General features: G+C 38.6%; 1 pseudogene; it reads right to left on the bottom strand.

The window, feature by feature from the left end:
- Positions 1–46,811: 46,811 nt before the first annotated feature.
- On the bottom strand, positions 46,812–47,546 carry LOC142106603 (E3 SUMO-protein ligase NSE2-like; annotated as a pseudogene).
- Between the last annotated feature and the right edge of the window lie 24,543 nt (positions 47,547–72,089).

Genomic DNA, 72,089 nt, shown 5'->3' with positions numbered 1-72,089 from the left:
TCACACAGTAGTGCCCTCAATTCATATTATGTCACAGTAGTGCCCCCAATTCATATTATGCCACAGTAATGCCCGCAGTTCATATTATGTCACACAGTAGTGCTCTCAATTCATATTTTGCCAAATAGAAGTGCCCCCAATTCATATTATGCCACACAGTAGTGGCCCCAGTTCATATTATGCCACACAGTAGTGGCCCCAGTTCATATTATGCCACACAGTAATGCCCCCAGTTCATATTATGCCACACAGTACTGGCCCCAGTTCATATTATGCCACACAGTAATGCCCCCAGTTCATATTATGCCACACAGTAGTGGCCCCAGTTCATATTACGCCACACAGTAATGCCCCCAGTTCATATTATGCCACACAGTAGTGGCCCCAGTTCATATTATGCTACATGGCAGTGTCCCAAAATCAGCAAAGTAACATGGGAGGAGCTACTGCTGTGGCTGAGCATGTACGCAGCTCCATTTTGGGCGTGTTGTATATATTGTGACCACTTGAGAGAAGCAGCCAGGATGCTCCTGTTGTAAATTGACCCCTTATGGCCCCACCTTAATTCGGTTTTATATTAGAGTGTGCCTGGGCACACCTGGCACACCCTGTGCGTATACCAAAATGAAACAGTCAAAATTCTTGAATACTCCCTATTGAACATTATTACACAAGAAGTCTTTCAAACTAAAGTTTTTAATGCACAGCAAGCCTAGCACTTCAAGCAGCTTGCAATACAGAACAAGAACATATTATCAAGTTCATTGCAATAAACAGAAAGTCCCTTTCTTCAAGCTTACTTTGTTTTCTTTAGGTCAGCACTGAGTATAGAGAGTCTGTTTTCACTCATAGCTCTAGGGACCTCTGGTTACTGCCCCAAAATCATATTACAGTCCAACTCTGGCACATTAAATGGAATTATTTTTAATAATATTTCTGGTTGTGATAAGGTTAATACTGTTTTATTTTATATGCTGCTTGGATAATGTAAAATATTACTTTCAAAATGTCCTTGAGGTTGTTTACAGCTGTACATCCCAAGATAGAGTACAAGGCAAATGGGGAAGAAAAAAAAATGTCAGTATTTATAACAATCAAGATTAAAATGACAATTAAATTGAGTGTTGATTAAAATGTTTTATTTTTATAATTGAGCAGCTGGGAACAGAGCCTTTTTTTGCATTGCTTATGCATTGCCTTTCAAAATACAAAGACGTGAAAAATGCATCCAAATTAAGTGCAGCAGAATTACTAAAATTAATCTACTGACTAATAAAAAATGTGAAGATGAGAATGAGTGTAGCAGAAAACAACAAATCATTTATACATAACTCTGCCATAGTGAGTTGTTTTTCATCTACTTTGAGTTTATGAGAGCATTTGTTGGGGTGCAATGCACAAACATATTAGTTGCTCAATTTAACAAGGATTGCTAAGGTTCAACGCTGCTGGCCAGTGATGATCAGTAGATCTCCACTGCAAAGCAATTACTAAAAGTGAGACTTTAGCCGCACATCAACACAAGGCATTTTGGAATCTATCAAGGCCATCAGTATTCTCGCCTGGCTGAAAATTGACAGGGACTATATCAAATGGGAAGATCTCTGTGGTAGGACAAATTTGAGCATCCTTTATTTCATTGTCTAGAGACAATTGACTAAGGGGCATCCATACCAAAAATCAAATGCAGTGCCTATGGGAATAAAATGTCTTTGTCGATTTTTTGGGAATATATATTAAGCAATAACATGCAGTCTGACTCAAAGAGTAATATTTATTTTATTTAACAAGTGTTAATATTGAATGCATTCATTTTAATACAGTTACTTTAGCTGTGGCTGCGACAGCAGGACCAGCCCTATTAAAAGCAATACATGAAAATGATATATATCTCAGAGTACAAAACAAAAGGAGATCCTAATGTTACGAGTTTTCATAACCTATAGTTTAGCCTTCCAGGGGAGGACTCTAAATATATTATGAATGGAATCTTGTTCTTGTAAACCCAGTTTCTTTAGCAATATCTTATATTATAAGGGTATATTGCCCTCTTTACTCCAGGGGGTAAATTTATGAAACGTTGATTTCTGCAAGTCGTCGGAAATCGGCGACTTTGCAGAGGAAATTTAAAGCGGCGATGGGTTGTATGGCTTGTAAAGCCAAACTAGCGATGGGCTGTATAGTGTGTAAAGGCAAACTTTCCTCTGCAAAGTCACCGATTTCTGGCGACTTGCAGAAATCAAAATTATGTAAAAAAAAATTGGGGCAGTTTCCAAATTGCCAGATTTACTAAAGGCAAAAGAGCTCAAAAGCTACTGATTTTCAAATCTCCATAATCGACATTGCCATCTCGATTTTTTGACATGGTAAGAATAAAAAGTATGAAATAAATCAAGCTGCTGTTTGGCAAACCACCAAAAAAATAATAAGTGGTTGTGAGAGTCGAGATAACTCAAACGGCATGTGGCTTAAGCTCTCTGGACATTCAGAAGAGGAGGCCCAATATACCTATTAATTATGAGGGCAATCCTTGCACCCATGTGGGTGCCACATATGTGCACTATAAATGGTGCCCACGTCATGAAATAATAAGTGTTGTCCCCATCACAAATACATTATTTTTGTTAGGAATACATTAGTGTTGCACCCATAATATAATTATAAAATAATTTTGCCCCTTAATATAATGTTAAAATAATATTGCCCTCTTAATATAATCATACATTCATTTGTCCCCTTAATATAAATAAAATAAAATAATAAATAAAATAATTTTACACCCATAAGAGCTTTATTGATTATATTTGACCTCTTAATAAATGATTTCCTCATACTTAATAAATGTATGCCTCCTCTTATCTTCTGAATGGCAGATAACTCAAACAGCATGCACTTTGGGCTATCTTGCCTCTCACAAGCACCTATTTTTTTCTCACGGTTTTCCTGACAGTTTTTCTAATGGGTTTGCTTAAGCCTCATGCGGTTTGAGACGTATCAAACCCAGCACACATCACCGGCAGTGTGAATTTTGACTCTTCAATTCACTTGATAGTAAATCCTGTAGTTTAGAGGTCAAAACCACCGGCGATGTATGGCTGTTTGAAAACAAAAAATCAATGGTTAGTAAGTATCCCCCAGGTTTGTTTTTGCAACCTTCTTGACAGAAGTTAAGTAGGACATTGAGTAGATATCATTAATTTGTATACTTGCAAAACAAATATATATGTTAAACACAGGGAGTTTCAATCAAGTGGTCTTTGCTGGAAATCATCCTATCAAATGATTTCTTGACAAATTATATAGTGAAAGTTGTGAATCGAACACATAGGAGAGGATAAGATATCTATTTCATCAATAGAAAAGTTGGTTAATAATATTTTAGGTTTAAATCAACTGTTAAGATCTCAATCTGATAATAATGTTTGGCAGCAACTCTCGAAGGCTTGGTCTGGTGAAACTGTGATGTACTATACAACATGGTACATAATTAAGTGGTATCCAGAGTGTAAAGCAATTTACATTGTACGAGCAATTGACAAACGTATAATTTAAAACTGCCCATAGAGCATACTTGTATTTCTAAAGCACTATACCATGAGCGAGTGAGTTGTCAAATCACTGTCCTAAATATAATTCTTTTAAGTTTAATCTCAGCCAATGCTTTTGGAACTGTAATTGGCTCTCAAGGTTTGGTTCAAGGATGTTTGGGCTTATTAAGCACGTCAACAGAGGTATTGTGACGAGACGGGTTCACAGATAAATGTACACCATCTCCCTATCGTCATTAAAACAAGAATGGTTTCCTTGTGAAGAGATAATTTGTCATTTCATTCCCTTTTATGGATATTTTTTTAGCATCCTCGCTCCTATCGTTATCGTTACATTGGAAGACTATATAATATATTACCGGTGAGGTGGATTTTACACCTATGCAGATCACAGCATTGAATGTACGGATCCAGTTACCTGTTGGACTAAAGTTACTCTGACTGCACATATTTATTATTAAGGTCTTGATATTCCTGTCACGAAAGCACACAGAAACGGTGGGATTCTACAGTCTGCCAGGCTTAGCTCCACCCACCACAGAGGTGCGGAATCTAATATGCTAAGGTTTTCGCCAGGGACCCTCACAAGGAAGTTTGGTTTTGCTGCTTGGCCATGTAGGTCCAGATGGGTACCAGGCAAGACTGACAGGAGAATAAGATATTAAGCAACAAAGGGGGACCAGAATCGGAAAGCCAGGATAAAAGGATATTTTGAAGGGTAGCGGATACAGAATTCCAGTATTAGCTGAGAAGCATATAGAGCTGGATACCAAGATCTGCTAAATAGGAATGGATACAGAATGCCAGGATTACCTGAGCAGCACAGAACGCTGGTACAGGATCTACCGAATTGAAATGGATACAGGATACCAGGATAAGCTGAGAAACATATAATGCTGAATACCAGGATCTGCTGAACAGGAACATACACAGTATACCAGGATTAGCTGAGAAGCATATAGTCCAGGATTTGCTGAATTGTAACGGATACAGGTTACCAGGATTCAAATGGGAAACACAGGATTACAGGAGCCATACAATCCAACAGCTAGCAGGCTAAACAGACATGAAGATCTGGCACCATATTGCCAGAACAGCTGCCTTAGTTACTTTGGAGGATAAGGTAGACTGTAAAGTAATCAGTCAATGGCTGCACATGGAAAGCTATAAAAAAGGGAATGCGCATGCGCACTCCTGCAATCCAAAATAGTCGGCCGCGATTAGAAGATGCCAAAATGGAAAAGCCCGGCAGAGGCGCCAGGACTACAAACTGCAAGGACGGAGCATCGGAAGCGTGACAATTCCCAGTCAATTTATGATGAGCAATGAGCCTGGAACTGGGATCCATCTTTCGGATTTGGATTAATGGAGCCATGTGGGTTGTACTTCCGGATTGGGAACCAGATGCCTTCCATGTTTACACGGAAACCTGTTCCCTCTCATCTTGGTAACAGGAAACTGAAATCAGCTAAAGGCTAACTTCTTCATCACCCAGATTGAGTAACAATTGTTCTCCCCTTGACCAACTAGACACGTGGGCACCACCCCATCAGGGGAGAAAACAACTTGTTATTGGCATCCCACAACTCCCATTTCCAACCCCTAAGGGTTTGGTAGCCAATAGCATCCTGGGTGAACTTGGGATATCTTTGCAGGGTGGGGTTTCTCACATGGGTATCCTGAACTGTTTAAATGAGCCCTGTAAGGAGGTCCTAGGTTGTTCATGGAATTCTGATACCTACCAGCTCCATCGCTGGTCCTGCCTGCAGCACTGCATCTGAGTCGCATTGTATGTTGAATATCTTCATCTAATGCTTTTCCATCGAAGTTGCTTGAGGGTCTGTCTACCTAATGAGCTTACTGGTATAGGAAGACTAGGATTCAGGTCCCTACCATATTAGTAAAGAGATGGGCTGGAGAACTTATACTGTAAGACTATGGGCTAGATTTACTAAGCTGCGGGTTTGAAAAAGTGAGGATGTTGCCTATAACAACCAATCAGATTCTAGCTGTCATTTTGTAGAAGGTACTAAATAAATGAAAGCTAGAATCTGATTGGTTGCTATAGGCAACATCCCCACTTCTTCAAACCCGCAGCTTAGTAAATCTAGCACTATGTGTCTAACAGTTTGCCCAGGATTTTTGTTCTAACAATTTGGCCCGGGAGTTGATATCAGAGAGATCCGGAGGACCTGAAGGCATCATTGCTTAGGCAACTACATCAGTGCCAAAGTCCTCGGAGACAGGTTGGCAAGTAAAATATGCAACTTCACTGGATATTCTGCCAAAGCTATTTACATAGGAAATAACAGCTTGCTCGGACCTATAGTACTCTCAGTGTGCTGGTATAACACCGTTGGAGTTACTATAGGAACTGCAGCAGGGCAATTTCTAAAACTACAACTTGGCCTGGACTGATAAAACCTGGATTCAAAAAACTAAAAACATAGTGAATTGCCGGGGTATTTAATATTGGTCCTTTGTAGGTGAATTAACAAATTAGCTTAACAAACGAGTGCTTCTCAGCGGACTGGTATACTATCCTTGTGGTTTCCTCGGAAACTGCGCCTAGAACACTTTGTAACTACAACTGACCTGTGAATTTTAAATCTTGGCCTGGCAAAAGAATTTGCATTGAACTACCAGAAGTTAACAGTATATAGCCCTGGGGAGGTTTCTGGGATTACCTGATTGTATATTTTACCAGGCCGCGTGTCCCCCTGCTATAGTTCCACCCACCCTAGGCTGGTTTGCCTAGTGCTGGTTAAGTGAAAATCGGGGGGACCCCACGCAAATTTTTTCCCCGTTTTTCAGGCAAACAAGCATTAGGCTAGCTGCACTAGGGTTAATAGTGCTTGGGCTATTTTTTTTAACTTTTATCTACTTTTAAACATTTGACAGCTGCCGGAGCTCTGGCTGTATTAACAGAACAGTGTAACAGTGATGTGTTTACTAATCTCGCAGCAAACGCAGGAGAGTTAGCTAAACACAGGAGTGTTTGACACCGCAGAAAATCACCAGAGATGACCAGAGATTTTTAACTCCAGAGTAAAAATCGCAGTTTAATACATCTGGCAACTTGGGGACCAAAATCGTGGGTTATCACTCGCGATTTTCCGCAATTTGCCGCAATTTTAAAATGCTGAAAAATCGGACCTTGATACATTTAGCCCTGTGACTTTGTTTTATTGATGGTTCACGTGAATTTATTGTAACAGTTAATATTTTACACTGATTGTTGATTATTTAACTTTGTTTATACCAAAGTTAAAATAAAAGAATCCTTGTGGGCAGCACTGTGGCTTAGTAGTTAGCACTTCTGCCTCACAGCACTGGGCTTGTGAGTTCAATTCCCAACCAAGGTCTTATCAATGTGGAGTTTGTATGTTCTCCCTGTGTTTGTATGGGTTTTCCCCGGGTGCTCCAGTTTCCTCCCACACTCCCAAAGCATACTGGTAAGTTAATTTGCTGTTATCAAATTGACCCTAGTCTGTCTGTGTGTGTGTGTGTGTGTGTGTGTGTGTGTATTAGGGAATTTAGACTGTAAGCTCCAATGGGCCAGGGACTGATGTGAGTTCTCTGTACAGCGCTGCGGAATTGGTAGCGCTATATAAATAAACGATAATGATTTAAAAATTTGACGAAATGTTGCAAAGTATAGGAATGAAGCAATAGTCACATTTAGAGATAAAAACATATGCATCAATGTAGGATGACCAAAGTAGAAATCTCTTGAACGGTAATGAACTGAGATCTTAGGATAAACTTAAAATCATGTATATTGTCACGGACACTAGGAGTCTTGCCCAGGAATTCACCAGATGACTGGGCTTACCAGAGTAGTGAAGTTCACACAACGGTCCTCTGGTAGCAGGGTGACTAGCGGAACATATATCACAGCAGATGGAGAGAGAATGCCAATAAAGAATAGGAAAGTCATTGACTTGCAGCAATCTTGATCAATGAGTCAGCGACTAGCTGATATAGTGGAAAGGCAGATTTGAACACGGAGATCAGGATGGACGTGAGCAGATGCGGGAGGTAGTAGGGAAGTCAGTGGTCTGCGTACAGCAAGTTGTACCACTGCTTATAGTGAGAAGACTTGTCCAGGTGCAGGTAGGTAGCGGGGAAGTCAGTGGTCTGCGTACAGCAAGTTGTACCACTGCTTAATAGGTGAGGATGTGTACAGGTGTCGATGAGTGGAGGCATACAAAGGATAATAGGATGCAGACACTGAGAGCACAGAGGAACTTGATCCCAATAGATATGCAGCGTATCCAGCAAAGTCTATAACGGTATGTGTGGCGCTGCTTGGTAGAGACTTGCTCAGCACAGATATGCAGGCCAATAAAGGATAGTCAATCACAATTATGCATATAACGACTGAGTAGTACGGTTAATTCCAAACAGATATGCAGCGTAACAATAACAGTCTATAGCGGGTATGGATACCGCTGCTGAGAGTGGAAACTTGTCCTAGCGGATATGCAGAGTAAACGTAGAAAGTCAATAACAGATAGGCATACCGCTATTCAGTAGAACAGTCTGTCCACAGGAAGATGCAGGGACTGCAGAGACGCTGAACAGCAGAGACGAGTGTAGGAACCACAGGGGAGTAGATCCGGTAATCAGAGTCCAGCTTAGGACACAGGCAGGAAACAGGAGACTGTAGCAGGTATGGAAACCAGCGATGAGTAGCACAGGGAATCCACAGGAACTGAAGACACTAGTAGTACACAGGAGACAGTAGCGGGTATGGAGACCAGCGATGAGTAGAACAGGAATCAGCAGGAAACTGAAGACACTAGTAGAACACAGGAGACACCTTCAGAGACTCACAGGGAATGAGACTCAAGATCAGGCAATGAGGTAATGAGCACAGGTGCCTTAAATAGGGAGAGTTGCCTGATCAACCAATTAGATTAAAAGCAACAGTCACAAGAGTTCTTGGGTGCTGCGCATGCGCAGTCCATCAGGATGGTGGACGGCCGCGGTTCAAGATAGGTGCCAGCAGGAAGGCTAGGGAGCCACGCACCAGCGTAGAGGCACTCACGGTCTGGTGAGTGACATATATATCACTAGTATTTGATATTTATCAAGATTATTATTGAGGAACATAAAATAAGTCAATTACCATTCAACCTCACTCTCCATGGTGGAAAATAAATATGAAAATGCTTTTAAAAAGACTAACATGAAAAGTATAACATAAGTATTTTCCACTATAACTGTAAAGAAAAAATAAATAGATAAAGATGACAGAAAATGTAATTGCTGTGGAATTAGTGGACAGGTACCAAGCCAATGAATTCCTTCACATTGTTTACTGAATGTTAAGTTACTTCCATCCACAATCTTCACCAGATAGCTGGCATGGCTGTAATATGTTGGAAACATTTTAGCTAAAGTGGTGGAATGTTATTGTCAAATACTACTCCAAGCAACTAGGTTCGATATAATCGTTGACTATAGATGACTAAGACTATTTTAGCAACTCTATAAGAAGTGACTTAGTACTAGAGAGATAAACATCTAGAAGAAATTCTTGAATATAAGTTTATTAAAAGCAGATGACACGAACATAACATCAGTCTGCAAATATTACGGTATTTTATGTCTGCTGGCTATGTAAACAGTCTTACAAATGTAAAGTGCCTCACAACCGTGAGGAGATGAAATTAATATGTTCCCTGTGGTACCTTAACACTCTTGACTAATGAGCATACAATTAGACCTCTCCAATTGGATACTTCTATCGGCTACATACATATATTGTTGCCTTTTTATTCCACTTTGCATAATGAACTTAAGCTTCAAGCTAACCTCTGTTATTAATCTGTCCTTACTTCGTGGTAGTCCACGTAAAAGTGTACATCTAGGAAAGAGTAAAAAACAACGTCACTACAAACTCCAGGCTACTAATACTTTAAAAATGCTCCAGTCCTTAATCTCATTCTTACATGGGTTACAGTCGTATATTTGAATGTTTGAAACGGAGGCCTGCGCTCATACACCTCCAAAACAATGTAGAAAAATCAGGGGTCTATTTATTAAAGGTCAACATTCCCTATCTCTTGCCAAAACGGAAGAAGAAAATGAATGAACAAAATGTTTTATTCTGTTATGATGAGCAATATTTTTATTTTTAAATTGTTTTACATATTTTATTCTTTTTTTTCCCACTGCACATGTATGAACCAGCAAGCCGAGTCATGCGCATATCTCTTCAGACTCGCCAGGCGAAGCAGTAAGTTATTTCTTACCGCTGCAGAACTGTATTGCTGTGGCAGATGAATATTGCCCAGCTGACTCTACTTGATTTTAATGGTAAATTACGGCTATAGGAAATTTGCTGGCGGCAATTAAATTAAGCTACAATGCAAGATGAACAACTTCAGTCAGCTCATCACTGACAACACCATCTTTACATACAGATATATTCAATTTCTGTTAAAAGCCTGATTTTCCCCAAAAAATTAGAGTCATGATGTAACAAAATGCCATTTGCACTTACAGGTCACATTTTTGCAGCTTCAAATATTATCTTTGTGGTCTCTCTTTTAAATGAAAAACAGTCATGGCCAAAAGTTTTGAGAATGACACAAATATTATTTTTCACAAAGTCTGCCGCCTCAGTTTTTATGATGGCAATTTACATATACTCCAGACTGTCATGAAGAGTGAACAGATGAATTGCAATTATTTTCAAAGTCCCTCTTTGTCATGACAATGAACTTTATCCAAAAAACAACATTTCCACTGCATTTCAGCCCTGAAACAAAAGGGCCAGCTGACATCAGGTCAGTGATTCTCTCGTTAGCACAGGTGAGAGTGCTGATGAGGACAAGGCTGGAGATCACTCTGTCATGCTGATTGAGTTAGAATAAAAGACTGGAAGCTTTAAAATAAGGGTGGTGCTTGAAATCATTTTTCTTCCTCTGTTAACCATTGTTACCTGCAAGGAAACACGTGCAGTCATTATTGCTTTGCACAAAAGGGGCTTCACAGGCAAGGATTTTGCTGCTAGTAAGATTGCACCTAAATCAACCATTTATCGAGTCATCAAGAACTTCAAGGAGAGAGGTTCAATAGTTGTGAAGAAGGCTTCAGGGCGACCAAGCCCAACCGTCTCCTAAAGTTAATTAAGCTGGCGGGATCGGGGCACCACCAGTGCAGAGCTTGCTCAGGAATGGCAGCAGACAGATGTGAGTGCATTTGCACGCATAGTGAGGCGAAGACTTTTGGAGGATGGCCTTTCTGTCAAGAAGGCCAGCAAAGAAGCCACTTCTCTCCAGGAAAAAGATCAGGGACAGACTGATATTCTGCAAAAGTCCAAATAATCCTCCAAGAGCAACTTCTCCCAACCATCCAAGAACAGTTTGGTGACGAACAATGCCTTTTCCTGCATAATGGAACAAAAGTGATAACTAAGTGGCTTGGGGATCAAAACATCCAAATTTTGGGTCCATGGCCAGAAAACTCTCCAGACTTTAATCCCATTGAGGTCTTGTGGTCAATCCTCAAGAGGCGGGTGGACAAACAAAAACCCACATATTCTGACAAACTCCAAGCATTGAGTAGGCAAGAATGGGTGGCCATCAGTCAGTATGTGGCCCAGAAGTTAATTGACAGTATGCCAGGGCGCAGTGTCCGACTGGGGCATGAAGGGCCCACCGGGGACTGCAATGCTAGGGGCCCACCAGAGGGTGTGTGGCCAGCCATCATAGAGGCGAGACCAGATGCTAGAGGGGGAGTGGTCAGTCCACAAAGGACAGCTAGCACCATAGTGTAGTATATAAAGAATGCAGTGTGCGTATAAAGAGTACACAGTCTGACCTGCCCCTTAGATTGGGCAGAACAGGCACCAAAAATCGGGATTGTCCCACTAAACCAGGCTTGGCTAACCTGTGGCACTCCAGGTGTTGTGAAACTAGAAGCCCAAGCATTCTTTGCCAATATATAGCAGCTTATTGCTGGAAGGGTGTGCTGGGGCTTCTGGTTTCACAACACCTGGAGTGCCACAGGTTAGCCAAGCCTGCACTAGACTCAGAACATTTGACAGACTGTCCTACCTGTTCTTGTCATTTTTACCACCTGTGGCTGCTGGTTTCTTTAGTTGCAGCTTGTCTGGATCCTGAAATGTTAAGGGCCCTATTTGGAAAAAATAATGGGTACATTTAGAAGATTCGAACCAGCCCGGTCATTAAATCAATAGGAGCAACAATTAATACTTAGGCCTTCCTCCAGCGCCAACATTAAAGTAATAGTATTCCCATTTAATAAACCTATTTCCCTCCCTCCAGACAACCCCTGCAATAAATGAATCGCATTTACGTATAATACATATAATAAATATCCCTATTTCCCAAAACCGTCACTGCCATTTAATAATTCATATTCACATTTAATAAATAGACCTCATGCTCCTCAAACTAAGCCCCACATTCAATTAATAGCTCCCAAACCACCCCATCTTAAATTAAATTGCCCCACCTTCACCTTACAAAGAAAATAACACCCATTATTTAGCCACCACCTACCACACACACACATTAGATTGCCACAAGCCCGCTGTGTCATCACACACACATTACTGTGCCCCTTAATCACCATGCTGTGCCTCCTTATGATCACACTGCGCCCTCCATGTTGCTTTTGCTCCCCCCCTTCTCCTGGCCCCCTTCACTCTGCCATCATGCTTAGCCCTTCACTCTGCCATCATAATTAGCCCTTCACTCTGCCATCATACTTAGCCCTTCACTCTGCCATCATACTTAGCCCTTCACTCTGCCATCATGCTCCCCCTTCACTCTTCCATCATGCTTAGCCCTTCACTCTGCCATCATACTTAGCCCTTCACTCTGCCATCATCCTCCCTTCTTTCTTCCATTCCCTCACTTACCTTTTCTATCTGCTTCTTTCTTCTCTTCTGTCTTCTGTCTTCTGTCTGTGGCACTCCTCACTGAATGTCGGGCGTGATGACGTCACGCCCGGCATTCAGAGCGAACGGAGCCGGCGCAGCGGTCACGTGAGTTTTTTTTCTTTTTTTTTTTCTTTCAGTTACTCGCTCCCCCCACCAACGAAGAGGGGAGCGATCAGGGTCGGGGCCTACCGGTGGAAAGCCCGGTCCCCCGGCGGGCCAGTCCGACTCTGCCAGGGCGAATTGCAGAGGTCTTCAAAAAGAAGGTTCAACACTTCAAATATTGATTCTTTGCATAAACTTAATTACGTAATTAACGTAATTTTTAATAAAAGCCTTTGACACTTATGAAATGCTTGTAATTTTACTTCAGTATAGCAATAGCAACATCTGACAAAAAGGTCTTAAAACACTGAAGCAGCAAACTTTGTAAAAAAACAAATACTTGTGTCATTCTCAAAACTTTTGGCCATGACTGTATAATGTCTCTAACTTGAACTCTGTGAATCATTATTCTTGGACCCCGTACTCTGCACTGTCTGGGCCCCTGCAGTCACAGCGCAAAGCTATACTGGCTACACACCCTGCCCCTGTCATAACACTGCTTTAAGCCACAAACACAATGGTCCAAAAAATAATGATTGATGCTTGAAATTGGCATTGGCAGTCTGTAGCAATGTAATGATGAGGATGACAAGATGCAGAGTGATATACTATTATGTGTAAGTACATAATTATATATATGAAAAATTTTAGTATGTGTTTTTCAACAGCAGTTACTAAAGCAAATAAATGTCTTTAATTACTTGTACCATTACCTATAAAGTAAGGATTTGTGTGATCTACTGGGATTTTCCCTTATAACCTTATAAATCTGCGAAGTTTACATTTAACTTTATTTAAACAATATTTTTTTAAATAAAAATACATTTTATTAACCACAAGAAAATATATCACAAAGAAAAATATATTGCAGCTACTTTGACAATATATCACCTATCTTTTAAATAAATATTCCAAATCACTAATCAAATGAGGAGACTAGATCAATTATATGTCTATTGAGTGCTGTGAAAGAACATAACAGAATTTGGAGCCATTGATCTGTATAGTAACCCCGCATTCAATTGGAAATGGAGTGGTTTGGTACTTGTTAGTCCTATGGTTTGATTTTATATCACTCAATTCCCACATCTTTTATTGATGTTTTAAGCAAAAAAAGTAATTTAAAGATCATTTTAATGATCTAAAAAGTAAATAAAATGTACGTTTTTGCAGCTTCTAATCTCGGTCTCCATTATCATATGTGCTGCTCTAAAACAACATTTTTAAATGTTGATCTAAAAGGACAATGTAAAAGGATTTTTTGTTTACTGCAATCACACTTTGATTATGGGGCAGTGAAACAATGACGTTTGCAGAAATTTGATATTTCCCTTATCTGTAATTAAGTTTAAAATTTTATAAAATTAGGTTAAAGGTGGATTCCACCTTTTTAAAAACAATGTTTATAAAAAGGTAATCTACTGCTTTCCGTACCTAAGGTATGGGGTTTCATTCCTGAGATTACCTTCCTCTGCCCCTTTTGGAGTATCTGGTGGAATCATACACACAATTGGTCTCTTCAATTACATAAGTTCTACCACAAACTATTGGCACTGGCACATTGAGACTTGGGGGTAAATGTATCAATCTGCGGGTTCTTCAACACCCGCGAGTTCAGCCTTTTCCGCAATTAAATTTCAAGCGGCGCTGCATTGTAAAGGGTTAACTTCCCTTTACAATGCAGCGCCGCTTGAAATTTAATCGCGGAAGAGGCTGAACACGCGGGTGTTGAAGAACCCGCAGATTGATACATTTACCCCTTGGTGGCCTGAAGCATCTCAAAGTGAGGAGGAAAACCTTGACAACTCTGGGGTGGAATTACATTTTACAAATCTTGTAAAAATGTGGAAGCTAACTGAAAGTAATTTCATATACTGCAAATTTCATTACTGTTTGTCAAAACTATTTTGCATACAATAACATATATTATACATGCACATACTTTTATGTAGGACTGTATTTTGCAACCATTCGATGTAAGCCCTTTGTATTTATAAAGAAGCCATCTCAAGTTAAGTTTAAACAAAAATAAGACAAACAATGAACAGTATTATACTAATTGTGTGTTTCCTGTTTTTTTATCGTTTTCTTCAGCACAATTTCAGAGCATTAATCAAAATTTCCGTTGACCTGATTTCCTGCCCTCACATCCTGCTTCATCAAGTTAGGTAGTCAATACATTTGATCAGTTTATTCCTGGTATTTGGGTGTCAGCAGAAAGAATGACCTTAAAATACAACAGGGACTTGCATCAATTCCCTGTCCAGGCAGCCAAACAAGGCAGCTGTCAGAAAACATATTGGGATTTGGAATAGACGAATAGAAGATAGGTCTGTAGTAACTCTGCGTTCCGGCTATATGGGTACAGAATAAAAAGACTATGTTGAATCAGTGAACTATTGATATTTCCTGCTCATATAGCACCAAATAGAATCCAATTCATTAGTTAGAAAAAAATATATTTTGCTTACGTTGGGTTATGTGCATAGTTCGTTCTTCGTTAGAAACTCTGCTCATTTTGTTTTTATTCCTTTTGATTTGCACATCATTATATGTGAGGGGATAAAATATCCTGTATTATAGCCAGGGGCGGGCTGGCCCAGGGGGCGGGGGCCATTGGTCCCCCGGGCCGCTCAGTTTTGACCCCCCCAGTAAATGCATGATTTTATTTTATTTTACCTGCGGCCGCATCACACAGCAAGCGATGCGGCCACGTCAGCGCACAGGCGGCCTCATCACATGACAGCCGCGTCATCAATGCCGCATCGCCTGTCATGTGATGCGGCCGCCTGTGCGCCCCCCGGGCTGAACTGTGCCATCCCGCGCCTGATTGTAGCTCAGTGTTTCTTAACCAGCGGTACATTTACTAAATACCTCAGGCCTGATACATATGTGCTCTGTCCATGCCCAGAACTGGACCATACGCCAGTGAATGCAGAAACATCCAATTCATCGTCAAGCGACATGGTTTTGCCCAAGTTACTACTTTTTGATGCCTGCTCTCCTTAATGACTCAAGCCCGAAGAATTACATATAGAATTTTAAGGCAATCATGATAACAATTATGCTGTTGTATTTACTGAGATTTAATTTCACACAATGATGAAGATCCCAATTTTAGATTATTTTTGGTCATTTCAAATGTTCAGTGTTTTCTTTTTTTAAAATGTTCCTAGTCATTTCCCAAACAGTTTGTGGTTCAGCATGTACTAATTAGTTGGCTCAAAATCAATTAAATTCAGACAGTCTTGACTTTTGACAAATCATTGTGCTTCTTTCTAATTCTTGCCAACTTTATATAATATATGTAAAAATCACATTGAGCTTTGCATGTGGCATTAGAATTGATAAAGTTTGCACTCTTTAACCTGTTGCATCCAATAATGCTCTGATTTATAGAGAGGGGAAAAAAATACAGAAGACTTTTTTATTTAGCATTATTTTCTATGTCCGGTGTATGTATTTGACAACCATGATGACTGTACACACTCCTGTTGCATTTATACTATACCATATATGCGCCACAAAATAAAATAATTTACCCATTTTTCCCACAACCATTGTCCATGCAAACAGCTTTCCTATCATATTCTTGCAATATGCAATTTGGTGATGAGACTGAATATTATTGTGTCATTGGGTCTCTGTCCAGACCATCTATTGGTTACCCTAATAACATGATTCACATTCTTAGATCAATATTTGTGTCAAGATTTGTGATATGCAATCTCCTGGCTAGGAAAAATATCTTTCAATAAATTTGCTGTAAAGTTATATTTTTCATACAGCATTTTTCAAATGATCTTGTACTAGCTGCTCGGCTTAAAAAAAAAGAAAGCAAACATTAGAGTATTGTTAGTTATAGTTGTGGATGTTGTTGTATGTTGCACTTTCCTGTTCATGGCTGTCCAATCATACACATCAGACACTGACTTCCTATTGATTGTATGTACACTTACTGATTCCACCGTGACTAAAATACAGTACATAACCTCAAAGCCATTTCTGTTATGAATTGCAACTTCTAACAAGAGAGGCCCTGTAGATCCCTTCTAACCAAAGGCATCTATCCTGGGCGGATTTGGGTTTTTCAGATAAAAACCCTCTCTGGCTGCTGCTCTGCCTCATTCTCTGTACAAAATCCTTAGAACCTGTAACTTAAATCAGACTCAGTATCAGTCACATCAGTTTTATTTTTTAACTTCTTATTTGCTTCACTTATATCCTTACCTTTCTTTCCCCTATTCTTTTCTTTTACTGTCCATCCTTCTCTTATCCTTTCCGGCTTTCTTCTCCTTATTCCTCCAGTTTCCCTAATCTTCTTTTCTCTGTTCAGCTGGCCATTTAATTATTTAATTATGTTAGTTTAGTGCTACCAGGGGCCCCTGCCTATCTCTCTTCTCTGCCTTTTGCCCTTCTGCCACCCTCCCCCTTTTTCACCTCCCCTCAGCTCCCTGTGCCCCATGTACTGTCCCTATCTGTTCCCAGGCTTTATTTTGTAAGATTTACTCAGTCGGCAATCTGAGTATCGGTAATGTGACTACCACCGACACATCATATGCAGTATACCAATCCTATATCTATTGTTAAAGATTAAAAAACATTGATCATGATGTTCAAATCAATCTGATTTGCCAAAGTCTGTCTCCTCGATATGCGATGCGATCGCAGTGCACCAGGACTAGTGGTCGAATACTGCCGCTTCATAATAATGTATTACAATCATGTTGCGTATTAAATGCATTTTTCTATTATCACTTTTCTCTGTACATATTAGTTTATTACAAAAAGGAATGCAGGGACACAGCAGATGGTGAAATTCTACAAACAGATTGTCACATACTCCAGGAGGATCCACATTTTAACAAAAAAAGGCTCAATCCAACTATGAGGCATTGGATCTTGGAGGGTTCTGACCTTCTGACCTATAAAAGACAGACCTGTGTCCCTGTAACATGAATTCTACTGTGATGGCCCTTTTGAGTGTATAAATTTCTGTTTGTTGGCAAAGTAGTAGAGTGTCCTGTGATAAGCTCATCTGGCCGGCATGCGCATGCTGCTTTGGTGAAGCTTTGTCTTGGTTACATTATTTTCTCCTCTTTTGTATTTCCAATTTATAATTGTATCTTTGCATCAGTTAATGTTTAATTATGTGTGTGCTTTGCATTTTCTTGTGATGTTAATGTATTTTGATATTGTGAGCACATTTTAATGTTTCCGTATGCATCGCTTATAAATTCTTTTGTTAACCTTGGAATCCACAACAATTGCATTGGACAATCACCTATCTATGACCCCAATTTTATATATATATATATATATATATATATATATATATATATATATGTATTAATATATATATATATATGTGTGTGTATATATATATATATATATTGTGGCAAGAGCCCGCTACTGCAGAAGCACACGCGTACAACGTCTTCCTTTTTATGGTTCTTTATTATCAGGATGGTAATAATTGTTTGACACCGTATACTTGCACAGCAATTATGGAGACCCTCAACGCTTACTATACATATTCCAGCTCTCTGTCCAGATCAGCCAACTAGCCCAGCGTTGATGTCCCTGAACAATGAAACAAGCAGGGTTTTATACCTGACACTCCTCCCACAGGCTTAGCTTGATAGACAGGTGACACACCCACCTTCTCTTTAAAAGGAAACGCCCATCCCTGGCTCTGTTTAGACTATCAGACCCACCCTGTCTGTTTGCTGAGAGGAAGCAGCTTTTAAATCATGTAAGTAAACCAATTTTAAACTACACATATGTTTTTACCTGGTTTAATCTCCACCTAGGTACATAACTGTGCCAATGTTTTACTCTACTTCCCTGCTTTCTCTGCATATTGCCAGCTAAATGCCTCCTTTTGTTACAATATATAGTGTGTATATATATATATATATATATATATATACACACGCATATCTATGTGTGTATATATATATATATATATATATATATATATATATATATAAATGTGGGTATATATATATATATATATATATATATATATATAAATGTGGGTATATATATATATATATATATATATATATATACATACATATATATATATATATATACATATACATGATCCATAGTTGTTCAACAAACGAACAGACCAGCACCAGCAATAAGAAACATTCAAAATGTAATAGAAACGTACCTTTCAGCTAGGTTGCTTTGTAAATTCAATGGATGGTGATGATTAGAGATGAGCGGGCTTGGATTGCGCTATTCCAAGCCCACCTGAACAGTGCAGATCCGACGGGATCCGAGCACTGTTCGGGTATTTCCGGCGGGCAAAAAAAATGAAACAGAGGCTATGACGTCCAAGTCTCGCGTCGGATCTCGCGAGACTCGGATTGCATAAATTCCCCGCTTGCGGCCGCCATCTTCAGTCGGGCTCAGATCAGGGAAGAGGGAGGTTGTAGTTTGTAGTGGTGCTCCTGTGTCCTGTGTCCTGTCACTCTGTCCTGCTTAATCCAGTGGTTACTTTGTCCTGTGCCCTGTCCTGCTGATCAGTCTAGTGGTGCTTTTGTCCTGTGCTCTGTCCTGCTGAGTCCAGTGGTGCTTTGTCCAGTGCTCTGTCCTGCTGAATCCAGTGCTTTTTTCTGCTGAGAATTCATTTGTTATTTTAAAATTATTTAAAAATCATAAAAAAATAAATAAAAAATAAAAAAAAATTATACAAAAATAATTTAAAAAAAATATATAAAAATTATTAAAAAAGTATAAAAAAAATTCTACTGCAATATATAAATACGCTCACTGTTCCTGCAGTCAAGAAATATTAGTACTTCAATATATAAATACGTTCACTCTTCCTGCAGTCCAGAAATATTAGTACTGCAATATATAAATACATTCACTGTTCCTGCAGTCCAGAAATATTAGTACTGCAATATATAAATACGCTCACTGGTTCTGCAGTCCAGAAATATTAGTACTGCAATATATAAATACGTTCACTGTTCCTGCAGTCCAGAAATATTAGTACTGCAATATATAAATACGTTCACTGTTCCTGCAGTCCAGAAATATTAGTACCAGAGATTAAACTACGTTCACTGTTCCTGCAGTCCAGAAATATTAGTACCAGATATTAAACTACGTTCACTGTTCCTGCAGTCCAGAAATATTAGTACCAGAGATTAAACTACGTTCACTGTTCCTGATTGGTTTGTTAAAGTGCGAATGTCCTATTTAAACAACATCAGGGTGGGTGGGAGGGCCCAAGGACAATTCCATCTTGCACCTCTAGCAAACTCTTGCAAACTGCCATCCTGTCTGCCACTGCAGTGCCACTCCTAGATGGGCCACGTGTTTGTGCCGCCCACTTGTGTCGCTTAGCTTAGACATCCAGCTACTTCGGTGCAACCTTTTGGACTAAAAACAATATTGTGAGGTGTGAGGTGTTCTGAATAGACTGGAAATTAGTGGAAATGAATGTTATTGAAGTTAATAATAGTGTAGGAGTGGAAAAAAAACAAAAATATGGATTTTTGTACTTTTTATGCTTTTTTTAAAAAAAATCAGAACCCAAAACCCAAAATCAGAACCAAAACCTTTAGTGGGGTGTTTTGGCAAAAATAATCAGAACCCAAAACTTCAAGCTAATCAGAACCCAAAATGCGAAAAGTGGCCGGTGCACATCCCTAGTGATGATAGGGTAATGCAAAATTATGATTCTAAAACTAAAATTAGGAACCTCCAAAGTCCCAGTGAAGATACACAAAGGTGACTGTGGTAATAAAAAACACAGAAAATTCAGCTCTGTACTCTATGTCCCAAAAATATATCATGTTCCATAGTACCTTTAAAGATGATAATTATCAGCTGAAATTCATACGTTTTCCCATAGAGGTTTTCCTTCAGTTGAGCATAACCCCATATAGATGCATAAAAAAGCAGAGACTTTGAAGAATGAAATTCTGCTATTAACAGAATTTTCACTTCATAGATTTCATTGCAATAAGCAACTTCATCAGAGGTATATGGCCTGTGATGAAGTTGCCGAATGTGGGGTTATTTTGCCATAGAGAAAACCACCTCCAGGCTGTATTGAGAAGTGGTGGAGCTCTATCCATTCTGGGATCTTGGGGTTGGGGTAATGAACAAGATTGGGACCTAAGGAGTGGCAAATTTACTATCCAAATAGCCTAAGGAACACGGGTCCCTAAGATAGCACACAATTATTAACAAATTTAAGATATACAATAATTAGATAAAAGACTTCCCAAAACCTTAAATCACCAATAAATTAAATGCAAAATAAAACCTATTTATTTCTGAATTTGCACTACAAGTGCTTGGGGTATCATTTTGACTCGTGATACATTCATTTTGATGACGTTATTGCTACGTCTCTAACCCGGAACTGTCGGCCGATAGTGGCTGTGTAGCCGCGTCATTCGGCAAAAATTGTTAGCTATTCTGACTGCTTCTCTGGCATGTAATACAATGGAGCTCACATTATACAGATAGAGGTCTCACCTCTACAATATGTTCTGTACCTGTGAGTGTTCATTGGATTGAGGCATATGATTATTTGACTTACATGCCCTACATATTAACATAATTTATATAGGAGCAGTGATGACCCCGCTATTAACTGTTCAAGGGATGTTTTTAGTCTTACAGCATATGGCACAGAAAATTATGTGCGAACAACCCATATTATTTGGGAGTGAATAATACTTTCAGTGAATAAAAATCTCAGTTTCAGTCCCATTTCACACACTAGTAGGAAATGGGTGAGAATACATCAGATTAGTTGGGAATTGACTATATCCCTAACTTATAAAATCAATACCATGCAGCACATGAAATTCGATGTGCATGTATGAGACTATGTTGTATGAGTGAGATTGGGCCTGATCCATTAAGGAAAGTTAAGCAAAAGTAAGCAAGTCAAGCAAAACCATGTTGCATTGAAGGAGGAGGTAAATTTAAAATGTGGTGGCGGATTTATAGTTGGGGTAGGGCATGTTCTAGATCAACTTTAAATTTCAGTGTACAAATATGCTATCAAGTTTTTGTATGCTATATGAAAAAGCAGCCAGTATTTAACTTATGTGCAAAATAATAAACTCAATCGCACCCCTTGCATTGTAACATGGTTTTGTCCAGAAAATTTACTAAATTTTTTGCTTAAATTTCCTTAATGAATCAGGCCCATTGTTACTATCCCTGAGGGTTATTTTTCTTTAACAATACAAAAAGTCTGTTACAGATAACGTTGTGCATATCTAGCAACAGCTCATACACATCAATCCTAATAATTAACTGGGACACATTGTGCCTATATTTTACATCTCATATAACTCTGTTCCCTGTGTAAATACATTCACACAGGATGGAAATCTATTGGAATGTGCAATCACAACCTTTCATATATGTGACACCCCACAGATGGTATTTGCCAATTTTTCACCATAGAATAACCATAAATGGATAATTATTTCACGTCAGTTTTTTGAGATACACTCATATAGTGGTGATCTTATAACTCTAAAATTCAGAAATTAAATAAACTCATTGACCATATATAGTTGGCCACCACTCATAGATACTAAAATAAAATAAAAGATAATATTTATCCTTTATTGATTAACAGTCAGAAGTAGATTTTTAAGCCAATTTGTTATGATGATGACATAGGAATTGTGGGAGAGTATTGAGGTATCTCCAATTGGATTCATGATGGAGATATAATATATAATAAGGTATAATCAGGTATTTTAAGACATTGGGCTAGATTTACTAAGCTGCGGGTTTGAAAAAGTGGGGATGTTGCCTATAGCAACCAATCAGATTCTAGCTTTCATTTATTTAGTACCTTCTACAAAATGACAGCTAGAATCTGATTGGTTGCTATAGGCAACATCCCCACTTTTTCAAACCCGCAGCTTAGTAAATCTAGCCCATTGTCTCTTTATAATTTCTCCAAGGGGTAAATATATGATGCTCCAATTTCTGCAAGCCGCCGGAAAACTTGCCTTTACAAGCCATTGCCGCTTTAAAGTTTCACTGCAAATGTGCCGATTTCCGGCGACTTACAGAAATTGGAGGATCATATATTTACCCCCTAACGTCAACTAGATTTTGGCGCACACTGAAGAGTCTGCTTTTTTTTTTAATTTCCCTATTTCTTTCTATTACACACTTAATCTCTGGAATAAAGGCATTTTTGCCAAACAATGAGAAAATATACTGGATGTTGATTGTATGCGAGTGATTTTATATGGAGATTATTAACTAGTGCACTGGAGTGCCTTATTTTCTATATACTTAGTCATAACTCTGGTCTTTATGTCAATAAAACTCATGGGATAATAAGGAATAATTTCCTACAAGTGTAACCTTTTTCGCACACCAAAGTTATGAGAGCACTAGCAATGTTCAGTGCATTACATATGTGGTCTTGATACATTTACTTTTCCCTCCAAGTTCTGAATGACACAGATGCATGACTGCTATAAATTCAGTATATGGTTTCCTCCTGGATTTTTCAATGTGACAGGCAGCACTGGTAGAGATCTACAGAACAAAGCAGTTCTTTCTGACTAGCAAAGAGGGAAATGAGAAACATTTAAAATTTAAACACTGCGTATGGGCAAAAGGTGAATTGCATCTTTTTATTATAGATTTAGTTAAAGGTGTTATTTATTCATGAAGATCCTTCTTTCAAAGTGCATAAAAATCTTTTTCTTTACTTTTTTTTCCCTCTCGACCTTAAAAAGCACAGCAAGAGAGCAATACCTTCAGTCGCCTTGGAGAAGATTCTGAGCTTGGAAGTGTCTCATTGTTCTTATGTCTTTAATGCATCTGTGTCCATTGTGTATTTCTTTGTTATGTTTTGTCATAATTACAGATCTAAAAAGGCTTTAAAAAGCGTAAAATATCTATTTTTAATACTGTGTGTGATTTTCTTTTATGAATAACTTGAGTACATATGAATGAGCTGGCAAGTTGAAGCCTCCAACAACCGACCTTTCTATTCCTCATGCATTTATTAGGAAAATCACTTATTTCATAGAAAGTCACAGCCCCTTAATTATTAATCTTCAAATCCAATTGTTTTTACGTGTCCCCAGTTTTGATTATGTAGCCAATCAGATGATTGTAACATTGACAGCAGTACTAAGTATTTCAGATGCGTCTGCAGTGATCTTGTGGGAGCCTCTGAGCTGTCCTTTTATATCATTATGTTTGTGAGAGTGGGGTTTCTGTCACTGGGGCGGGTTTCATGTTGTGAGAAAGGAAATGGAGACACGTAGGACGTCACAGAGCGAGAGTAAAATAAGGGAAGGATAAGGGAAATGCTAAGGGTTATCCGATGGGCGGCACCGTGAAGTTTGTATGTTCCTCCCCTGTTTGTGTTGGTTTCCTCTGGGCGCTCCGGTTTCCTCCCACAATCCAAAAACATACTAGTAGGTTAATTGGCTGCTATCAAATTGACCCTGTGTCTGTGTATTAAGGAATTTAGACTGTAAGCTCCAATGGGGCAGGGACTGATGTGAGTTCTCTGTACAGTGCTATAGAATTAGTGGCGCTATATAAATAATTAAAAGATGATGATGATGATCCAACAGTACAAAGTATTAATATCCTGTCAAATTGGCATTGCTAGATTGTTGGGTTAAGCACCCCGCTTTATAAAACAATGTTCATACATTCAATTTGTTTTTTGTATTTCACATGCCATATGTAGGAGGAGCCAGTAAACCGCTTAATAAGTCATTCAATATGTTACTGTGCAATGATGAACCAGTTCTGTTTATAGAAGATAGTCCTGCCACACATAGAAGAAAGGGAAAGTGTTTAATAACATTTAATTTAAGCTTAGTATTCATTTAAAATGACAATTTAGCTATGTTTTAGATATTTGCTGAAGATCTAAATATATATTAAATATACTGTATATAAATTTCATACTATAACAGATGTTGGCACCCTAAAGATTATTAATGGTTTTTAAATGAATTTGTGAATATAAAGACAGAAAGACAACTAAATTATGTGACAACAGACACAGATATCCATCCTTACCATATTGCTTTAGCTGGATTTCAATCATACAATACACCTCCTTATGTATAACAATCTCCCTAACCTCACAGCAATCCCACAACTTATTTATCTAATAAACCCTGCAAAAATGTTTTACTTAGAATGGTCCTCTTATACCCACAATAAATCATATTGACATCTTTAAAACGTCTAATAAAGGCTTGTCTAGATGACTGAGCATTCTTCTGTTCATTTCTTATTTTCAGAGAGCTAAATTCATCAAGATGTTAATTTTGTTTAAACACTTCATATTCTTCCAAAGCCCCCACATTTTAAATTTTTGCCTTCTATCTTAGGTAGTCAAAATAATTAAATTTTTAACTTTATTGGGACCATAAACCCTATGGTAACACAGGTTCTAGGACTGTTTGTATTCAATTGCTTTAATACAACACTTTCAAATATAGTATCTTAATAAATTCTAAGTGTTACATCGACATTTAAACTCCCATTTATCATTGGATAATTTATTTTGTATATGTCTTCAAAACACAAGACCAATATGCCTCACAGAATCTTATTTTCTGAACCCAGTGCTCAAATCATTTGACTTTCTTTCTGTCAGTCTACTGCTTCCTCTTTAACCATACCTCACCTATCATGTTTTAGACAATGGTCATATTGTGTCTGTTGTTCTCTCGGATCATTTACCTGTTTATCGATAATAAATTTCCACCTATATAACATTTCCCTTGTTTGATATCAATATATTCTTTCAGGACATATCACTTACAGCAGTTAATTTTCAAAAATAAACCCTCACTTAGAGGGTTAGTTCTCTTTGGAAGAACAATTACACCTTGACTGAGCCAGGTGGACCATGCTCAGATGTGAGTTGCGTTATTTAAAATTCCTGAATATCAATGTTCTAATAGCAGGAATAAAAACTATCTTTCCCTTAATTCGTAAGATGTTTAATGAAGACAAGAGCAAAGTTTGTGAATTTTTTTTGGAACAGGTTGATCTGTAAGGAGAAGTTTAATTTAATTTCAAGCCTAGTACTGAAAGGAGAAGGATGCCACGTCTAAGGTCATAAACTCATACATTTTGGTTCTTCACTACATCTTGAAACTTTCCTTTTTCTGTGGGAAACTGAAGAGGTCACTTTTCCGATCTCTGGGATCTGTCATGCTATGCTAGCTGTTTTCAAAGCAATCTTGCCATTCTATATTGCCCAACCCCTAGTGCATCGATCACAACTTACCTTTCAGTTCACATAAAATCCAGCTTCCTATGTCTGTGTACCTGATAATATTCCTATTCTTTTAAACAAACACATTTTCAGTTAATCTTCATCAGAGAAGAAACATTACTTGGTACCCAAAACCAAGAAACACAATAGTGCCACATGTTTTACTTTATGTATTTAATTTCTTATATAGTGCCACCATTGTGCAGCGCTGTACAGAAAGCATTTGCTATTTACATCTGTCCCTGCCCCAATGGAGCTTACAAGTTAAACTACCTAATACACGCACAAAAAGACACAGACAGGGTTCATTTTGTCATCAGCCAATTATCCTACCTGTATGTTTTTGTAGTGTGGGAGGAAACTGCAGCACCTGGAGAAAACCCAACAAACGCGTGGAGATTATACTCTACACAGATAAGTCCATGGTCAGGAATTGAACTCATCACTGTGTTGTGAGGTAGAAATGCTAACCACTGTGCCACTGTACTGTCATAAAGACAATGCAAACATTTCTCCAATCTCATGAATAATTAAAGTCATACATGAAGCTAAACCAAGCAATAATTTTGAAGAACCATAATCTAATTAAAAGGGTGGTTCGAAAGTCATAGGAAGCTGGAGCTTTAAAGTTTACACTTTTGCACAGCAGATCGCTTCAGATTTCTCTGCCTCTCCACACACCTAGGCGTACTTATAACTTGGGCAGACATCTCCCGTGTGTGAAGAGTAGGCGTAAACATTGATGTTTGCAGGGCAGACAATGCAGATGCACCAGTGTAAACCATTGCTCTTGTACTGTGCATAATTTGCATATCATAAATGAGGTGCATGGATTTTTAAGAATGAAGAATGTTTGGAATTCAGGTGTTATTTGCCCTTTGTCACTTTCTGGAGAACAAATATTCTATATATCTGTTTGCTTTTCTGAAAGAATTGTTCTCTTTGAAGACCTCTCTCTGGAGAGCACTACTGATCTCTACCCGAAGGAAAATTTCTCCTGTGAAAGGTAATTATAATGCTTCAGTAGCTCTGCTTGGTCATTTCTGTCTACTGCGCTCAGAAGATTCTGACCTTTTTGTTACACTGAATTCTTTTGTGTCTTCTACCCTAGATCTTAGCTTTTTACCTCTGGCCCCAGCTTACAGCTTAGAACTCCCGCAACAACAATAGAGATTTGTAAGCTATACCCTTTCAGATCCTGTCACTGTCTAGCCGAAAGCAGGTCCTGTCGATCTTGTTCTTTGCCACATCAGGTAATTTAGTACATTTTGTGTTGCTTCTTGTTAGTTAGTGTGCTAAGAATTTTTTTTATCTAATGAGCTTTTTGACACTGACAATTCTGTCCATTCACAATATTTCAAATTCATTTTAGGTGTTCAATTCTTGCTTGATATCACTGATGAGAGGTGGTACTTTTCTTTACATCCATTAAATAAGACACAAGTTTTACTGCTTCTACATCCCACCACTCATCACACCTCCTCTATTTTCTAAACAAGTTACAGTCCTGCAATAAATACTGAAGAGCAGTTGTGAACACTGAGTGTAACCCTCTGATATTTGGGCATTAAGCATCAAAAATAGCTTTACACAATGGCTGAGCCTTTTACAACTTAACAATGTTACTGCTGTCCAGCTGCTGATTTGGGGAAAGCTGTGTAAAAATCGAGAATTTAAATAAAAAACAAAACAAACTAGTGTCAGAACTCTAATCTACGATACCCCTTGTGCAAGATAATATTGGATGGTTAGGCACAGGAGCACTCCAATGTGCCATAAAAAATGGATTCAGCCTAATTCTGGGGGCCCTACTTAGCCTCTGCATGCCTTTACAAAGTGTTGCCCCATTTCCACATGGTGCAATGTGGGGCTGGAGTAATTTAATGCACTCCTAAAGCCCTTGCAGGAGTCTTTTTCTCCCAATCGAAGAAGTCCCATCATTCAAATTCATGAAAAATGAAGGGAAAACATATTTTAATTTATTTTAATACTTTCTGAATGTTTTAATCCTTCGAGCAGTCAGCTTTAGGAGGAGAGTTTATGCAATAGATTGACCTCTGTGATGTTTGCCATGCCAGATAGGGTAAGGGTTTGCTTTAGCGTTGTTGTCTATGGCTGAAAAGAAAGTCAAAAGTTGGTAAATACTTTTGGATGTAATAAATACTTTTCTAAACCCCTGGAGATTCCTATTTTAAGACATTGGTCCTATTTTTCACTGCATTTTGGAGGCAATGTTCTACTATTGGGAGGAAGGTGGAGTGGCGGTCTGGGTTTAATATGACCTGGTGACAGTCTTCCAAATTTCCCCAATCTACCATTTGTGGTTTAAACAAGAATGGTTGTGTAAAAAGTAATGTTGATGGTAATGCGCAAATGTGTTCAATTTGTCATTGTTGTTAGTTTCTTTAAAACCATAAAAAAATGTTTTTAACTATACATTTTAGCAACACTTCTTGAATAATTTCCTATGAATGTACTTGTGTTTTGTATTGCAAATTAATTTGCCCCATTGAAAGGACAAAATTATGCCAAGTCAGGAAAATTAACTAATTGTTTTGCTGATTACTTGTAGTTAAGCATAAGTGGTTTTATTCAAAATGTTATATTTACTTTGTAGCAAATTGAATTGAAATCATGTCAAACTGTTTCCACATATGAAAGAGATTAAAGCATGAATCTCAGAGCTAGAGAGCTCTTGGCTACAGAAACGCATAGGCTTCACATCTCTGAGAACTAACGATTCAAAATGTCTATTGCAGACTACACAAAAGCACAACGTTTTGGAGCACTTGGCCAGTTACCATGTGTAGTGTAAGTGGGCTGTATGTATGGAGTGTGTAATTACAAATGTGTCCATCCAGTGCAGGTGAATGCCTAGATATAATCAAACAAACAAGTGTGTATAATGATTACATCATTCCAGAATGACATGCTCCTATGTGTGTGCATGAGTGTGTGTATGTGTATGTGTGTGTGGCCTAATTGACCTGTTACCACAACTAAAACAGTAGTTGATTGGATAAATAAATATTTATTTTGACGATAAATATAATCTTTAAGGCTCGTCCTATATTGCATTGTCTGAATCACATAATTAAAGGCCCGCTATGCCTTTGTTTTCAGTCCATCCATTCAAATGTGCTAGCTATCTTGTACTGTTTTTAATTGCATTCATTTCCTGGTATTGACCCTTGATTATATTCTGACTATTCTGTAGACCTGTTGCTATCTGGCTTGCAGCAAATTCTACAATATTTTAACACGTTGTTTTTACTGTTAATAGGCCAGTAACAGTGGCAGAACTAGCGAGCTGGGGGTCATGGTGCAGGGAGGTGGGAAGGAGAGAACCGGGACTCTTGACGCTCTGCTTCTGCCATGCAGCGGGTCCCATTATCTCCATGAGCCCCGGTGCACGGCACCTGCTGCACCAATGATAGTTCTGCCCCTGAACAGTGGAACATTTTGTCAATTATTTTTCCAGGGGTTTAATCTCATGAAAATTATATAATGAGTAGCTCTGTCCAGGTGTTGTGTAAGATTAGTATAATATATGTATCTTTAATTGTCATCTCACGTAGCACGTAGCTTCTCACAATAGTAAAGTTGCTTATGCAGAATAACCTGTACGACCCGTATGGGTTACCGACCATGTATAGAAGAGTAAAGTTAAAATAAGCCCTAACTTAAAATAACATATTTTTTTCCATTTAGTTAGTTTTAATTTTCTGCTTTAAAGATGATGAAAAGCATTTCAAGGTTTCTGTTAGAGAAGTTTAATTCAATGTGACTTCAAAAAGGTTTTCGTCAATATTTCTCTAATCAAAGTTAAGTAGTGTAGAAGACATAAAAGATCACTACTGGAAAAAAAAAGTGTAGAGGCAATGAAAGTCAATCTTGCACCCAGCTGTCACTGGAACAAATATTATCAAGAAATCTAAACAGGCAGGACATGAATATAGCAAACCCGTATTTAAGTCCAAGCTCAAAATCAATCCTATTATTAAAAATTAACATAAAGAATTCTTATGATGAAAAGGATGCTCAAACACATTCAGACATGCCAGTGGAGGTACTACAACAAAAATGAAAAGCAAATAATATATTTATTAAAGCAGAATTATAATTTTTCATGAAGCCATTATGTAATATGACAATTAGAAAAAGATATAATGGCTATGCACTAAAATCTTATACTTGTCTGTCTTTTTAGAAATCTGACTAGGTAGTTGCTGGTAGCAAGTATGGCAAACTATAGGAGTAATCGCAATGTGTGATCTATAATTTTTCCTTATTAAATATTGAACATTTCACCATGATTATCCTTAATTTTTTATTTTAAGGAGTTGCATCTTTTGGTTCTCTGCAAGTGTAGATGATGGTCAAATGTCTACATCCTATAAAGTATAAACTAAACACTGTTATTTAGTACTAGAGATGCTCACTGACCGCCGTGTTTTGGTTTTGGTTTTGCTTTTGGATCTAGATTACCGTTGTGTTTTGGTTTTGGTTTTGCCAAACCGCCCTTGCGTGTTTTGGTTTTGGTTTTGGTTTTGTTTGGTTTTGTTTTGCAATTTTGTTTAAAAATCAATGTTTTTGGGCATAAAATAACCGAATTTAGTGCTCCACCTGTTTCTTGGATAAGTAACGTAATTCTAAAGCTAATAAATTAGGAAGAAAACAGTTTAATCCGTGGTAGTTCGTCCTTAACTCTGCCCACAAACCTGATTGTCTTCCTCTCCATCTTAGCCTATTGGCAATGCAGCCATCGTCTTTGGGTGTATTACACCCTACACTTATAGTTAAATATATAAAGAAATGGACAAAGGCAGTTTGGTTTCTGTCCCTCTAGGCCCCCCTCCACTTGTAGAAAATACAAAAAAATTCAGCCGTTATAGACTGTACAATATAAATTGAAATGGACCAAGGCAGTTTGGTTTCTGTCTCTATAGCCCCCCCCCCCCCCCCACCACTTGTAGTTAAATAGAAAAAAAGCAGCCTGCAGAGACTGAACAATATAAAAAATAAATGGATCACGGCAGTTTGGTGGCTATCTATGTCCCCAACCCCCGCCCTCCGCTTGTAGTTGAATAGAAAAAAAAACAGCCTGCGTAGACTGTAGAATTAGAATATAAAAATAAATGGACAAAGGCAATTTGGTACCTGTCTGCATCATAATCATCAACATCATCATTAGTGCCCTACACAAATCTCCCCCTCATCCTCTTCTAATTCCAAAGTGGCATCCTCAATTGGTGTATCACCGGTTACACTCGGGCTGTTCGGGCACACATCAGCAGAATTGCTGAAAGGGCCCTTCTTTATGGGTACACTAACAGAATGCTCATGATTAGATGTACCACTGGTGGATGGACTCTCCACAGGGATTGTTATCATTTCTGATTCAGAGCATACATTATCCTCTAATGCCTTACTGTTTTCTTGCAGCTTGGCTTTGACACGTAACAGTAGTTGTGCACCACTTTTAGACTCCAAATTACTTGGTCTTGCTTAATCACGAGTGACCGTACAAGAAGGAGGCTCGGTAACATTTTTGGATCTGCCACTAATAGAGAAAGGCAAAGGCCTCATTCTTTCTTTGCCACTGCGTGTGTGGAATGGCATGTTGGCAATTTTTTTTATATCGGCACTTAACTTTTCCTGAGTTACACTTCTTTTTCACTTCAACGCGGTAAAAAAATTTTGGGTGTGTGTTTTTTTCCCTGATTTAAAAAGACTTTGTACTTTTACATCGCTTTTCCCAAATGACGTACTGGGAACACTACCATCAGGACTTGTGACAGAACCTGGTTGCTGATTCTGCTCATATGTGGACTGCTTTGAATCCATTTTAATGAGCCCAAAGCACTAGTAGTGCCAAAAATTGTGTTATATAGCTACTGCTGACAAATATGACTTTTTTTGACAGCCAGAATAATTAGTGTAAAACACTGGGGAATATTGGACACCCAAAATCACTTGTAGTGCAAAATATTGTCTTATATAGATACTGCTGACAAATATGACTTTTAACAGCCAGAAAAATTACTGAAAAAACACTGGCGAATATGGGACACCCTAAAAGCACTTGGAGTGCAAAATATTGTTTTAGATACTGCTGGAAAATATGACTTTTGACAGCCAGAAAAATTACTCTAAAACACTGGGGAATATGGGACACCCCAAAAGCACTTGGAGTGCAAAATATTGTTTTAGATACTGCTGACAAATATGACTTTTGGCAGCCAGAAAAATTACTGAAAAACACTGGGGAATATGGGACACCCCAAAAGCACTTGGAGTGCCAACATTTTTTTAAAAAAGCCTCCTCTATCCTCCTCTCTTACTGCTCTAACAATTGCTAATACAATTGGTATTAATATTAGAATTGTATAGAATTGAAACAATAATGTGTACAATTATTGCTCTGTCCCTGCGCTAATATAGCCTGTGACCTAACCCTGCTCTCTCCCTCTGTCAAATGGCAATGGGTTGCTGTGGAGGCAGGTATTTATGCTTTTTAAATCTCGCGAGAACCGAGCTCAGAAATACGAATACGTCACAATGACGTTTTGCCTCGATTTTGATTCCGAATGGGCGGGAGAGTACCAAGCCTGCTCGGCTCGGTACTCGGATATGCGAAATTCGGATGAATTCAGATCTCGCGGAACCGAGCCCGCCCATCTCTATTTAGTACACACATTATACTTGCAGCACAATCTGCACATGGCGGTCACAATTGCCACATATGTTTATAAGAATACTGTTCACATACACAATGTATTTTTTTGACCAATAGAAACTCCTTTCAATCTAGCAGATATTTCCCCTGTGGTTTTGCAAAACCGCACCTTTCTGGCGATTTTAGGTGTACTTTGTAACCATCAGATTATCTAAAGGTCAAACCACTAATAAATTAATATATTTTACACTGCATGGTTTGAAACCACCATCACTTTTTTTGGCAAATCATGCAATATACAATGAATGAGAGACTGTTCTTGAAAGGTTGGCTTACCAGAGTTAAAGTGTTTAACTCATTTGGTTTCGGAAGCTTCTAGTAGTCTATGTATTTTTTTTCTTTTCTTATGGATTACATTGGATGAAGAAAAGAAGTCGCTTTCAGCTAAGTATTTATTGGAGCACCTACAGTACAGAAAAATATTTGGACAATTAAGTGTATTTTTTAACAATGGCGCTAAAATCAATCTATTTTATAAAGTTGCATTATAATTTATTTATATAATGAAGGGTGTTTGTATTTATAAGGGGTCACTATGATTTATTACTTTAATTACAGGGCACTATGATTTATTTATTTCATGGTGAGTGCACTATTATTTATTTTTATAATTACAGGTGCACTATTATTAATACCACTTTCACATTGTAGCCCCGGCAATATCCCGGGTATATGAATCCAGGATATTGCCGGGTGACCGAGCCTCCCACCCCGACAAATTCCTGGGTTCACACTGTACCAGGGTCTGCTTTGGCAACATCACAAGAGGAGCTTTGATTGGCTCCTCTTGTGATATTGATTTTTTATTTTTTTTACTTTTCAATAGCTTTCAGTGAGGCCCGAGTTTCTCAACCTGGATCTCAGCCTTCACACTGAAGATTACCCGGATCTGACCTGGGTATAACCCTGCAAAAGTCACTGGTTCAATTCCCGGGTCATCCGACCTTGGTAGATGCAGGGGAGCCGTTTATACTCAGCCTCGACCCGGGTTGTCGAGCTCCCCCCGGCAAAAACGCGGGTTTTTGAGGCAGTGTGAACAGGTATAATTTATTAAATTAAGGGGGCACTGCTCAGACAATTTTTACTGGGCAAAAATTTGTAGTGCACACTTCTGTACAAATACCAGCTTGTAAGAATCTTTCACAATGTAGGCTATAACTGGATGCTTCCCACCCAGTTTTACCAGGTGATTTGACCTAGACCACATGTATTTTGCCTAAACTTTAGGGGTTTTCACACCACCAGACATCAGATGAGGTTTGAGTTTTCAGGCTCAAACGTGCAAGTGATAAATCCTGTAGGTTTAAGCAAAAAACTGCGCCAGATGTGTACCATTTGGAAATCTCCAAATAAACTGCTCTTTCAAATTCATTTCAATGATATTGAAAGAATTGGGAAAATCTCTGAACATGAATAAAACATTTACTTAATCTCATTCAACTGGTTTTGAGGCAAAATTCATTTTTTGTCTGTTTCCACTAGCGATTTACTAAATCACTATTTGCTATGTTACTATTCCATATTTTACAATGCAGAAATAAATGATTTCTGTTATTTGGCAATGTTTTTAATTTTTTGAGAGGTTTGAAAAAGTGTCAATTTCCTTTTACTAGTTTCAGTTGTGACTTATATAGCGAATTAGCTTGATTCACCTCTGAGTCTTGAACCAATTAAAGTCAACAGGTGCAAAATCAAGCATTGCAAAGTAAACTGACAGTATACTGTCAGTGTAGCTATCCCCATACAACTTTATGTCATCTTTCCCAACATTTTAAAAAGCAATTATTGGAACACAAATAAGTCCTTTTCATAACCATCCCATACCACACCCACATTGGCCCAAACCACATCCACATTATTGCAAGGCCATACCCTTTCTAGGTCTGTGATGTGTACAGTCCCAACTAAATAGGGACTGTTATGAAGTGTCCATGTTAGAGAACATGAAATCACAATAAGCATTGATTCCCTTATTGCTGCAGTGAATAAACCAATTGTTATTTTTGCACCAAAAAACATTTTCATTGTAATCTTCTTATCATTTGTGAGATATAAATTAAAAAATGAGTGGCTATCACCATTAAGTCTTAATGCTTGTTATGTTGTTGATGGAGGCAGGCATTTTGTAGGTTGAGTTAATATTTATCAAAGCACAGCCTATTAATTCACTAGGAACCAATGGCATCACTGAGACAGTTTTGAGTTAGCAATGGGGGCACTTTTAGTAATAAAGCAGAAATCATGCCAAGGTAGCAGCTCACACATAACAATAAATAAAATAAATAAATAATTTAAAGACAACGAAAATCTATTTTAAGCATATCAAATTATTATTTGCTAGAGCAAAACCTGTGGCACAATACAGATAGATAGGTTAGCACAGCAAGATTGTATAAATTGTAAAGGGAGATCATTTTGAGCAGGCCTGCTATTGGCAGAGAATATGAGGTAGCTACAGTAATGCATTTGTATTTAGAAGTAGGCAATATTCTAATAATCTTCAACAGGGCAGAGGTCACATTTGTTAAGACGTTCCTATTTTAGCTGGTGAACAGAGAACCCCTTCAGTAATGAAAAGCCGTCAGATTACCTCAGCCGTGGTGGTATCTGACCTCTTCCACTACTTTCAATTAGAGATGCTCTTTCTCGGTTTTCTGAAAACCAAACCCCTCCGAACTTTGCCAATTCGAGTACCGAGCCTAGTCGACTCTGTACTTTGCTGCTTCCTCAGATCTGAATCGAGCCAGGAGATCCAGCGCCATTGCTCACACAGAAACAGGGTAGCAGTGTACTTGTCACTCTCCATTCTCCAGTGACATTGCTCAGTGCCATTGCTCACACAGAAACAGGAGCGGTAGCAGTGTTCTTTTCTATTGACATAAAATGACTGGAAATTATTGGTATTGAGGTTAATAATAATGTAGGAACAAAAAAAAGAGCCAAGTTATGTGACTCAAGCATTTTTTAGCAATTTAAAAAAAAAAAATCCAGATCCAAAACCAAAACACATGAGGGCGATTTTGCCAAAACCAAAACAGGGGGGGTCAGTGAACATCCCTACTTTCAATTAGTTCTTTTTTGCAACCACTTAAAAACAATTTATAATGATAGTGCAATCTAAGCAATGTAAAGGGAAAATCTAAATGTAAACATTTTAATGAAGTGTTTGACTCCTTATTGTTATGAGTTCTTCAGTGTAAGTTTTGAACAACCCTTTTTTTTTCCAATAACACCACCAAATTAGTACCCGCCACCCAAAAGCCCTCTCCTTTACCTGTTTGCTTTGGACATTTCCAGTAGGAGAAGCAAAATGCACTCATTGTGCAAGTCACACCAAGTGAAACTTGCTTGTGGTGTCTGTGAGTCTAAGTGGACAGGAATACCAGTACGGTAAATTGACAAATTAGTTTATTTTCTTTTGATGGCTTCTGTAAACTGGTCACGGTCATGGTTCCAGATTTAGAGAGGACCTATTTCCCTGATTTGAGAGGGGCACTTCTTGGGCCTGATTCATTAAGGAACTTAAATTAAGAAGTTTCTTATTTAAGTCTCCTGGACAAAACCATGTTACAATGCAAGGGGTGAAAATTAGTTTTCTATTTTGCACATAAGTTAAATACTGACTGTTTTTTCTTCTTAATTTAAGTTCCTTAATGAATCAGGCACCTTGTCTTTAGATAGAGCATTATTTATTTAGTAAAACTGTATGATCTTACACCCCCTAATTCAGTGATGGCTAACCTGTGACACTCTAGGTGTTGTGAAACTACAAGCCCCAGTATGCTCTTCCAGTAGATAACTAGCTGATAGCTGGCAAAGCATGCTGGGGCTTGTAGTTTCACAACACCTGGAGTGTCATAGGTTAGCCATCACTGCCCTAATTGCAGGGATTGTGACTAAAATTCCCATATCATATCTCCACTCAACAGTAAAAACTATCAACAAGGTGTTGTGTGTTAAAGGTGAATAATATGATAAACTTGGGGCTCAAATGACCCTTTTACAAATCATATGCAATCTGTACATGTGCATTCATATTTTAGACAAAAGGCTAAAATATGGTGATCAAAGCATCTGTGCAGACAACTATTAAAAACAGAATGTGGTATGCTCAATATATGTGACAAATATGCTTTTTTTTTCTGGTTCAGAAGTGACTCGTAATGTCATGTTTATTTCATAATTGTATGGAGCTAAGCTTTACCCCGGAATTACAGGTGTCCGCAATTCTTGAATACAGATATTGCCTCTTATCCAAAGCATTCAAAATATTTCATTACCCTATAACTACTTAAAAGACGCTGTGGCTCATTAAATATGAAAGGACATGAATGATATGTATACTGTGTTGCTGCTGTTTGTATTTTTGTAATTTATTTGATAATATACAAAGTCATCTCTTGCAAGAGTAAAATAGTACTCAGAGATTTAAAGCACTGAAAAATGCATCTCTAGCTACTAAAACTTAATTAGTAAGGAAGAAGAAATACTGAATGGTAATGATGATTTTGCAGCTATAGATAATAAAACATAAATGTATATGCCCATTTTTATTTTATCTATTTATGTATATTATCATTTTTATTTTATGTATTTTGCAATACTACTAGAAACTTGTAGGCCTTACTGTACTGTACTCCAAAATACATCCAGGTAGTATTTTCAAGAGCATGTGATTTTTATCTAGGAAACATAAGTTCCCTGAGGGAAAGAAAGAGATCCCACAGATTCAATGAGCAGGTGATAATTCAGAAATATACCTATTGATATGTATGAAGACTCCCTAGCCCATTTGGATTGCTAGCGATGGTATTTGATCTTGACTGTAAATATATCTTAGCAGATGCATACAGGTTTGTCACTCAAGCACAGAGCTATCACGTGTACTGTATAAGAATTCAGCTGAAATATCACCAAAATTAAAAAGCAAAATACTGAGAAAATAACTGTGTAGGAAAGCGTCCATCGGAGCTTAGTGTTTTAATTATCAGAGCTTAAGAACTAAGCACCATAACAAGCGGATTCTGTTTCAACTTGAGGGAAGATAACAGTGCAGAACTTTTATGGGGGTTTTGAAATCATTGGTCTGGGATTTTAATTAGGTTAATTGGAAAACATGTAATCTCCATCCAGCAAATCCGTGCGGTTAACAAATATGCTCCTGTTTTAATCGAGTGACAGATAGGGAGATAGGGATATTGAAGGGGGAGAGAGATTTTTAAAATGTTACAAATCACATGAAAAAAAGCTGTCTTAAAGACAAAACCAGGGGGTTTATGATTGAATGCTGACAATCAGTGTTTGAGAGACTTGACTTAGGAACATTTTAAAGGGAGAAAAATGCAGGTGGCCCAGTGATGCAGCCAAAGGTAGCCCACTATGGGACCGGCCTGGGGGGGGATGCCCCCCTGGCCCCTAGCCCAGCCAGCCCCTATAGGGTGTGATGCTGAGCTGGACGTATGTTGACAGCGGAATTTACGCCAGTAAAAATAGAGTATTTAGGCCCATATGCTGAGTAAGGGGCATCTCAAGATGTGTTCATCACTGCACCTGTAGCATATGTGCCAGGTTACATGGCGTAAAAGATATGGCTCCTGGCAGGCGTATATGCATTCCCGTGCTGGTCTGCCTCAGCTACATGCATGAACACACCCTTGCTGTGCATAGCCTGCGGTAGATCTCTCCTTCCCTCCGTCATTACGCTTGTCCAATCATAAGGAGACTAAGGTGTGGGATGCGTACAACTCTGCCGCTCATGCCTCTTTGTGGGCATATACAGTGCAATTTTTTGGAATTTAAGCTATGCAAAGTGGTTTAAGTTTAACTTAGCATCAGACCCATAGTGAATATGATATAATATAAAACATTTCCCACAAACAAAATTAATTAAAAATAAATATATTACTACAGCATGAATGAGCTATAATGTAAAGGTTTGAGGCAGCATTCTATTATTTTCTTATTTTCACAAGTTGATAACAATGGTAATCAGAAAAACTGTTTGAAGCACAGTGGTTTTTTAAAAAAAAATATAATGATTAAGTCGATCAAAAGACAAAGCATTTAAAAAAGAGTTTTAATGAATGACTGAACTGCATAAAATACGCTTAAGTAAGATTGCAAGCAGGGCCCAATTTACCTCTTTATCTGTTTGTTAATATCCAGTCTTGTTTCATTACAGCATACCTTTCAACTGTTCTGATTTAGGAGGGACAGTCCTGCCATCCCAGTAGGGACCACTTTGGGAGAGATTCTATCCATGATGAGCGGGCGCACAGAGGCCTCATCCCACTGCCTGGGGTAGACAAACTTTGGGAGGTATGTTATAGTGTTTGTTGTGAACTGTAGAGTTCTATGGAATATGCTGGCACTATATAAATAAATGTGAATAAACAAAGCTGTAGACAAATCTGATTTGCGGAAGTGTACAACGGATTTGCAGGAAAACTTTACAGGATTTTGGTGATTACATTTACCATCAATAAACCAAATGTCACTTTAAACATTTGAATAAAATTCCACACCAGTTAAAAGAAAATGACTGACTTATATGTAAAATGTTGTCATAGGTCATAGTAAGTGCTTCAAATTGTGATTATGTTTTGCAAAATGTGCCATTTTCTGGATCATTGCAGTTTCCTAATGTTTTTAATTAACTTAATTTATACTTATGAACATACTATTTTAGCTAAAAAATACTATATAAAAAGCAAACATATTTGGAGAGATGAATCTTCCTGTATTAGTGGTGCACACCAAAATTATGACCCTCTTTAAAAAATCCCCAGAAACAGTGAAGTTGCAGTTTACAGATAATTATATTTCTGTTCAACTCCTTTTAGTGAATAAGCAGTTTGGGGCTGATTCATGTTGGAATGCAATGTGAACGCAATTTGCATTTTTAAATATCTGGGGCCTTATTCATTAAGGATCTTAAATGGAGAGGTATCTTATTTCAGTCTCCTGGACAAAACCATGTTACAATGCAAGGGGTGCAAATTAGTATTCTGTTTTGCACAAGTTAAATACTGACTGTTTTTTCATGTAGCACACAAATATCAACTTTAAATTTCAGTGTACAAATAAGCTATCAAGTATCTGTGTGCTACATGAAAAAAACAGTTAGTATTTGACTTATGTGCAAAACAGAAAACTAGTTTACACCCCTTGCATTGTAACATGGTTTTGTCCAGGAGACTGAAATAAGATACCTCTTCATTTAAGATCCTTAATGAATCAGGCCCCTGGTGTAAATTGCACACACGTATACCATATTCAAGTACAAGCAGATCTCAAGAAACATTTCCACTTGAATATGGGTGTAAGTACGCTCTGAATATATACTAATTGTCGTATGCAAACAGAACACACCGCAGGATATACATGATAGGACCATATAAAGTCCTATTAGAAAGCATGCCAAAAGAAAAATCTATGAAATGTATAAATAACTCTTAGGCTGGGTACACATTACAGGTTTTTCATCCGACTATTGGGTCAATCTAGCGATAAACGGCCGTTCAGGCCAATATTGCATAAGTGAGTATAGTTGAACGATGAACGACAGCAGATCCAAAGTACAGATCAACGTTTTATTTGATGGTTCAGTAGAACTATAAATCTCATTCCAATCTCCTTCCGATCCCGTAGTGTGTTGGAAATCACGACCAATTGCTCGACCAACTGCCAATAGTTCCTCAATCAGTGACTCCTTTCTGGACATGTATATTTATATTTATGATGTGTCTCTACCTCTCTCACATGGTGCGGTGTCAGAATATCAGTCAAATGGGAATAATGTGCTTTTAATGGAGAAGCAATAATAGACCGGTTTTACTTGCTCCATATGACATTTATGTGTTCCTGTATGTGTATACAACATGCATTCTTATCACATGTGAAAATACATATTTTCTTTAAAGTATCATTAATTTCCTGATGTCATGTGTGTCTATGTATTTTATTTCATATTATTATTATATGTAACTACTTTTAAAATACAATGGCATAACAGCCTTAAATTTATGTGTAATGATTGTACATTTTAAGGCCATTAAAACTTCTATGTGTATAGAACTTTGTTAAAGTAATGGCCGAGTAGGAAGCAATTTATATAGATGTGTATTGAATATGTGTATTGCATATGTCTCCTGCATAATTAGACACGTGTCCATCCTGTTGAGACCAAAAGAACTGAGTTGTGTATTGCATAGATGTGTATTGCATATGTCACCTTGGATAATTTTTCACCTGCATCCACCATGTGTGTCTCCCAAAGGTCATAGATGTGTAATAAACATGTTAATCGGTTTTCCCTGCAAGTGCACCAAATAAGCCACAAAAGTGTTCTCAATAGCATTTATTTTTAAACAATATTTAGTGAAATGTATGTAGAAAACAAATAAATAGCAGAACTTTTTAATCCACTAACATATTTAACGTTTTACCAGACTACTGCTTTTTACTTTCTCATATGTTTGAATTAATTCCAGATAATTTTTCTTCAGTTTGTTGAACTTTTCTTAACATTATTGATGTTAGTCCCTAATTCTTTAAAATATATGTTCAGCTTTTCCATCTTCCCCACCACACCTTTTCCATCACCAGAAGTACTATTAAAATGACTGCATCCTTCTTTACTTCCAAACTTTCGCCAGATATGACCATTTTATCTATATGGGAAAGGAAACATTATATATCGAATGAACATTATTATATTGAATGAAGAAACGGAACAAAAGTTTGTTTCTACCAGAGGCACTACAACCATTTTCTCACCTTGGACACTACTTGAACTCACTTTATGCTGATGTCTCTCTTGACTCTGGCCAGGCATGCTGCCCTGCTGGTCCATACCAACTAAAATATAGACGCCATTTTTTCACTATAACGGAACAGGGTGCATCTTGTGTTTTCTTAAAGTTTTAAATGGTTTTTAATTACCTTATTTGTGTGTTTCACTTTTATTTCTCCAATTTCTTTAATAGTCATTACAGCATCTTCTTCCATTTTCATTTTTGAGCAGCTACGCAGCACACTTCTTTGTGCATTGTTTTTACTGTAAATAGATGTCAAACTTTTATTAATCACACTAATCGTTATTGTTGCCGTTAATTACTAACACCGTTTACTAACAAGTTTTAAACATTTTTAATAACCACTGTTAATGCCCACTTTTTTAATGTTATTTCAGATTCTCAAAAGCCTTCTTTGCTTTTTATTTTTAAGTGGAACCACTGTTTTTGGATTTGGAATTTTGTTCTTTCTTTCCTGACTTTATCTCTGATCTGATTTATGAGTTTCTGCATAATCACTGCTTTTCTGTGATTAAGTTTGTTTTCAATATTTTCACTTTGACAGTCATAGTCATGCTGGTCCAGTACTCTCATCATCATTTCTATTTTCCTTTGTCTCATTGGCTTTGCTCTTTAAATGGGAGTTTTTTTCCAGTGATGTTCAGCCCTTTAATTATATTTATTTGAAATATGGCTGCAGGGACGCCATGTATAATTTCAGTGTGTGCAAAATCACAATCTTTTGAAACGACATTAAACATGACAAAAACCGCTGCCCGGATGGTTAGTTGTGCAAAAATTGTTTAAAACGTGCATAGTGTGTCATCGACCGATCAGAACTCCAGTCGTAGGTACAATCGAAGGTACAATCCGTTGATGGAAAATTATGTAGTGTACACCAAGCCTTAATTCTATAATCATTTTTTAAAAAATACTACAAATATATTGTTAATTTAAATTAAATACATCAATCAGGATGTTCTTAAAGGTGACATTCTACTGTGCCATAGCTCACCTAGAAACAGGAGAGGTGGCAGTTTTCAGTGCTGAAAAACACATTATAGGGCTGGCAGTGTAATTAAAAGTCTCCAGTGACATTGTACTGTGTTATCAAAATGGATTCACAGCAGTACACAGAAGACCAGGAGCACCAAGCAGCTGTTGGCACCAGTCATGATGCTAGTAATCCATCTACGTCATCTGCTAAAGCCTATGTTAAAGTGTATAGTGCTTTTAAGTCAGGGAAACAAAAATGTAAAAAAATCTAATTTTCCCTTGGTAAAGAAAAAAACTCCTGTAATCCAGGCAAAGATAAGTGCTGAAAAAAATAAAATTGCCAACATGCCATTCTACACATGCAGTGGCAAGGAAAGAATCAGGCCTTCACCTTTATTTATGAGTGCTAGTATTGCAACTGTCAGTGAGCCATCTTCTTGTAAGGTCAGTCATGACGATACAAGACCTTGGCGTTCTGACTCGAAAAGTAGTGCCCAAATACTTTTACGTGTAAAAGCCGAGCTGCAAGAAAACAGTAAGGCATTAGAAGAAACAAGATGTTCAGATTCAGAAATGACACAAATCCCTGAGGAGAGTCTATCCACGAGTGCTAGGTGTAAGCCTGAACTTTCTGATAGTCTTCTTATAAAGAAGCCTACTTTCAGGATTTCTGCAGATGAGCAGCCCAAGTGTAGCCAGTGATATACAAATTAAGGATTCCACTTTGGAATTGCAACAGGATGAGGGGGATATTTGTGTAGCTGATAATGGCGCTAATGAGGATGATGTTAAGTCCTGCACCAGTGGAAGCAGTTCTTGCACGTGATAAGAAGAAGGCCATTGTCATGCCTGGGCATAAGACCAAAAAATCCACCTCTTATGTGTGGAATTATTTTTACCCTAATCCTGACAACAGTTGTCTAGCCATTTATAGCATTTGTAAAGCCACAGTCAGTGTAGAGGTAGGGACGTTAACCATCTAGGAACCTCATCCATGTTACGCCATTTGAAGCAAGTTCATGGCAAGCTGTTGGGAAAATTTCAAACCTATTCAAAAAACATAACAATAAGCAGTCCATCATCAGCTAGCTCCCTTCTCTCACCTAAATCCCGGCACCTGCAAACTACACACAGAACACCGTCCTCATCAATATTCTCTGTAGCGATCGGAGTTAGTGGCTAAGGCTAGAAGAAAGCTCAACTATCTATGATTCCTCTGAAGAGTTATTGAGCATCCCACTGCTGCTGCTGCTGGGGGTGGATCTTCAACCCAGAAATAGACCAGGAAGAAGACTACTAGAAGTTTACAACAATTGACAATTAAACAATCCTTTGCAAGAGGAAGCAAGTATGTAAGGAGTCACCCAGTCGCCAAGTGGATCACAGGCGCCATGGCGACTATGCTAGTATTAGTCCAATATGCGTTCAAAATCCACTATTAATGCAGCTGATTTTAGACAGTTAATTGAGGTCTTGTGTCCCTGTTACCAAATTCCATCAAAACACCATTTTTCAAGAAAAGCTATTTCTCACATGTACAAGAAGGTTCATAAAAATTTAATAATTGGGCTACAAAAATGCCATTCTACCCACTGCACACTTAACCACAGATATGTGGACAAGCGGAACTGGAAAAACTAAAGATTGTGGATTGTGACAGCCCACTGGGTTGGAGATTAGCCTTCACCAGCAGGAACAGCAGAAGCGTGTACCGAAGAACGTCACATTTTTCAGAGGCAGGCTACTCTGTGTATCACTGACTTCACTAAGAGGCATACAGCTGACAATCTGTTACAAAAGCTAAGGGATGTCATTGCAACATGGCTTATCCCGTTTGGACTCTCCTCAGGATATGTAATTTCTGATAATGCCACCAATATTCTGAGAGCATTACAGCATCACATTCCCTGTTTTGCTCACGCAATCAACTTGGTGGCACAGAGCTTTTGAAAAATGACTGGGACATGCGGGTGATGCTGTCTGTGGCCTGCAAAATATCTGGACATTTCACCATTCTGCAACAGCATGTAGGAGACTGCAGCAGCTACAAGAACAATTTAATTTGCCCTGCCACCAACTGAAGCAACAGGTGGTGACAAGGTGGAATTCCACCCTGTATATGCTTCTGCGGATGGAGGAACAGTGAAAAGCCATCCACACTTACTCCACAAGCCATGACATTGGGAAAGGAGGGGGGATGTATTTTAGTCAAGTGCAGTGGAGAATACTTTCCGTGTTGAAGGTGCTGAAACCATTTGCAGTAGTCACCTGTGAAGTGATTTCAGACACTGGTAGCTTGAGTCAAGTTATTCCTTTAATTAGACTTTTGGAAAAGCAGCTTGAGAAACTGAAGGAGCAGATGAAACAAAGCCATTCTGCTAAGTATGTCGGACTTGTAGATCAAGAACTTTATTCACTTCGCCAGGATCTAAGAGTTATCAAAATCCTGAAATCAGTTCACTACATTTTGGTGACTGTGCTTGATTCTAGGTTTAAGAGCTATGTTTTCTCTTCGTTTCCAACTGACCCAGATCTCAAGAGATGCAAGGAGCTCCTGGTGAGCAAGATGACAGCTCAAGTGTTACGTGACAGGACAGCATCTCCTTCTTCAGTTTCTCAGTCAACTGCTGCTAGGAATAAACTTAGCTTTCCCAAGAGATCCAGGGATCATGCAGATGACTCAGCACAACATTTTTACATCTGGTCTGGTCTAAAAGAATTGACCAAAAACAGTGACACCGTAACTCCACCCGATCCTACTATCAACATCCAAAGGATGGTGGAGGATTATTTTAACGACAGCATAGAAATATACACGTCAGACAGTCCCTTTACATACTGGGAGGAAAAAAAAGGGAATTTTGAGCCCCATGTACAAACTCGCTTTGCAATACCTAAGCTGCCCACCCTCCAGTGTATACTCGGAAAGAGTTTTCAGCACAGCCGGGAACCTTGTCAGCCATTGGCATAGGAGGCTACTTCCTAAAAATGTGGAAAAGAAGATGTTCATCAAAATAAACTGCCTTTACCACCAATTGCATCAAAGTACAGAGACTCCTGTAATGGTAGATTCCAGCAGCTTTAAGCCCATTGTTAGCTTGTTTTGTGGGGGCCCAAACAAACCAGGCACTTCAGCCACAAAAGTGGCACTCCTTGTGGCTGAAGTGCCTGGTGTGTTAAAGTGTGCATATCCTATTTAAGATCCAACATAATGGTGAGTGGGAGGGCCCAAGGACAATTCCATCTTGCACTGTTTGACATTTTGGGCTTGGTGTATCAGCTTGTGTAACAGTTGACAGTTCAGATTTCAACAGTATCATTAGGTCACCAATTCACATGGTGCACAGTATGATTAGGTAAACTATTCAATTGTGGACAGTATTATTAGAGAGCTAGGGATATGGTTAAGGACAGGTCTAGGGACAGGGATAGGGAGAGGTCTAGGGATAGGGACACATCTACGGATAGGGACAGGGTTAGAGTTAGGGATAATACTGTCTACATTTGACTTGTTAACCTAATAAATACTGTCTACATTGCAATTGATGCCCTAATAATACTAATGATGTCATTATATTGTCGACTTTATAACCTTGTCTACTCTGCTGCCCATCAATCATACTATGTCAATCTAATATAAGGGTGGATGGGAGTTCCAAAGGACAATTCCATCTTGCACCACTTTTTTGTTTTCTACCACTGCTATTTGGCAATGTTTCCTAAATGTGTATGAACTGTCATGTGTTTGTGCCATTACTAATCGACAGAGCAACCAGGCAGCTCACTGCAGTCTTAGAGTTTATTAACAGCACTTTTAGTTTAGCTGCCTTAAGCCCATTGTTAGCTCGATTTGTGGGGGCCCAAACAAACCAAGCACTTCAGCCACAAAAGTGGCACTCCTTGTGGCTGATGTGCTTGGTTTGTTAAAGTGTGCATGTCCTTTTTAAGATCCATCATAAGGATGGGTGAGAGGGCCCAAGGACAATTCCATCTTGCACCATTTCTCCTTTCAGCTACCGCTGTGTGCCAATGTTACCTAGATGTGCTACTGTCGTGTGGTTTGCAAAACTTAGCTTTCCCAAGACACCCATTGATGATGCAGATGACTCAGCACAACATTTTGACATCTGGTCTGGTCTACTCTAAAAGAATTGACCAAAATCCTTGACACCGCTCCCATAACTTCACCTTATCCTACTATCAACATCCAATGAATGGTGGAGGATTTTTTTTTTTTTTAACGGTATAAAGGCAACAGTTTTATTAACAAAGAACAACACTGCTTGCAGAAGTAATGTAAGCAGCATGGATGTCAAAATAGACGTGCATATGTATTACTCAAACCTTTCACTTTGCTGCTTTTTCATCAGTATTGCACAAAGTGTTTGTAATCTACACTTTACATCAAAGGTACTTAGCTATACTTTCATTTTTTGGGGGTCAGTGCCGATTTGAAGCTCAGTGATGACCTTGATTTTTGCTGTGAATGTCAATGAATGACTCTTTTTAGTGCATTGTCTGGAACAAGATCTGATATACTCATGTCAGAGTAATCACAGCCAATTTTTGGACATTTGGTGGATTTACCCTTCTGAAGTTAGTTTTAAGTCATCTGTTCAATTGCTTCTTTCTCATACGTGTGACCACATACTTTGTTTTTCACTGTGTTCACCATCCCCAACTGTGTTATAGTAGTGCTCTGGGTAACTGCGTTTTCCTCGTCTTCATCTTCCAAAGCTTAGTCTGCAGGGTCCAGTGACACACCCATTTGTTTTCTCAGGTGTCTTAGCTGTTCTTTAAACTGGACATATTTATTGTCCTGCCTCAGGGCCTCCTCTGTATTAATCTTCTGAAGCGCATTGTATCTCTCGTGTACAAGCTCTCTTAAATCTGTGATCTCATCCGATGGGTCACGTTTTAACTAAATTACAGTCTCCTCAACTACATATATAAATTTGTTTAAATCTTTGTTCAATGCAGTGTATTCCAACATGACGGATTCCATGTTGCCCACATGTCCAGTGTCATATTCTGTCTGAAGCAAATCTAATGTCACACCAGTTGTAATATCTACTCCTACATAAGTTTGGCAGTTCTTCAGGTATGAGAGGGAGGTATCCACAGAGGAGAAGGAGATTAAAGATGCTGCACAAGCAGACATGGTTTAATAATGTAGAGTTCATTGACAACACTGTTGGGTTTAAGGCAGCTAAGCTATTGGTAGCTTGTTTTGTGGGGGCCCAAACAAACCAAGCACTTCAGCCACAAAAGTGGCACTCCTAGTCGCTAGAGTGCTTGGTTTCTTAAACTGTTTATGTCCTTTTCAATATCTTACATAAGGGTGAGTGGGAGGGCCCAAGGACAATTCCAGCTTGCACCACTTTTCCTTTTTTACTGCCACTGCTGTGTGGCAATGTTTCCTAGATGTGCTATGAACTGCCGTGTGTTTGTGTCGTTGCTCTGTCACTTAGCATCCAGCCAGCTCGCTGCAGTTTTTGGCTGCAAGTGTATGAAAATAATATTGTGACCTGTGATGTGGTCAAAATTGACTGGAAATGACTGGAGGGCAAAAGTGTGAGCCAGGCTGCCACCAGGTGCTGGAGCAACAAGGGAGCCATCACATCAAGGTGGGATGGATCAAGCCCACACCAGGAACTAAATGGCAAACACACCAGGAACTAAATCAGATACCACAGGGGACAAATCAGCAGCTAGCAATGCATCATAGTCAGACAGCAAGCCAGTGACAAAAAAAGTTGAGACAGCAGTCCCAAAGGGTGCGGGGCCAACTGGGTGGATGCGAAACCCATCCCAATATGCTACACACTGGCTGGGCATGGGGACAGTCAGCAATGTAGAGGAAGAGGAAAGCAGGTCGGGGATAACTGGAGCGGATCAGGCCACCTCCAGCAAAGGGGGAGGGCAGCAGAAGGCAAAGGGAATCGGGCCGGGCGGAGGTCATAAGAAGACAGCCAGAAGAAGATGCCACAGGGAAGGGGGGTATTGGGCCTGGCCATAAAGTGCAGGAAGGGTCTCCAGGTCTGCCTGAGGAATCATGGTGACAGGATGAGGAAGGGCAAGCCCATAGTGGACAATGGGTGGTGAACTCCTTGGGCAAGGGAAGGACAGAGGACAGGAACCTCTGGGACTCAGGTTACAGGGGCAGACATTGGCAAGTGCGGGGAAGGATGGAGGAGGAAGAGGCGAGAAATGACTGCCTGGGCCACCGTGGCAAATAGGAGGTGAAAGGCGCAGCCAAAGAGACCAGGGGTTGCATAAAAAATAAGTCCCTGCAGTGTACAGAGGGCGGGGGAAAATCCACTGTATGGGGTGGCAGGCAGAAAAAATGTGAGCCGGATTTGCAGGTCTCTGTCTGGGAAAGCAGGAGAGGCCCTGCTGCTGGCACACCACGAGTTGCAGGAATGAGGGTGGCAAGGCAACCTCATTGCACCGGTAGGGTGGGGAGGCGAAGAAGGAGGCTGAGATGCACATTGGTGGCAGCAGGTGTGGCAGCGGAGAAGCCATGCACTCCCAGATTTATTGCAGCAGAGTGGTGGAGGAGGAGGAGAGATCAGATGCTGTTGATGCCTCCTGTGAGCGGATGAGGGGGGCTAGGGAAGCCTCGATGAGGTGGTGAGGGGGAACCCTGGGCCTCCTGGGGTGCAGCATATTGTTAGCATGGGGGTGGGGCACAAGGGACAAAATAAAGCGCAACAACAATTTAAGAAGTGGGGGGATATTAATAGGCAAGGTAGATGGAAGAGGAAGAAGAAAAAAAGAGGGGGGAAGAAGGAAAATGAAAGAAACATGCAAACACAGAAAGGGGTAAAGAAAGGAGAAAAAACTAAACCAGTAAGAAAGCAAGAAAATAAAGATGAAAAGAAGAAACAGGAGAAGGAGACAGAAAACAGCAAGAGAACAGAGAGGCAGAAATCAAACAATTACCAGGAGTACACTATATAGAAAAAAGTATTCGTACACTTGACCATTGCACCAACAAGGACTGTAAGGACATTGTATTCAAATACATATATTTTAATATGAAATTTTTCCCCCATTTGCAGAGATAACAGCTTCCACTCTTCTTGGAAGACTTTCCACAAGGTGGAGTGTTTCTGTGGGAATTTGTGCCCATTTAATCTCTAGAGCATTTATGAGGTCAGTCACTGATGTTGGCTGAGAAGGCCTGGGTCTCCATCTCAGTTCCAGTTCATCCCAAAGGAGTTTGATGAGGTGGAGGTCAGGGCTCTCTGTGGACCAGTCAAGTTCTTTCACTCAGAACTCATCAAACCATGTCATTGTATTCCTTGCTTTGTGCACTGGGGCGCAGTCATGTTGGAATAGAAAAGGGCTTTCCTCAAACTGTTTTCTCAAACTTGGAAGCATAGCATTGTTCAAAATGACTTGGTATGCTGAAGCATTAAGATTCCCCTTCACTGGAGATAAGAGGCCTAGCCTAAACACTGAAAAACAGCCCCATAGCATTATTCCTCCTCCACCAAACTTCACAGGTGGCATAATGCATCAGGCATCCGCCAAACCCAGACTCCCCCATCTGATTGCCAAACAGAGAAGAGTGGTTCGTCACTCCACAGAACACGTTTCCACTGCTCCACAGTCCAGTCTCGGTGTGCTTTACACAATTCCATCCGACGATTGGCATTGGTATTGGTGATGTGAGGCTTGTATTCAGCTGCTCTGCCATGGAAACCCATTTTATTCAGCTCCCATCACACAGTTCTTGTGCTAACATTATCTCCAGTGGAAGTGCGAAACCCTTCAGCTAAGGAATCAGCAGAGTGTTGGCGACTTTTACACACCAAGCACCTTAGCAGTCGTTAACCCCGCTCTGTGATTTTACGTGGTCTTCTGCTTCGTGGCTGAGTTGGTGTTGTTCCTAAACACTTCCACTGTCTAATAATATCATTTGCAGATGACCGTGAAATATCCAGCAGGGATGAAGTTTCATGAACCATCCTATTGCAAAGGTGACATCCTATCACAGTACCACGATTGAAGCCACAGAGCTCTTCAGAATGACCCATTTTGTATCACAAATGTTTACAAATGGAGACAGCAGGATTTTCCCACTTTAGCATCTCCCAGCTAATTGTTCCTCTTTACTGAAAAATGCAGGGGTACTCTACAATAATCAGAAGAGCAGAAATAAGGAATAACTTTAACCCTGGCAGTGTTCAGCGATGTTCAGAAGAAACAGCAAGAAATGGGTGGCTGCTATTGAAACCCAAATAAGCTGGACCTCTTGCTAAGCTGCAACTTTACCCACACCCAGTTGCTAAAGTTTGGCAATGATGCTAAAACTGAACAATAGGTTGAAAACTTTCAGATACAAGAGAAGTGATGGGGGAAATTCTGAAGCTTTCAACTAATTAGAGCTGACGTGAGAGATTCACTGAATATCATAAGTTTAGTTTAACTCACTTTTTCGTTATAGATCATTTTATCCTAAGCATATGAAGGAGATTCTCCCAAAAGGACAAGTGTATGGAGTAAAATTATTGTGAACAGGATAAGAAAAACTAAATAATATATTAGACAATATAATAGCTAGGCTTAAGATTTGAGGTTGCTCAAAACACACCTCTAAGAAGCTAAAAACCATGTTTCAACAATGGCTGTTACTTTGCAAGAGGACATGGCAGTTAAGTCTGTGGGATACTACACCCAGTATCATAAAATATAAGCATGCTAGAATGAAGTTACAGAGGTGTTTTTTGTCCACTTAAAAACACAACGATGCAGGTCAAGTGATGTTATACGTAAGACCTCTGTGACATCCAATATTCCATTATTTCACAGAAAGAGTGCATTATTTCTTATCTATTATTAATAGAATAAGTACAACTTATATGAGTGACTTATTTCTATGATGCCTTTGTCTGAGTAAGGCACATCATTTACCAATTAAATGGTTAAAGGACTTGGTCTGTAGATTTGCAGAAAAATAATTGCGTTGTAATCAGTTGCATAGTTTCTGAGTTATTCCGCAAAACGTCCGCCTGCCATTTACAACAATACATTATTATTGTCCACTAGAAAATGTGACATTTGACATTACACCTGTATACCTGCTGGTTCTTCTAGAAACTGAAAACTAGTGAACTCTCCCTGTGTACCTGCTGGGTGACCTGGAACATGTGACGGGCGTTCTGGAAACTGTGACATTTTTTTTTAGCCACATACATCAATGTGTATTGCGTGGACCATGCCCAACAATGTAACTTCGATGGAAGAAGTTATACATATATTGTACAGTCATAGCCAAAAGTTTGAGAATGATACAAGTATAAGTTTTCACAAAATTTGCTTCCGCAGTTTTTATGATGGTAATTTACATATACTCCAGAATGTCATGAAGAGTGATTAGACAAATAGCAAGTATTTTCAAAGTCCCTCTTTTCCATGACAATGAACTTTACCCCAAAAACAACATTTCCGCTGCATTTCAGCCCTGCCACAAAAGGACCAACTGACATTAGGTCAGTGATTCTCTCGATAACACAGATGTGTTGATGAGGACAAGGCTGGAAATCACTCTGTCATGCTGTTTGAGTTTGATTAACAGACTGGAAGCTTTAAAAGGAGGGTGCTGCTTGAAATCATTTTTCTTACTCTGTTAACCATGGTTAACTGCAAGGAACCACTTGCAGTCATCATTGCTTTGCACAAAAAGGGCTTTACAGGCAAGGATTTTGCTGCTCGTAAGATTGCACCTAAATCAACCATTTATCGGATCATCAAGAACTTCAAGGAGTGGTTCAATAGTTGTGAAGAAGGCTTCAGGGTGCCCAGGAATGTCGAGCAAGCGCCAGGACAGTCTTCTAAAGTTGATTCAGCTGCAGGATCGGGGCACCACCAGTGCAAAACTTGCTCAGGAATGGCAGCAGGCTGGTGTGAGTGCATCTGCATGCACAGTGAGGTGAAGACTTTTGGAGGATGTCCTGGTGTCAAGAAGGCCAGCAAAGAAGCCACTTCTCTCCAACATAAACATCAGGGACAGACTGATATTCTGCAAAGGGTACAGGGATTGGACTGCTGAGGACTGGGGTAAAGTATTTTTTTCTGATGAATCCCCTTTCAGATTATTTGGGGCATCTGGAAAATGCTTGTCTGGAGAAGGAAAGTTGAGCACTACCATCAGTCCTCTGTCATGCCAACAGTAAAGCATCCTGAGACCATTCAAGTGTGGGGTTGCTTCTCAGCCAAGGGAATGGGCTCACTCACAATTTTGCCTAATAACACAGCCACGAATACAGAAAGGTACCAAAACCAAGAACGTGGATCAAAACATCAAAATTTTGGGACCATGGCCAGGAAACTCCCCAGACCTTAATCCCATTGAGAGAGTGGTACAATAGTTGTGAAGAAGGCTTCAGGGCACCCAAACACAAGAGGCGGGTAGACAAACAAAAACCCACAAGTTCTGACAAACTCCAAGCATTGATTAGGCAAAAATGGACGGCCATCAGTCAGTATGTGGCCCAAAAGCTGATTGACAGAATTGCAGAGGTCTTCAAAAAGAAGGTTAAAAACTACAAATATTGACTCTTTGCATAAACTTAATGTAATTGTCAATAAAAGTCTTTGACACTTATGAAATGCTTGTAATTTTACTTCAGCATACCATAGCAATATCTGACAAAAAGGTCTAAAACACTGAAACTTTGTGAAGACCAATACTTTCTCAAAACTTTTGACCATAACGGTAGTGTATAAAGAAATTCTTTAGTTTCTTTAATGTAGTGGTTGATAATATAATTATGTATTTATTATACTCCGTTGTTAAAATTTCTACATGTAATGTAGTGTATCAAAAATCTATTGAATTCTGTTAATAAAGTAATTTAGTCATTACATTTCAGTTTAATTTAAGGTGGTTACCGTTGGGTTTCCCTAGTAATAAATGATTAGTTATTTTGACAAATAAATTAAGCATTTTAGTATTCATTTAACCATTTAACTAATGTATGCTTTGATACATTTATAAAGTTTACTAAAGTATTTTTGATTTTATTTTTAAATAACAGATGAAAAAACTTAGTTACATACTGTAGTTATGTCACATGAGATTATTCTGTGAGAGAAGATTGTCTGTGTGAATGGGAGGTGGCATACCTGTTTGCAGGATTTAAAATCTGTCTGAGGTAAATGCTAATAGAGGAACACCGGAATTAGAAACTGGAAATATTATTCAGACACAATGTGCAGTACATTAACTGTTACTCTCTGACATTGAGATTTTTCCTAACATGGCTACCATAGTAAAATGTATTACTATATTTAATGACTAGTGATTTCAGAGATTGACAAAACTAAGGATAGCGTTCACAGTTGCCTATGCATGTATTCAGAGCACTCATACATTGATATATTGTGCACGGGGACCAGGGGTATCTGATATGTTCCAAAATTACCCCAACTGGTGTGATGTGTGGTTAGTGATTAATACTTTAGCGCCCACATACCCTTCGAGCGGTTTCTTCCATGCAGCTTACCAAATTGAGCATTTGAGCAAATGCAGACTCAAGAGGGATACTTGATCAAATGCTGTATCTTGAACTTTATTGCATTTACCTTCATTTAGTTGATAATTGTATTTCTTTTATACTGGAAACCCTTGGCTCAGCACACTCTATGAATAGTCAGAATGTTGAGGATTATACAAACTTGAAAGACATCATTGTTAAGCAAAAGGGCCAAATTATTTGTGCAAAGACACTCTTACTAACTCTTGAAATAGCCAGACACAGAACTTTGACAAATATAATTTGGCATGCTGATCAGAAAACTAATGGCTATTGTCGTTGAACATTAAAATAAACAAAATTGTACCATTATCTTTTGCATTATCATCATCATCATAAGGACTCATAATGTAACTCTCACCTATATAATGCAGATTCCTAGATTATGCTGTCCTTCACCAGATGCACCAATTTTGAGTTGGGACTTTTTGTTACTCTTAAAAAAATATTAATTGATTGCATTGGTTGATAAAGAGCAATCTGCAGCTACAATTTTTTCTTTGCTGATGATCTCCTAATCCATAACAATCACGATGTAAACACTAATACTATTTGATTCTGACTTTTCACTAAAAACAAAATTAGCAAAATTTTAAGGCTACTTGATTCATCATTGTCATCAATACTGGTGGCAGGAAATGCAAAATCAATACTAATATTATAGTCATCATTACACCAAGCGACACAGTTGTCAGGAACTGAACCTACTGAGGTCTTGAACACTCGATTCTGTGTTACTCCTCCATTGTCTTCGTCGTCAGACATTGAGTCAGTTATTCTTCAAGGTGATATTCTTAAGAGACTATTTACAGGGATTTCTAATTACTCAATGAGCTTAATCTGTTTCTAATTAATAGCAAATGAAAGGAAGCACTGGGATATTTATATTGCCTGATTATTGTGGTTTGTACATTTTTTTCTATCTAAAGTAGGCTGAATACAGTAAGAGCATATTTGCGTTATTGTGACCTGTTATTGTTACCTGTGTAACAAACTGACTTGTCCTTGATGGCTTTCAACTTCTTTAACTATGCTTGACTTCTGCCTACTCTGACCTTGACTTGTTCTTGATTCCTTCCACTCGGACAATTCTGCTCCTTCTTCAATATCAGATCTGTTAAAGGCATTAACCGTGGAGTTCACTAGAGCAAATCTCCTCTGACCTTCACTATTAGGCCTATGTTGCACTTGTTTTTTAAAACAAGGTCGAGAAAAATACTTAACAGGTCTGCAACTATACTAATCAACTCACTGATTTACACTAGCAGATTTAAGAATTGCATTTTCATACTGCATCTCCTGTAACTCCTGAGGAAATCCAATTTTCTCTCCTTCCAAGTTTCAACAGAGGCTAATGCCATTAACTGGATTTCCTAAACCAGAACATTTCTAACTACAATATTCCCAGTAACGCTCTAAAAGAGATAACCCTGGGTCAAATTTTGTTGTTAAAGGTTTTCTTGAAATGTCAAATAGTTTTGATGCATATATTAAGTGATAAAAGATAAAAGACATATTGATAGAAGAATGGAGAGAGACAGGACAATACACCAGAATAAATGTTTATGTTTATATTCAATAATCCAAGGACACCTTTAAAACTACTTCTACTTCAAATTCCAAGCTTGAAACAGTTCTGCTGGATTTGAATACCTTTCAAGTTTGGAGAGAGACACTGACAATGCTCTGAAGATCTATGTATGTACTCTCATAAGTCGGCTTTCTATGTAGCTAATTGTCCTAACAGTGTCAAGAGAACTTTTATAGCAGATCAAAGAAAAATATGTTTTTCCTGGAACTTGCATACCAATGTAATTCATCCTACTACACAACCTCTGCTCTCTACATCTCAGGAAGATAAAGATAAGGTGATCATGATAAGTTCCATTATATTGTTGCCAACAATAATTAAGGACATTATCCATTCAATTTCTACAACAGCAATGATTTATTCAGTTATTGGAGGCCATTTTATAAAATTTGCAAGAGACGGGCGCATCCTATCCAGGTTTAAATGATCACGTGTGACATGGAAACCTTGGATGGTCCACCTCTAAACTTCAGAACTGTAACTCCTGAGACAAAACTGAGTTATCAATAGAAAACAGTCACTGTGACACCATTTGTTTCCATCTCATCTCTTCCCCACAGATCCCAATTATCCTTGGCGTTCCTTGCTTATGACTGACATTCCCTCTATTGTTTGCAAGACAAGGGCTTTGATATTTTCTTCTAAATACTGGCAATTTAACTGTCATCCTGTGAGACCCTCTGATCTCCCTGTGGGTATACAATGCCTCACAGTTGCGGAAACTGATAGATAGCCTCCTCAGTATCATAATTTTTCAAGATGTCTGGGGGAAGTACAATGCTGATTCATTAGCCCCCCATGATTGTCCCACTGAACTTCTGCCTTACAGTCACATTCATTCTCTCTCTGAACAAAAGATACTCAAGGAACACTTACGAGATAGTACAGCTAAGGTATTTACACAACTTTCAACTTTTCCAAGTAGAACAGCTGCAATTTTTGTGAAGACAAGAGACAGAAAACAACGTTCCTGTATTGACTGCAGGGTACGTAATAAAGTAACTAGTAAAGTAAAGAAATATATTCTACCCAATGAACCCCAAGTTACTGGAAATATTGTAATCTGAAAAGACCTTCACAAAACTAGGGGACTGATTCATTAAGGATCTTAACTTAAGAAACTTCTTATTTCAGTCTCCTGGACAAAACCATGTTACAATGCAAGGGGTGCGAATTAGTATTCTGTTTTGCACATAAATACTGACTGTGTTTTCATGTAGCACACAATTACTTGATAGCTTATTTGTACACTGAAATTTAAAGTTGATATTTGTGTGCTACATGAAAAAACAGTCAGTATTTAACTTATGTGCAAAACAGAATAGTAATTTGCACCCCTTGCATTGTAACATGGTTTTGTTCAGCAGACTAATATAAGAAGTTTCTTAAGTTAAGATCCTTAATGAATCAGGCCCTAGATCTTCAGGAGGCCTACAACTTAGTCCACAGTAATTCAGTGGGTGAATGGAAGACTGTTTTCTGGAGACGTAATAGGCATTATTAATATGCAGTGATGCTCTTCAATCTCTATAACGTTCATGCAACATCAAGCACTTTATAAATGTCCTACAAATGTCCTACTGGATTTCTTGGACTAGTTTGAGATGATCTACTTGATGATATACTGCTAATTTATGGCAATCTTAAAGAAGAACGTCTCTACCAATATAACTTATATATTAAATTGGAAAGATGTGAAATATGGACTCTATCAAAATTAAATAATTAGATAATTACTGAAATAATCTATCACAAAGAATGTAGTGCAAGCATTTGTAGGGTTTCAAAACAGACAATTTATTAAAACTTCTTTACAATTATTTCATCTCTCACCTGACTGGTCTCCTATTGAAGCTATATTTCTGCATTTAAAAACCCTTTACTTAATCACCTATTCTAATCTATCCTAATTATTTGTGGTTGAAGTGGATATATCTGAATCTGCTTCTGAATCTATCTTTTTCCAGAGGACTGGGCCTAAACTTGTGTTATGTCATCCTTGCATCTACTATTCATTGCAGAAACTATGATACGAGAAACAAGGAATTATTGTCCATAAAATATTCATTCTCTGAATGAAGGTATTTTCTTGAAGCAGTGCATCATCCAGCAACAGTTCTTACAAATCACTGGAATTAGATCATTCAAAATGTTGTCATATCTAGACATATTTTGTCCAATTTTGTAGATGCTAATATATGAATAACATATTTATAATTTCCGACTGAATTTAAATTTTTACAGTGATAACTATAGAGCCACAAGAATGATTTTTTTGAGAATGGTTTTCTCTTTTGTTTCTCTATGTTTCAACTCCGGCAACTTTACTGCTTGTCTGACAGCAGATATTTTACAACTGTATTGAAGGGCTGAGAATGCACTGGATGCTAAGGAGAATGGGGCACCATGTCAGATTATAGGATAATGAGGGGGGAGAAAATGTCAAACTAAGATCCATTATCGTAATCATCACCTCCACTTTCAACATTTAGATTTTGATATTTATCCAAATGTAAAGTAACTCTATCTCCCCCTTCTTGCCCTCAACAGCATCATTATCTTCATAACCAAAGCCATGCATTATATCTTCAGAATTTGGTAATGGAACACTTTCAGCTGCCAATACTGTTAATGTTTTTAATCATTGTTAAGTATGATGTGTCTACACTTAAGGCAACAGAAGGAAATGACCAAATGCTGCTGGTGTTACAATCTCTGAGTTTGTGTCAACCCCAACAAGCACACTACATGAGAGGATTTTATTCTGATTGTAAGTGATGCTTCTGCTGAGGGAGAAGGGAGGATTCTTTTCAAACCACCAATACATAAATCACTTTGTTCCACAGAACTTATGTGGCTCTACATCCAGCATGACTACTTTGCTTCTTATTTACTTCATAATGGCTAGATCTATTTTTCCTATGACTTTTCAAAGTACCAGTATAGCAGCTACACCCCTTTCAGTTTCATTGCCTAAGTTTACATGATGTTTTAGATCTGCATTTTTACTACAGTTTTTTTTGTTTCTGCATGTTAAATTAATATTATTACTAAATTAGCAACAAAAGGATATATATGGGAAGACCATGTAGAATTAGTGAACAGTGGCTGACCAATTTTGCACAATTAATAATCATATCACACGAGGGGCCTGCTTTCGGGTCCTGGCACACTTACCTGCTCCACGCAGGGGTCCCTCTCGGTACTGAGCAATGCGTCTGTCCAATGGTGGTGGCCATCTTGGATTTGGGTCTGTCAATGTGCAGGCCTGATCTTCTTTTAAAACCTCCTCTTCTTTACTATTGGTGCTATTCTCATTACCAGGGTATTTAAGGCACCTGAACCTGCAGTCAGGAGCCTGTTCTTTGTGTGCCAAGCCCTGACAGTGTAGAGATGTGGCTCCCTTTGCTCCTGCTGCTTCAGCTAGCTGTTCCAGTGCTTTCCTGGTTGATGTTCTGTGCCTCTCATCCACAGCCATCACCTCCTCGTGTTCAGCTTGCTGTTCCAGTGCTTTCCTGGTTGCTGTTCTGTGCCTCTCATCCACAACCATCACCTCCTCGTGTTCAGCTTGCTGTTCCATTGATTTCCTGGTTGCTGTTCTGTGCCACTCATCCACAACTTGTCACAGAATTGTTAGGACTGAAGGTCTTTAGCGCTGCTAAGCTAGGAGGAGCAGAGTCTAACGCGCTTCTGGTCTTCACCAGAGACCCCTGCAAGGAAGTTTTGGGTTCACTGTAAAAGACCTGCAGGTCGCGGCTCTCCCAGTAAGCTACCAGCGAAGTAATTGATGAATAATTATAGTGCAGTTCGAGGTCAAACAGTGTGGGCAATAACAGTGCAAAAGGAGCGGGCAAAAGTAGAGTCAGGAAGCCAGGGGTCAAAACCAGGAGAAGTATGCAGCCGCAGGGAGATCCATAAGTACAATCAGGCAGAGTCGATTCAAAATCTAGGAGCAAAATGCTCAGAAGCATACAGGAGCGCTGGAGCATAGGGAGGCCTAGATAACCTAATGGTGCCAGCGCTGGAGCATAGGGAGGCCTAGATAACCTAATGGTGCCAGAGCCAACTTTAAATAGAGGAAGATGAATCCTCATTGGTGGCAGTGGAATCGACGGTCAGAAACAGCTGACCGCCGACAGAAAGAGGCAGCAGGCGTAGTGTCCGGCAAAATTTTAATTTCTATTCACCAGGCCAAGTTGTATACTTCAAAGTGAATGATGCTGCTCCTAAGATGATTCATCAGTGCTACACCAGCAGGCTGATGATATCCTTCCTCCAGCCAAGTTATAGTCTTATCTCTTGAATATAGGATGCAGAGTCCTAGTCAAGATAAAACAATTGCCTCCTGGCCAAACTTTAGTAACAATATTCCCAGCCATTCCGAAAGTACAAATCTTGTGGCCAAGCTGCATATGTGCTCTTTCCAGCCTAGATGTAGATATGCTCCTAACGAACTTCCTGTAAATACACTCCTTGCCAAATTGCAGAGTTAGTTCTCTTGACCAAGCTATATGCACACATCCCCCGGCCAAACAGTAAATACTCTTCTTCTGGGCACTTTGCAAATGTACCCCTCATGACCAGGCTGTAGCTACACTTCTCCTAGCCAGACTACAAATAAGTTCTCCCAGCCCAGCTGTATATACACTGTTCTCATCTCAGCTGTAAGTGATCCTGGCCATACTGTGAGATACGATTTCCCTGGCCATGTTGTAGATATGTCTCTCCAAATGGAGCTGGAAATCTTGTCTCTCGCCCCAAATCGTCCCGGCTGCTCAACCTGAAGCTCTCCACCAGCCTGGTGAGAGTCTGAATTCCAGTTGCCAGGCTCACCATGGGACAGAACCATAAGTAGCGCTGAGTTTTCGCAGGGGCAGAATGTCTGCTACATGATACAAGCAGCAGCAGGATCACAAGACAGGTTCACACAGGATCACAGGATAGAATCATGATGGAGCTGATAAGAGTCAGATCTCAGATAATCCTCAAACACCTTGGACTTTCCTTGCAGGCCCCTTTTAACATGTCGAAAGTTCTCACAACTTCCACCATGCTAGGGCAGTCTAAAGCTACTGGCCCTGTGTTTGGCTGGGAGCTGGCCAAGGGTTAGAAATGAGTAGGATGAATATTCAGCACCAGTTATAATCTTCCCTTCTAAGAATGAGTCCAGAAGTCTGACAGAGTCCAGAGGGAAACAATAGTTGCTTAATCTAATTAACACAGGATTATTAACACATTGTGCCCACTTTTGGCAAATGTTTTTTCCCTCTGAAAATTTAGTATGTCCACAACACAGGGATTAAATACTTATGTAAATAGTATGAGCCTGATTCAGTAAGGAACGTAAATGCCGATACATGACGTATATTTTGAGGATAATAGCTCTGCTCATGCCCAGAAACAAGTCATTTTTCAGAGAACACAGCAACATCCAATACATCTTCAAGCGCAAAGGACCCTTACTACAGCCTACGATTTCAGGGATGTAATGATGTAACGAGGAGGAGACTGGATGTATACACATAGTCAATGTACAGCAAGGGGTGCCACGCTCAAGCGCACACAGCAGAGTCCGAATCAAGCTCTGGGTATCTCAGAGGTACGTGTTTTTCAGTCGTATCACTTGCACCAGCTACGGGTCTGGCATAAGTGGCGATTATTATTGATGACGGCTGTGTATGCATGCTATAACATGAGTTTGTAATTAGGGACAACTGTAAAAATACATTGTATGTACTGTAGTCATTAATAACATCCTAATAAATCATCATCACCATTTATTTATATAGCGCCACTAATTCTGCAGCGCTGTACAGAGTACTCAATAAATGTATTTTATTGAGTAAAAAAAAGGGAAAATAAACCTGCTTTTTAAAAATGTTTTTAATTAAAAAAAAATTGATTTTTTTTTTTTCAGTATTAACAGGTGACACTAATTGTTATTTTTTCTTTCTGTGCCTTGTGTGACTTTATATTCCACATATGTATTGGACATGTCCTGCAGTGTATTGTATTGTCTGTTAGAGCAGAGCAGACCTAGACCCATGTTCGTCAACATACGTATCTTTACATCTACTCCTAGTTGAATACGGACGTGCGTATGCCCGATTTACGTGCGATTTTAAAAAATGCACAATACGTTTATTTTGGGTGCTTTAAGGAATCAGACCCTATATTTCAGGGATTTTTTTCTTAAGATATTTTTTTGTAACATAAAACAATGTCACATTAAAATAAAGTAAATTTGAGGTTCAGTTCTTTGACCTAAAAATATCACAGAGAACTCATTTTCAGTGTAGGATTTGTTATTCAGTAAAATTAGAGAAATTAGTGAAAGAAAAAAAGGGCGCTTCTTTAAATTAATGAAATGTGTACAAGTGAATAAAATCATTTGAGACGGCAGCCAAGGACAAATAAGACCAATGTGTAAGTGCAAATAAAATAAAGGTGTTTTCCGGCGCTCAGAAACAAACAATATATAAAAATCACTGTGTCATCATATACATAAAGGAGAATTTTGTGCACAATATAGCTATATTGGGGTTAAGCTCACCTGCCAGTGTCAAGGCATCTCCTATATGTGAGTTTCACTAATTTCTAGTTTGTCTTTCTAAGAGTTGACCACTCCCTCCTGGTGCTGCAGGCTTTATACCATGGAGGTTCAGGGGAAGGTTCTAAATGGGACACCATGAATATAAATTTGTATCACTATTTTAGGGCATACTTTCCAACTCTCCCTGAATGTCAGGGAGACTCCCTGAAATAGGGGTGATCTTCCTCACTCCCTGAAGAGTCTGGCATTCTCCTTGATGCTGAGCCAGTACAAGATGTGGTTGGCTTCGCCATCTGTGGCATGATGACACAGTTCAGAAATTGCGTCCTATATCCATGTTTTGATGCCTATGGAGGTGTCCATTTTCATGAAGACCAAGATTTAATCAAAGACTTACAGGTAAGACAACATGACTTCAGTAATGGAGACAGAAATTTAATAGACACTTCAGTCTCTAGAGATTCATTAGCTGCTTCTCTTTCACGCATAGTTGCCTAACCTCCCGGTATGTGCGGGAGACTCTCGTATTTCTGGGAGGGCTCCCGGGAGAGCAGGGCAACCTCCTGGTTCTCGCCCCTGCAATCGATAAGTGTCGAGGGGCGGGCCTCAATGACACAAATATTGTGTTATCTTAGTCCCGCCGAAATGATGCTATTCATCAAGCTCTGCCCCCGTCAGCAAGGAAAAGTTGGCAAGTATGCTTTAGGGACTCGCCTACAGGAGATGCCTTGACACTGACAGGTGAGCTTAACCCCAATATAGCTATATTATGCACAAAATTCTCCTTTATGTATATGCTGACACATAGTGAAATGAGAGAAATTGTCTGAATACTTTTGCAAGGTACTATATGTATATTGAATGTATCCACTTTAATTTCAGAGCAACCATTAAGGTTATTGAAAGATTGGTTGAAGTATGCCAAATAGCCCTCCACTAAATAAAATACAATAAAAGCAGAAGTAATTCACATTCTTGCTGGTATAAAGTAGCACTACATCATAAAACTAAAAAATGAAGGCTTTAATAATATATATGATATCATTTTGTTCTAAGCATCTTTTTACAGACACATTGATTTACCACTTTTACAGCATTTCATATCAGGAAAAGTCGTAGAACTGGATATTTTTGGACTCGCGTGTAGCTACAGTTTTCATTAGAAACATCTTTCTTGCAACACTTCTACTTACTACAAGCAAAACTGTTTTGAAATTGAATATGTTTAATTACTACTTAAAAATAGGTTGCAGGTGCCTGATTTAAATGTATGTGAGGGTAATTGAGCAGCCACAAGATTAGTCATATGTCACAAGCTAAGGTTTATTGACCCTGAGAAGGGGGCGGTTGGCTATTAATAACCTAAGAGCTTTTCTATTTCATTATTGTTTATTAATGTGTGTGAAAACCTATAAGTAAAGGTAAGAAGTAAAAATCAACAAAATGACAACATTAAAATAATAATGCCACGGGGATATTTTCATGTTGGCAGGTTAAATGCCGAGATTTACAGTGTTGGAAACACGTAGCCTATCCGATACTAACACAGTTTGAATTCTCTGGCAATTTGGAATTCACCGGCTAAAACTCCATATTGTCATAAAGACTTCCAGAGCTTACATTTTGTATGAGTTGTCATTATTTCCTTGTGCTAGTAGTTTATGATTGTATCCCTGATACCCTGATATAGTACAGTATTCAATTGTTTTACTGGAGCATTATCTAACAATAGGCAAGAAACTGCTGGTAAGTAACTGAGGGAAGACAGAATCCGAGCAGTAAATAGCAGAAATGGAGAGGATGGGTAGATTGGGAGAGCAGGCAGAAAGGGACTACGACTCAAAGATATAGTGGGCCTGATTCATTAAGGAAACTAAAGCAAAAAAAAAGTAGCAACTATGCACCTTGGCAAAACCATGTTGTATTGGAGGGGGAGGTAAATTTAAAATGTGGGGACAAATTTATAGTTGAGTAGGACGTGTCCTATATCAACTTTAAATTTCAATTTAAAAATAAATCTATCAAGTATTTGTGCGCTACATGATCAAAAAGCCAATATTTAACGCATGTGTAAAATAATAAACTAATTTGCACCCCTTGCATTGTTTGTCCAGGAGAAAATGTACTCTTTTTTGTTGCCTTACTTACCTTAATGAATCAGGCCCAGTTTAGTCAGACATAGCAATCAAGGGTAATAGTCAGCTAAAATGAATAATTAGAAACGTAAGTCAAGAGTCCAGAGCAGGTAGCCATAGAGCAATAGGTAAGAACCAAGGGTAAGGTAGTCAGCCAAGTCACTGATCAATAAAAAAAAAAAAAATCATATACAAACAGGATACAGAGACAGCAAGTCATAACCAACAAGACTTGAGCAGAAACAATACAAGGACAGTAAAGGAAAGGACTTGACTTCTAAACCACTACTGGAAAAACTAACAACGATTTTAGCATGCTGTATAGCAGCCACCTGAGTGTGACTCCACTCAAGTATTCAGATGCCTCTACTCAGGAGTCATATGCAACTAGGACTTGGATAACATGAGGATCTTCAGAACTACAGCAGGACAAGCCGGGTGATAGAACCAAAACTGGGAGAAATGGGAAGGTTAAAAGACAAAAACTACAAGATAATCAAGACAGATAGGAATGAAACTGAATGCCAAAATAGACATATTAAAACAGACTAAGACAAGGGCAAGATAAAGCCAAGGAACCGATGAAAACATCGAGGTTATGCTGGGAAATCATTAAAGCTGGGGTTGCTATCACACAGAAAACCCAGAAAATAGAAAAAACAAGAGAACAGAAAGAGAGACAAGTACAGCAACTGATCCAATACCCTAGAGGCCTACAGGCATCAGTACCTATAATGGAATCCCGGCCAACCAACTCCTTTACTTCTCCTACAAGCAATGTTAGGTTAAGGAAATACCACATTCAAAGATAGTTAGAAGTGGCCTTATACAAGGACCATTCAGCAAATCCTCATATTCGTTAATGAGTAAATAATATAAAAGTCAATGCTGTAAATTATTTAGCAATGTCCAGCACAATCTTCAATGACTATCGACTTACTTAATTAACCTGTAATTAACCAAATGATGTGGCTTAATTTCTCAATGATGCATCTACTGCATTTATAAAGGTCTATATTGCCTTAGGTACAAGACAAAGTTACTAATTGTTGCAGTGTTACATAAAGACTTAAAAAGGGCCACTAAAAACTACAGTAAATTTCAGATTGTTTGATTTATTAGAGCTAAAATTACAGATCACACTAGGCAACAATCTGTGTTTCTCTGTCCAGCCCTTTTACCTAGATATCATATTTGTGAATGTTAAAAGTAAAACATATATTTACATAATAAAGGAGATGCCATCTTCGGCGTGATGTGGACAGCTATGGTCACAGCTAGATTTTGCCAGATGTATATAACTAAAGAAACAAATAAATAGATTAATTATCCTTGCTGCTCACTGCTTCTCCCCTTAAGAGTTAAGCTGAGGAAACATACATTGAAATTTAATGTTATTGCAACATTAATTAATTTTTGCAACATATTTTTAATGCCATATTTAATGATTAATTTGATGCTACAAGATATTTAAATGATGTGTGCAAGCATTTGGTTTCAAAGTAAATGCTATTTAATGTTAATGTAATGGTTTATTTACTTTAATTTGCTTTTGCAATTTTACATCTCCCACTGCTCTAGGGTGGATATTTTACATAAACGTTGTAAAATACATTTATATATATATATATATATATATATATATATATATATATATATATATATATATGCCTGTGATATATATAAAGTACAATAATTATAAACATACTAAGGTGTTACTAGGTAACACTGTGTATTAAGAAGACCACATTAGAAACAAAATACATATCCTCACAACAATCTTATAATGCAACAGGTGTATGGAAATTATACATAAGGTAGGGGACATAACACCAATTGCTTGCAGGCGGCATTGGTGAGGGTGCGTGCCTGTTCACAAAAAAGCCTTTCTCGACCTAATACGTAGAAATGGTGACAGGGCCTGATTCATTAAGGAAAGTTAAGCAAAAGTAAGCAAGTAAGGCAAATCCATGTTGCATTGGACGGGGAGATAAATTAAAAATTTGATGGTAGATTTATATTTGGGGTAGTGCATGTCCTAGATCAAGTTTACATTTCAGTGTACAAATACGCTAACAAGTATTTGTGTGCTACATGTAAAATGAGCCAGTACCTATCATATGTGCAAAGTAATAAACTAATTTGCACCCCTTGCATAGCAAAATGTAAGAAAACTTACTCAATTTTTGCTTAACTTTCCTTAATTAATCAGGCCCATTGTCATTAATTGAAGATTGCTGTGAATGCTGTATATTATTGTTAGCTTGCTAGAAGATTTATTCTGTAACTTAGTCCTTTAATAAGGTGAACTTGTATGATCCTGGATTAAGTATACTGGGGGATAAATTTATCAAGCTGCAGGTATGAAAAAGAGGAGATGTTACCTATAGCACACAATCTGATTCTAGGGGATAAATGTATCAAGCTGTGCACTTCCGGCAGGTTTGAAAAGTGGAGATGTTGCCTCACATTCTAGGTATCATTTATTTAGTATATTTTCGAAAATGGTAGCTAGAATCTGGTTGCTCTAGGCAACATCTCCACTTTTCAAATCCGCCGGAAACTTGCAGCTTGATACATTTACCCCTAACTGTTTTGTAGAATGTACTAAACAAATGACAGCTAAAATGAATGGTTGCTATAGCCACCTCCACTTTTTCAAACCCGCAGTTTGATAAATTTACCCCTGGGAGTATTACATATAAAATTGAGTTATATTGAAAACTTGACTGACTGTCAGTAGATACATTGCTCCTCATCCTCTTAATGTGACATCACCCACTTCATATCACTTTGATGTTAGCTCCTGGGTAAACTGATTTCATCACTGTCCTTTCTATATTTCTATCAGTATAGTAAGTAATTGCTGTTCACAACTATTTTTAGCCTTATACACATTGCAAAGCATCTCTATCCTCACTGAAACTGCTCATCTTCCATTCCCCTCACATCAACAAACAACAACTGAGCTATGCACACTCAATAACTATCCTGGCTCATGCCATCTCCTCCTCCTCCTCTACCGAAAGCATGTTGGGAGTTGTAGTTCTTCAGTGTCCGCGGCACCTGCACAGTGACAGTGCTGTTGCCGGGTTAATATTACAAATATTAACGTTTTTAGACATAAGGGAAGCTCTGAAGTTTCCTTCATAAAATGAACGACAAATATCCTACTATCAAGTTGGGTTTATATCGTTATTCTGATGAGTTCTTAAAAAATGTAGGCACATCAGTTTCCCAAATTATCAAAATTCATAACAGACCTTGAATTGCAACAAACTGATATGTTTGCATCAAGCTTGGCATGGTGTTGTTACATTCTGCCAAGCAGGCCTTGAATGTGTTGAAAATGTTAACCAATTTAATGTCAGACAAGGCTGCAAAGCACTGTGTTTGTGATTGCTAAGGCAATAAAATAATTATAAGCATCAGGGCCTACAGATAAGACTTTGTTTTTTAGAAACAGAAGCAGTACCCAGAATCCTTTGCAAACAGCCACCAGGCGTTCCTTTATTAATCACATCTTCAACAGAGTACGTAATATATTTAAGGACTTTTAAGTTATTTTATTGCCTCGACTGTAACATTTTATTGACACAAATCCTTTAATATCTAAAGCCACAATGACAGAAACTGCCATAAAAATAATGCCCGAAGACTTTTCGGTCTTATACACCTAAAATGGTCCTTAGACCTGTGGGATTTCTTGGTTACATGATTAATGATTTCCAACATCCTGATAGATTTCACACAATGTGACTCAGTCATAATTGCATTGGGACATGAAAAATAAAATCCCCCTAAAGGATTTGAGGGAATAACAGCCAGACAGATGACTCGGTCTTGGGGAAAGAGAACAGATATGGAAATAAAGGCGAGTGACGGGGACAGAATGGGTGTCTGGTCTTGAGTCATGGGACATGGCTGTCTGGGATTGCTGAAGGAACATAACGTGCTCTCAAAGTCACTAACTTGCCTCTTTGCATTACATGTCAATCTCAGAGAGTGATGAATAAACGTGTTGTTGGCTGCTGGCCAAACCAGCTCTAAAAAGAGATTGAAATGAATAATTGACCCAAGGTTATGCTTTATATCTGAAAATCCAAAAAAACAACAGTTTGCTTTTGTTTCCCTGTGTGGTGATTGCATGCTGCTAGGCATAGGATGAAAGACACATATTGCAGTCAGCCCAGTTGCCATCTATTATCAGATATGTTTGTGCCAGCCATGTAAAAAGCTATTTGAGTTGTTCAGTGCTAAACAATGCTGTGTATTGTATTGTATCTACAAAAATGTATCAAAATACAAGTAACTGATTTATTCTTTTCACTGACCTCTGCACATGTGTATATATGAAATTGTAAGCTTGCGAGCAGGGCCTTCTCACCTCTTTGTATGTATTACCCAGTTTGATTATCACTGTGTTTGTCCCCTATTGTAAAGCACTACGGAATTTGCTGGCACTATATAAATAAATGATGATGATGAAAATGGTAAGAACATTTTGCAAACAACTAGAGATGTGCGCAGACTCCTGTGTTTTGGTTCTAAAACCATCTTTGTGTTTTTGTTTTGATTCTGGTTTTGGCCAAATATCCTAATGTGCTTTGGTTTTGGATTTAAAAAAAACCTGTAAAAAAATAGGTAATATTGTGTGATTTTGGGCTGTTTTGTTATCCCTTACTATTTATAGCATTAACATTTTTTTTAAGAGTCATTTACAGTCTATTTTCTAACAATCTCTTCGCAGCTGTCCAAATTTTCGCCAATTTTGGCCAAAAGATTGCAGCGAGCTGGCTGGCTAAAATTAGTGACAGAGCATTGGCACTAATACATGGCAGTTTAATAAAAGACACAATCCCTCTGAAATACAGTGGCAGAGCAGTGCGCATAAAGTATCTACATGCGAATGCCGAAAATAATATTCCTGAGTTTTTCCAACAGATTGACACCGGTATGTTTCTTAGTGAAACCAGCAATACAGAGAGTAGCTTGCCTTTTAATGACCTGGCATTGTGTGCTAACACTACTATGCTGAAAGTGTAGTGAAAACTGTGGAATTACAGTTATAAGGATTAATTTATAACATAACTGTGGTGAATAAAACATTATCATAAGGGACTGCATTGTAGATACTGTATATCAAATGAACCCATTTAGTAAGCGAGAATGGAATGCAAATGACTTCAAAGCAAAGCCTGCTCTCAGAAGATTAATGAGCTAACTCAATGTGTAAAATGTGAAGCCACAAGTACTGACCTGTGTTTATTCTGTGGCTCTGCAGAACCAAGGGCTACAAGATAACATTGACATCTTTAGGGGTAAATGAACAGCTTCTGAGACCTGATGTCATGAGCTATGTCCTGGAATTGGAGTGGTTTATGGCACCTAAACAGACTTTATGCAATTGACCTAGCAGGGGGTCTTACACAAAGAGATATGGGCTTGGTGACCACATCTTGGCTTGCTATATTTTAAATAGGCAAATATAATTTTCCCAAAATACCACTTGCAATCAATATAATTAGTGATCACCACATATTCATAAATAGTATGATGAAGGGAAGCCCCTACATCAAATAAAGCTGTCTGACACACAGGGAATGTGATGAAATGAGTATCAGCTCAACTAATACACATGACCTATCTCTGTTTGGTATCTGTAGATTTGTAAATTTGATTCAGATTAATTAATGATAAAATTGGGTCTATGTGATACTTACCAGAAAAGATATGTTACATTTTAGCATTGGGTATTAAACATAGAAGATGTAAATTGTGGTTGTAAAACTGTCTCCTCTGGAGACCAACCCCTGTAGGAGGGAAAGGTGGGAAAAGTGTTTAAAAGAGGAAACCACTTACAAGATATTGTCAGACTTTTGGAAAATCAATCAACATTGATAAGCTGTCCATCTTCCAAGCCAATTTCCCTTGGCACAGATTATACAACTCATGTATAAGTTTACACACTGAAACGTTGTCTTTTTAATCTTATTTGTGATATATTTTGTCAACTTTTATTATTTGTTTTATAACCTGTAAGCTTTGTACTTTTTGTATACTAAATCTATCATTTTAAAAGTGCTGACCTTATTGCTCTAAACTAAGCTCTAAATGTCCTTATGTTAAAAAGTTCATGCACATAGTTTAATAAACCAAGAACTTCAGTGACAGGAATTGCCACTTTTGTGGCTGAAGTAATTAATTTGTTTATACTCCCACAATAGCGAAAATATTGGTTGTTGAACTGGAGAATAGATAAAGATTTTAACAATTTAATAATGGACATTTGGCTAAGAGTGGTCATCTTCCTCAATTGTGAGTATATAATTACCATTATCATAATCATCATTCTTATCACAGATATCAAAATCAATTACATTTTCATGTTACAAAAGAAGATACACCAAGTAGGTAACTGTTGTATGTAAGGCAGCATGTGTGACACATTGGAGTCGCTCCCATTAGGCAAGGCGCCGGGCTCTGGAGGGTGCCACAGATTAAAAATTTCTTTAAAACTGTGCGGCGACCGGTGACCATACCTTTCACGGCCGCCGCACAGCTTCACATACATCCACAGGGAGAGGGGGAGGGACTATTGCTCACCACCACTGCCGCCTCTCTGATCCATCTCCTCCCCTCCACTCACTGACTGACTGTCGGGCATGACATCATCATCACGGCCCGACAGTGTCAGTGAGTGGAGGGGAGCAGACGTAACAGAGAGGAGGCAAGTTAGAAGCAGGTAAGAAAAGACGCACATTTTCAAAATCGGCGCCCCTACCCTGCACACTTACACACTATTTTGTAAGTGTGCAGGGTGGGGGTGCCGATTTTGAAAATGTGCCGGGCGGGGCGCGGGGGGCGCGATTTTATAAATGTGCCTAGGACGCCACGAACCCTAGCACCGGCCCTGGGGACGGCAGTGACACATTGAAAAGGGAAAACAGCAGCACTATCAGATCTCATTAGAAAGGCAGCAGCTGCATCAGTAGACATTTTACACAAGGTGATAGGGCAATTCCATGTAAAATAGTGCAAAATGAAATTTTCCTTGGATCTACCCACACACTCATATGTTAAAATGCACATAGTTTAACAAACCAAGCATTTCAGAGGCAAGGGCTGCACCTTTTGTCGCTGAAGTGCTTGATTTGTTCGGGCCCCACAAAAGAAAACATTTTGGTTGTTGGTTGATGAACTGAAGAATAGATAGGAATTTTAACAAATTACCAAAAATTACCAATGGCCATTTGACTAACAGTGGTTATCTTCCTCTATGTTGACAATGTCATCACCCTCATCATCATCCTCATCACTGATGTCAAGATAATCATTACATGATATTAGTTCATCCCCACTGGAATCCAGTGTTACGGATTCTCTTTGCTATTGGTGGCAAGAAAGGTATTTCTCAAACAATTTGAAGTTCATTTTTGATGAACACAAATTTTTCTATATTTTTGTGAGGTAGTATCCGCTGATCACTCAGAAAGTTTTTACCTGTGTTAAACACTCTTCCCGAGAAGGCTCCAAATTGCCTTTTTTCCTCCCAGAATTCAAAGGGATTGTCTAAGGTGCTAATTTGCACATTATTATTAAAGAAATCCTCCACCATTCTACTAATATAAGGTGTATCAGATAGAGACATGGTAGTGGTGTCAATATATTTGGGCATTTCTTTTCAGCCTGACCAGATGCCTTAACCTTTCAAATTGCTGTGCTGTCTTTCACTCATCAGTGTGACTCTTAGAAAATGGAAGCTTTTTACTGGCTGTACCATTTTTAGGAGAAGTTGAAGCAGGGGACGTGTCACATGTGTCTTGAGCCGACAGCTTGCTCACAAGGAGCTGTTTGCATCTGTGAAGATTTGTGTCAG

This window comes from Mixophyes fleayi, chromosome 11 (assembly GCF_038048845.1).
Source record: "Mixophyes fleayi isolate aMixFle1 chromosome 11, aMixFle1.hap1, whole genome shotgun sequence".
In the NCBI taxonomy this organism is placed as follows: domain Eukaryota; kingdom Metazoa; phylum Chordata; class Amphibia; order Anura; family Limnodynastidae; genus Mixophyes; species Mixophyes fleayi.
Note: the sequence above shows the minus strand (reverse complement) of the source record. Positions and strands in the feature narration are given on the sequence as shown.